The following is a 72089-nucleotide window of genomic DNA, read 5'->3' on the forward strand; positions in this document are numbered from 1 at the left end:
CCATTCTGAGATTCAGCTGTTTTTTCCCCATTTGGTCTGAAAAACAGCTGAACCTCTTCACTCTGCTTCAAAATATTGGGAGGGATTCTGCTGGTAGACAGGTCATTCCGCCTCTGAGGTACCAGAACAGAGAACAGCCGTTAACGTGCAGCTTGACCACCTGGTGCTCATAATGAGGAGACCACAAGGCGACCAGAGCTGGCAGACCGGAGTGGTCTTGCTGGGGTGTAGGGAGCAATTAAAGTCTGGATGTACAGACAGCCTGTACTTAGCAGCCTGGAATGCCAACACTAGCGCATTGAAGCGGATGCATGCAGTAATAGGCAGCCAGTGGAGGGCGATAAAAAGTGGGGTGATATGAGCTGACCTGGGTTGACTGGTTGTCAGGCAGGCTGCAGCATTCTGGACCAGCTGGAGGGGCTTGATGGCACAACCTGGGAGACCAGCCAGCAGGGAGTTGGAATAATCTAGGCGGGAGATGACGAGTGCCTGGACTAGGAGCTGGGTGGCTTTCTCCATCAGGAGATGACAGATACGGTCTATGTTATGGAGGAATAACCAGCTGGTTCTGGCAGTCAAGGATATATGTGGAGCAGGGGTGAGATTGTCATCAAGGGTCACCCCAAGATTCTTGGCTGTGCAGAAGCAGGATACTACAAAATCCTCGACAGTCAGTGAGAGGTCGATTGTCCTTGAGGATTTAGCAGGGATGTAGAGAAGCTTAGTTTTACCAAGGTTAAGCTTCAGGTGAGGGGAGGTTATACACACAGAGAGGCAGAAGAGACCCACGTGGTGACCTGAGTACTGGGAGGGAAGGAATGAATGAATTGGGTGTCATCAGAATAAGAGTGGTAAGAAAAGCCATGGTGAACAGAGAGAAGAGGAGGGGACCAAGAACTGAGCCTTGTCGGACACCAGCCCATAGGGGGTGTGGGTCAGAGACTGAAGCCCTTCAAGTCATCTGGTAGGAACGATCATAGAGGTAGAAAATCAAGTGACTGGTTGGGATGGTGAAGATTGTTCTAGAGGAGAAAGTTGACAGTTGAGCACGCTCCAGAGTTTTAGATAGGAGAAGAAGACAGGCCGGCTGGTAGTTGTTCGGAGCAGAGGGGTCTAGACTACGTTTTTTGAGATGGTTTTTTGAATTGACAGCTCTTTGGCTTTTCCCATGCTGATGGATGACAAAGGGATTTTCCATGCTCATTACCGCATATTTATACTCTAGTGAAACAGGAAATTATTGAATGACTCACTATAATTCAGTTTGACTGAGATCTACTGAATTAAGTAAAATGTTATTTCTAATTTCACTTTGTTCGATTTGATTAACAATAATAGTTAGGGGTGCCAATAAATGTATTGAAATAAAAGTATATAGATGTCCTATATGTTTGAACATATCACGTACATTATTATCTGTGTTGTTTACTAAATACTAAATCATTTTTTTCATAAAACTTCTGGAGCCTACTGCATATTCCATATCAATATCATTTTTGTTCTAATTTCTGAAGACTCTCTAGACTTTTTATACATCAAGTCCAAATGATTTTCTCCCTTTTTACAGATTGTGAATAGCTACCTGTTATTCAGCCAGACTTTTTGAACTGTATTCACTTGAGAGTGGTTTTGACTTTATTTTTCTTGTGTTTTTTCATTTGAACATGATGAATGTGGGGCAGGGGGGATTCACAAAGCAAAGATCCCACTGAAGTACCTGTATGCTCCTGTACCTCTTACATACTGGAGCCGCCTTTGCATACACCACTTTGATAAAACCTTTAAAGGCGATTCCCCTCTGATCACATATTTGTGATTCTACACATTAAAGGGTTAATGTCAATGCTATACATGTTATGGTAGTGGGTGTGTATCTTTGTTTAGGGAAATTAGTGACATGCCTTAGGTTGAGTGGTTGTCAATCACTGGGATTCTATGAGCACTTGGGACAGGGAAACACTGAATGCATAAATCGTTCCTTTCGTCAATTACCTTGAATGCTGGAACCAATGCCTGCCCTGTCACCTGCGTGAGGCCGTGTGGCAGGACCAATCGTAATCACCCTGGATGCCATGGCGACCAGTTCAGGACAACTAATCAATCTAAGCTGCCTGCCTCCGTGAGATAGGGCGAAACTCGAGAAGCCAGAGCAAAGCAAGACAAGTGTGTGAGCAGCAGTCACTCTTTCGACACGGACCAGGGATTCAGCCAGACCCAGGCCACTGCAGGTCCAGCCAGTACAGAGTACATAAACATTATGCATTTATTATATTTTATCTCACATTAGGTGGGATGTATTTAACCTGATGATATACTATGTACTATATATACATTTCACACATGTACAATATTTAATATATATTTTTATTATGAGCTAAATTGTCAGACTGGCTCTTAAAAAGATGCATGGGCGAACTGAAGATTTACATCTTTGTATTTAAATAAATACATTTTTATACTTGTGTGCAATTGATTATGTTTACCTATTCATCTTCCTCTAACTATGATCAGTCACATTATTTTGAGAAAAAAAGAAGAAGCATTATTAGCCCCTATTTTTATTAAATGAGAGAAGACCTGGAAGATACACTAATATTTATTTGGTCTCATGGATTTTAGGAATCATGAACACAACCGTGGAACGTAACACCTGCACTGAGAATTTAGAGTTACAGAGCTTATGACTTCAATGCTCCCCCCCCCCCCCATTCCCATTGTGAAACCCTCATAACCATTATTTCCTCTTGCTCTCATCCCTGCTCAACCTTACTGAGGTTGCCATACTGTATCAGAGCTTCCCTGATTACGTCTGCCTTGTCTTCTTCATCAGGAAATGATTTTGATGCACACAAACACCAACCTTCTCTGCCCCAGCGCCCCTGAAATTGAAAAGTAAGAAGAAGAAGAAGAAGAAGAAGAAGAAGATATATTTTTCTAGCTTTGGATTGGCAGAACAGTGGTCTAGAGGTTAGTGCTGTTACTTCGTAAGAAGGGTGTTCTAGGTTTAAATCCCAGCCTGCCAGATCCACCCTGAAGGATGAGCTTGCATCTTCCTGTGTTTGTGTGAGCTTCCGCCCACAGTCTGAACTCCAAAGGCATGCAGCCACAGGACTACTCATGAAAATTAACCTCCATGACTAAGCCATGACACATCTGCTCTTTTATTAATTTGCATTGTCCCTGTCTAATAAATTGAATTATAATAAAATAAAATAAAATTAATCAAATGAATGTGCAGGCATTGAGATTCAATGATAAACTTTCAGTGCTGTTGGCTGAAGTCCTGGTTCCTTTATCGTTGTATGATATGGTTTCCAGGGTGTGTTTTTCTTTCAGCTCCTCTCGCCAGGGGCAAGACCAATAATGCCAGATCACCTCCAACAAAAATATCAATAAGTATCACCCTGACAACAGGAAATATGGCTCTGGGAAGTAGCCTAAATGGCTTTGATTATGTAAGCAATGTCTGTCAGGTGGGATGGATTGATGATAAAGTTTCACAGCCTCTTTTGCAGGGGCTTTTAGCTTGTGGCCTTCAGCAGGATGAAGCATTTCATTATGTTTTAGGCCAAATTATCTAATGGAATCAAAAATCGATGAATGTACATTTTGTTTTGCTTTGTATAATGTGGGCGCTCTACGGTACAGCTTCGTCTGCTGTTTATCAGCTAGCACAAACGAATTACAGCTACAGTATATGTGCTAATTAAGGGTCATTGTGTTATTTCCTTTCCACTGGCAGGCTGCGTGCTGACAGAATGGTTCAGACCATCTGCATGAGGATCTGCTGTAAAAGTACAGCACAATACAGTGAGCAATACCAATTCATGTATATGATCAATACCTCTTTCAAAAATAAAGCAGACCAAAGCCAACAATAATTATTGTTAATATTATTGTACTGTAACTCAATACTATTTTAGTTTTTTTACCAAGAAATAAAACTACTCTTTCTCAGTGTTGGATAGGAATAATTAATAGACCAGGCACATATACTTCAGAATCACATAAGCAACTCAGTGATGGAATTGATTGGAATAGCTGCAGAATGAATGTTTAACCAATGTATTTCTGCATGTTGGGATTACAGTGCATGAGGGACTTGCAATTATTGTCATGTAATAAGTACAATGTGACCATATATTGCATTGTCATTATTCTGTGTGCTTTTAAGCAAAACACTTTTCATCTCATTTTCTAAGAACTGTCAGATTCTTGCTTCTGTTGAACTGTAGAAATTGGCAAGCATGATTGCAGCTTTTCTCTGATGTTCTGTAATCTGACCATTGAGCCAAGTTCTACTCCACATTATCATGCTCTGTTTACCAGAGATGGCAGAGAGCACACCCTCTTCTCTCCCTTCATCAAACAGGACCATATATTTGCTCAGCAGGGACCTTTATTTCAGGCAAGTCCCCGCCCCCCTCCTAATTTAACATTATCCACTTACCCAGAATGATCTTTTCCAAGAAAAAATCAGGGAAACAAACAGCAGAACAACAGCAGAACCCTATGGACAAGCCCATAACCAATTAGACACTTGCCTGGATTCTGTCAACATTTGTCCTTAACTTTGACTTACACGTTTTATCCCTTTTTTCCAAAGCATAATCTGACTCGCTACTGATGAACTTGTTAAGAAACGTGACTGTATGTCATTGATCAATGAGTGAATCCAGCCAATTGCACTGCAAGCTCAGCCCCAAGGTGCCAAGATTTACTAAGTTCAACGTCTCATTTGAACATGTCCTGCACATGACATAATTAGGTGGATGTTAATGACAAAAGTTGGCTTTCCTGTAGTTTACTGTACACAACATATGACCAAAATGACAGAAAGGAAATTGCTGGTAATCAGAGTCAATGTTTAATTGTACATGTGAGAGTAAAAATTTCCATTATTAATTGACATCAAATTATTTTTTTATCTTTCTTTTTTATTTAACACATAAAAGCATCACAACAACAATATACAAATTCTTGATAATCTTTAAAACCAAAACACATTTATACATGCAACATTAGGGTTAAGACAATGAGCAACTTATTGAATAATCGATTTGGAATGTGTACTTAACTTTTTTTCTTCAACACATTTCGTGAAGTCATGTACATCTGTGCAGTGGGAAGTTACAATCCATTATACTGCATTGAATGCTAAATTAGAATGAAAAAAGACGAAATACCTTTAGTGGTATTTCTACCTACATTTTCAACAGCTTTTTTGAAGCGACAACAAAAGAATTCTTAAAGGGCCCACAGGCTATTTTGTGTTTGTTATGTAGTCTTTACTAATTAATCCAGCATAAGCGTAATTACAGCTTCTTCCCTCTGATATCTCTCCTTCCATTAATGGCTGATGTATTTCAACAATTTTTAGTGTCTCAACGAGACGTAGACAATACAATAAAATATATCTCAACTGTTAGTCTTGTGCTAGCGAAAGTGGGTAATTATGTTTCCTCTGCAAAACTGCGACGTGCTACGCAAGACAATGTGCCCTGCTCTGCAGCGTGCTGAGAAACAACAAAAATAAACAAACTGAAACGCTGTCGTTGTCCCTTCACACTGTTTCAATTATCAACCAGCTCATTCATTAATGAGGGCTTGCTCTTGCAGTGTGTTGAAAACACAGGCCCCACAAAGATAGCACAAAGGGGAATAACCTGAAATATATAGTTCCAAATTTATACATAAATCAATAAACTGGAGAAAAAAAGAGTACAGTAGTCACTTCTAAGATTATTGCTCCTGATCTATAAAGTGTATTGTGTTGCAATTGGTTGTTATTCGCTGTGGCCACCTCTGTTTAAGTTTCTCTGTCTTGATTGTCTTTTGTGTCATTTACATTAGCATGACTGTTCTTCATACAGCCACAACACTAAAACACATTTATTGACATCAAAATATACATTATGATACTGTCAAAAGGTACATTATTACACAGAAAAGGAAATTACAGAGTTAAACCAACACCATCTTTTACATCATTTTTTCCTTCTCAGAAGCTGGATTTTGGGGCCTCAGACCTCCAATGCTTTCTGTGTAATACTGTGGAGGCAAAAGTTCTAGAAGAACCACCGGAATGCTTCACCCCCATTGGCTGGCGTCCTCTACAGAAGAAGAGCAGACACAACATGTTTGCAAATGGAAGATGATTCAGCACACAGACAATAAAACATAATGTTATTTTTTAAATTTTGGTAAATTTGTGAAAGACCATCTTTCCAACTCATCTTATGTCTTAACTATATTATTCATAAAATTTATGAAAATGCACATCAACGGAAAAGAGTGATTACAGATAATGACATTTTCGATACTTTGGCTCAATTTGCCAAACTAAATTAAGCATTTAATTGCAGCGGCTCATTTTGCTACTGTCGAAGGGAGCATTATCATCTTTATCCTAAGATGTGCCAGGTCTTGAGCCAGGTGTGTAAGCGCCGCTTTTTCAAGTTTGGCAGTCATAATAACATTGCATGTAATATATTTTTTTCTTATATTTTCACTGGAAAATGGATTCAGCTCAAAAGGACCATTTTTTATAAAAAAACAAAAACAAATCATGCGCTTTCGGACACTTAAAAGGCTCAACAATAATAATCCCCTTCAGTTTCTGAAGATATCTTTATTAATCAATGTACATGCAATCAGCCATGTCATAAGTATGCACAGTGTGACAGAGGAGCGTCCATCACCTAGTCCTGGGAACCGGAACCGGTTTAAACCGGCATAACTCCCGACCGCTAATGAATTCTGTATTGCTGGAGTAGTTATCGTCTGGCGGCTGACGTGTGGAAGGACAGGATGTCTGACTGGGCCTCCGTACACAATGTGAGAGAAGCGCTAGTGTGTGACTCACCACACCATTAACACTAGCACCGCTCCGCCTCGTGCAAGACAAAGCCACAACCTAGCAAGCGCTCCGGGCTTATTTTAAACCCGCCGACCTGCGGAGACGACTGTGGACGGCTCTGCATTTCCGCTGCTTTACTGCTTGGTTGAGTCTAGGAGCAGCACGCGCGCGTGTTCAATGCGAAATGAAACGTGTTTACACATTATAAGCTCTTCTGTACTGCTGGACCAGCATGCACTGAATGGAGTCCTTTCTCATCAGACACCGTCACATTCGATTCCACTTTAAAGGTCAGCTGAAGGACACAAAGGCCGAACGCAAACTTGACAATCTTTGTGTCAGCTGCAAGAATGGGATTATATAAGGAAATAAATGCAAAGGAAAGTTATGTCATTGCACATTTTTAAAACTTTGTAGTATAACATGAGACGGGCTGTTCTAAATCAACATGTGCGTGAAATAATGATGCAGCATGATCAAGCACCGCTAAAGATGGTTTTGCATGCATTTGAGTGAAAAAGACAAAAATAAACAATGTGAGTAGCATCATTAGACTAGGTGTTACAGTAATTACGCTAGCATTGTTGTGTTATTTCTTATTCAGTAGTGAAAGGGCAGATTCAACTGTTCATTGTTTTTTCCGCTACTTCCTCATTCATTCACCTTGCCATCTTTGTCGAGTGTGACTTGGACACCCGCCAGTCTGTATTATCCTCAATCAACAAGCACAGTAAAGAACTAGATCTGCAAGATGCCTATGTTGTTGGTGCACAAAGAGCACTGTATCTTCTGCATAAACCATAGCAAAAAGAAAAGATGAAATCACTTCAAAATGAGCCCAAACTTCAAGGTATGCCTGCGCTATGGGATTTCGTGCACACTGTTGTAGGATGACGGAAATAAGGCTGCACTGGAGTGAGGTGAAAACGCGACGTCTCAAGTTCATCAGCAGTACAAGCACATCTCCGTGTTCACTCGTAATTAAGAGCCGCCTGTGAGAGACAAGGGCCTGAGAGAACATTTTCCTCAAATTAAAGAAAATTGAGCCTAGCCTATTAAAATTAACAGCCGAACACGGTGTTCTGGTGAAGACAGCATCAAGAAACTACAGCAAGAGCCATTCTTAATCTCAAATAAAGACCCGGTCAGATGACTGAGCCTCATTTCCGATAGCGTGTTCCATCCTCACGTTGCTTAGCCGCATCGTAACGGTCAGGCAATGCGGACTGGAGCTGACATGGATACCAGAACTGAAATGAGCAGAAACGCTTGCATTATGTACTATACAGCCATATTTGCCAATGAACTTACGGCACGGTTAAGTAAATACCTGGAAAAAAGAAACCAAAGCAACTGCTGACATATTTTTGCTGTTTATACCAGTTTCAGTGAGCTCGTTGCAGATCAGACCTTCGTTCATAAAATGGGTATGAATTTCAGCAACGTGAAATTTCATAAAATGGCTAAAAATTGGATGAAAAGGCAGGGTTCAGGGAGAGGTACAAAGTGGTGAGTGTATTTCTGGGGGTCATTCAAATTGGATGTGTGGTTCTGCGGGATCGACCCTGGTTCCAGAGGCCTCATTTTTGTAGGGCACTGGGGCATTGATCCTGGGAGCTGCTGAAATTCACCCCTGCCCCAGCCCATCCAGAACACGAGGGCACGATAAACCCAGCCTGCTCCAGCCCACTCCACCAACTGCACACTCAGGACTGACGCAGGGCCCAGGTGTGAGCCACACTGCAAAGAAAGCCCGTCTGAAGTCTTATAGTCTTGTAATGAGACTTAATATCAATTTTCCCTCCCAAGTAGAAAATATTACCTTGTTTTAAGTGACTGAATTGAAAAGTCTTACCCTAGATTCTTATTTCTTATTTAGAAGTGGCCTGTAGCGTAGTGGTTAAGGTATATGACTGGGACACGCAAGGTCGGTGTAGCCACAATAAGATCCGCACAGCCGTTGGGCCCTTGAGCAAGGCCCTTAACCCTGCATTGCTCCAGGGGAGGATTGTCCCCTGCTTAGTCTAATCAACTGTACGTCGCTCTGGATAAGAGCGTCTGCCAAATGACTGTAATGTAAAAGTCTGGTGGAGATTGACTTGTTTTTTGGCTTTAGCAGTGCAGAAATTTCAGCCCAGTGCCACATACGGCACAGCTCCCAGCAGAACTGAACGCTTCATTCAGCTTGTGCCACAGGAGTTCCACACGCCGGGGCTACGCCTGCAACATGCCAAACAAGCAATCCGTAAACAGCCATCTATAATTCAGCAGGAGTTCCCGTTCACTGACTTACGCTGGCCCCTGATTATGGCGTTTGGGCTGTGAAATTCCGCGGGGACCTGGCTTGGCCGGGCAGTGCGTGACGGCCTGTGTGTCCCCGCTCAGGGCCCCTGGGCCCCGCGCGGACCGCGGAGGGGAAACAGAGCTTGCCGAGCCGCTGACTCATAATCGCTCGCTAATCCACCGGTTGTCAGGGACGTAGCTGGAGCCAGCCCCCTGAAGCCCCCCCTCGCTCCTCTCTCTCCCCTCTCCACCCTGCAGGCACACACCTCGCTCGCCCTGAGGGGGGGGAAGAGGGGGGGTGTGCGAGGGCGATAAACCGCACAATACAGGGAAGATGGTAATGAGCAGCGCCGCAGTGGCTAAAATTCAATCAGCGCGGACGTGCTGGTGTGACTGAGCGGGGGAGAAGAGGGGCGGACTGCGGCACGAGCCACGCCGTTAAAGACGCGCGGCGCTCAGCGAGACGGCGCCGCAAACAAACACGGAAAAAAAACCAAAATCCCTCCCCTCTGCGGCTCCCTGTCACAATCAAAGCCCTTCATCCGCCGCGAACGACCCTTTCAAACCAGGTGCCACCGAAACTGCGTCTGTCAACACACGTGAAATGCCTGGTCTTCAGGTTAGCATATAAAAAAAAAAAAAACCTTTATTTTGAAGGATTTTCGCCCTTCCTCGTCCATTTGCACTGCTCGAAAACCATGGCAGTGGGCATTTCTCCAAACCAATATCTCAGAAATTGATATTTAATGCAAAGAGCTGCGTTGGAAGATAATGGGCCTTAAAAATAGCACAATGCACCACGTGTATGATGGCGGTGGGAAGGGGGGGCGGATGGGGGGGTGCTCTCATTGTCACCGGGCAGACCTTCCGCTGCTCGCTGGGAGAGAATGAATGACAGCCGGGGGACCATGGTGATGTGCTCCAGAATGCTCATTATAACGCACGGCCCATACGTTGCCCTGACATACCCATTATTTATTAACGTATGGACTGGGAGCCTGGCCACCTTCCACAACTGCAATTCTTTGGAGGCAATGCTGACAGCTTTCAAAATAAATAAATAACTTCAGCCCTGACACCACAATCCCTCTATGTTCAGGGTTGCTTCAGTGCCGTAATTAAAACAACAGTTCTCACACCATCCCGGTCCCAACAAAGCAAGTGTGTTCAAGAACACAGTAAGGTCACCCAAAATTACATTTATTCTTTGTATTTTTGCAAACCTTTCAAAACATGTAATTATAATTTTTTTATATATGATCACAAGCCTACATATAGCTGAAGAGGTTATTATGTTATTATGTTGAAATAATAACCCATCCCCATCGCCAAATGAATAACAGACAAGAAATCAGTAACAACATATTTTTTTAAAAGCCAAGAACTACAGCTATTATGCAGCTATCCATTATAAATTGCAACATGACAGGTTAGAACTATTTTCAAACTGAGGGAAAGTTTTGCAGGTGCAGCCAACCGTCACTGATGTGTTGTGCGCTGCTTGTTACCAAAACGACGGGAATTCTGGGTCGGTATTGAGCACAAACCTGCGAAGAACAGCAACCAATCAGCCTGCACTCTGAGGGAGAAGCCGGTCTCTAACATTATAGCCACTGATGCTACTATCCACTACACGTATGACCACAGTCATCCTCATCTATTAATCTGCACTGGATCGCTTCAGTGTCTGAGGTGGTGTGGATAAAAACCGTAAATTAAGCAGGACGCGCACTGACAATCGTAAACATCGTAAACATAACTAGCTGAATCATTGACTTGTTTATATGCGATATGTCATTCAGGGATGGCGCGCAGACTGATTAAATACATTTACGCCGTATTCGGTATTCCGTATCGTATCATCTTCCTGTGGATTTCCTGTCTGTGTGTGGCTGTCTGTGGCTGCCTGGCTCTGCAGCAGCCAGACACATTTATATGGGAGATAAAATACTGTCAGCCAAACCTGCTGCAAATTTGAAGTCGCAGAGCGTAAAGATGCAGGGATGTTACTTGAATAACTTACTTGACTCTCACTAATGTTTTCCATTATCGTGCCAGCCTGGTGCTAGTAAGGAGCAGGGCCTGGCCTTCTAGAAGCCTGGCAAAGTTGGCATGTTTCCACTGTATTACACTTTATTGGATGACTTCTCAAAGACTTTTGTTTTGCGTCATAACCAGCACTGGTCAACAGCATTTCATGACATTAGTTTAGACATACAGACATCACATTATACAAAAGAGATCTCAATGTTACCTTCAAAACTGGACTGAACCAGATTACCCAAAGCCCCCACAACCACTATGGTCACAATTGTACACTGCCCGTTCTCAGAAAGATTTCACCAGCGCAATAAATGACTATGCTTGCCCAGTGATAGATTAAAACTTTTGGAGCATGTGTGTGTCTTACTGTTTCACAGAGATTCATTCTCACCTGCGTTAATAATTATGTATTAAATTACTGGCAGTAGTTATTTCATGTTTCATGTTTTCGTACATTGATTTTGCACTTCCATCAAATGTATGTATAGAATTAAATGCCTCGGCGATGCCCCATTTACATAACCCAGAGACCATCACTCATAATTTGTGCTTCTTTCAGCCATTACTGCCAGCTCTGTTCCACTGGGGTACAGCTGGCTGCCATAAGTACAGTATGATATCATTTTGTATCGGACATTTCTCTCAAAGTGCCGCCTGACATTAGGCCCTGTTCTCACAAGGGGGACGAGGTGGAAATGCAGTGGACTCATGTGAATATTGGTGCTTTGGGGAGATTTCTGCCTCAAGAATACCAAATTAGTCTAAAGCTACACTGTAGCTATTGCATGTAGGTCCATAGACCATCTGTTTGGGGTACTACTTGAACATCCCTAAATCCATACAGGTATTACAATAATATAGAGTATTTCATTTTAATCATATACTGTACAAGTTGCTCACCTACCGTCCATATGGTTGTTCTCTGGAGTGCAGACAACATGCACATGAAGAGTTGTGACTGGCATATACAGCCAGTGCTACATGGAGAGATTCACCCCATGGGCCGAAATCAAATCTTTCTGTGCCAGCATGGACTGTTACCCAGAATCCCAGGGAGGGGTGCCTATTTCGCCTCAGTGCCACACAAGACGGGAGGGTTTAATTTGGCAGGAATTCCCTCCAACTTCTCCTGCCCAACAGGCAGCTGTGATTTGCCTGCGACAGCTCTGCCAACTGTTCCGCCCTCCTATTAACCCTTTAAAGAGCAGCAATATTTCTAAATCAGTGTTCTAGAACTCCCTTAAATTACCTGTTGTGATTATTACATCAGCTTTAGAATGTTCAGCTAAGAACATTCTCATTACATATTTGTGAAGCTGTGCAGCACTGCTGGGGGTTTGGAGAGTGAAAAGATTTGAACCATTTCAGAGAATGTGTGTGCTAGTGTGAGCTATGCCACAAGATCCGACATTCTATAGTATATTAGCAGTCAATGAAACCTGTTGGAATACAAATTTGTTCAAAACTAAAGCTGTAATCAGGATCAGATCAGTTTTTTAGTGGTGCAGATGTATGACATAAGCTATCTAGCTAATAAACTAACTAACTGTAGCCTATAGTCGAATGAAAGAAAAGAGGACAGAATTATTGAAGCATTAAGTTACATACGTGCATAATAAGATAAATATTATTATTGTTATTTTTATTTATTTATTGTAGTTTTAACTACTAGGAGCTACATATATTGTATAGCTAATGCAATCTAATCTAACATTATAGCTATCAAAAATAATCTTTGATACGCAAAGCACAAAGACATGTCCTTTCACACTTTTACTCAGGTGTACATGATACTGCTTTATGGATGTAGATGATACAGCTTTATGGACAGTGCAGTGGATTTTGGAATTTAGGATACTTGGCAAATAAAATGCCCCACAAACAATAAATGATGTTACAATCAGACTGTTTAGATTACACCCCCATCCCTGCACACAATACAGCTGTTTGGCATTTATTCAGTTTCAGACGATGGACATAGTGCTCGAGGGACCTGACCTTGGAGTGTACCCTTCCTCATTAACCTACGTTACCTCTGTGTACCACCCACCTGCCACACCAGACTTCTGCCAGCCCTACTGACCTTCTGAGACCTGAGGGAGTTTGAGGTTTCATCTTGGAAACTACTGTTGCAAATGTAACAAAATTACTGAAAATTCCAAAATTGAAAAAAGTTGTCAACGTAAAGCTCTAACATAAGCTGAATGAGATCACTGCCAATTAAACTGCCAATGTTCTTGCTCCCTGATCTAAATGGTAGTGACTCATGAGTCATCATGATCCATAATAAACTCATGAGCCAGAGCTGCAAGATTACTCCAGCTATGATGCAATAACACGGTACTGCATCGCCTTGAATCCCAGCTTTTAGGGAAATGAACACACAGAACAAAAGCACAGATGTTTCTGATAGAATGAGTGATAGAAGCATTTATCAAATAGTATTTGTGAGCATTCGGACATGTATGGATTTTGCCGACTCGTTGAAAAAAGAGCGTATTATGTTGTGGAGGCACCGCCTTGCATACGAGGTGTGATTTAGGGGTGAAGGATTAGTCTAGGAAGCTGCAAAGGAAAAAGGAATCTATCCCTTCTCAAACATCTTAAAGCAGATTACTGTTACCGAGCAGAGCACGCATAGCTACGCGAAGTGCACATCCGCTCCTCACATGGTATTTGACCTTCAGCAAGGAAGTTGAAAAAAGAATCACCGGAAAGTAGCACAGCAGACATTGGGATCATAATCTTCCTGAAATGGTGTTCCTTTTGGTGGTCTACTATAGAATGCATTTTTTTTTATTACCACACTATTTCTACGACTTGCTGTCGTATCTCTGGTTAAAATAGAATAAAACTCTAGGAGACATTGCAATTAATTTTACTTTTCTTTACATCTGCTTTTTTCAGTAGTTAACATATTAAATTTCCAAATTCTCTGTGAAATATAAAGTGAATTTCCAATCACCTCCTTCTACATGTTAAAGGAAAGGCAAGTTGTTCCTGTAAAGAAATTGTTAAGTAACAAAGAAATATTATACTTATATGTTATACAAGTCTGCTAAATGACAAAAATGTAAATGTAAAAAATGTAAATATTACATTCATATTACCATTTATACCAAGTTCAAATGTATATATATTCAATATTAAAGATATTATTATGATCTCCATCCTCTTTCTTGAAAATAAGTCAGGGGAAATTATTCAGTTCTTGAACATTATCTCTGTAATTAAATAAGAGGAGATCAATGCTGAAGAATTGATGCAAGGAAAAGCTTCAATCGTCAGTTTCAGTTAGCTTCTACAGTATACAGAACTCCATTGACTTAGCAGCTAGAAATAATTGTGTTGAAGTCAGGTGTTAGGGAAAGCCAAATGGAACATGATCATGCCATGACTTGTCTTAACTGATGGAGATACACTCACTGAGCACTTTATCAGGTAGACCTGTATACCAGCTTGGTAATGCAAATATTTAATCAGCCAATCATGTGACAGCAACTAAATGTATAAAAGCATGCAGACATGGTCAAGAGGTTCAGTGGTTTTTCAGACCAAATATCAGAATGGAGAAGACTAAGCTAATGTGGACTAATGCACTAAACCCTTGACTCAACACAAACAAAATAACAATCGGGAAGGCTTATCACAAACAACACTAACCTAAATAGTCTAAGTATCAGCCACCAAAACCATGTTATATAACATGTCTGGCAACTTTCAAGGCCATTGCTAACAGTCAGAAATAGGCTGTCCTAGCTAGGCAAGCAAGCTAGCTAGCTACTACTAACCCCTGTCGTAAACGATTCCACCAATGAATTACACGTATGCTGTGATGTGACTGGTTCAGGACAAGAGTAGGCTATAGACAACTAACAGTCAAAGTGAAAACCCTGCTGAATTGTATAGCTGCTGCACCAGCCAATTTTATTTATGTGATAGTATTCAAATAGATACGTAAATAAATACATATCAGTGCAACTAAAGTGGCGAGTTTGCACATCATCTCTGTAGTTTGTGTCTCCACAGCAGAGAAGCCCCTTAGCCGCTGCTGTTAAACCCAGAGGTAGAAAAGGTTTTTGTTTCTCCCCCCCACATAATATGGAACGTGAAACCTGAGACACCGCTTGGGGTAAACGTAACTGTAAAATGCGATCTCTCCGCGCACAGCGAGGGGACTGCGGTTATCTGGGGCTGTGGCACAGAGACGTTCGGATCCTCAGCCAAAAGCGTTCTCTGAAGAGGATGCGTCACTGCCTGCCATTAGGTGCCCGTGGGAGGAGGGGGGCGAAGGCTAAATGAGGCAACATATTGCAAGTTCTCTGAAATGTTGAAACAAAATGCAAAGTAGCAGCAGGACTCTTGGTTCTGAGCATATTTCCTGGCATATGGGCAGGAGGCCTCCAACACTTGAGCCCTGCTCCCAGGCGCTAAATTAAGCATAAACTGCACTGATTTTCAATATAATTAAAATACGCCCTCCCAACCTGGTTGAGAGTTTAGTATTTTCTTGAAGCAGCATAACTCTTAAAATATTAATTGGGATACAACCATCAATAATAATAATAATAATAATAATAATAATAATAATAATAATCATCATCATCATCACCACAGTATGCCTTTCAGTCAGGCCAAGACAACTCTGTTTGTGCAAGGGCTTCATATATGAAGACATGTTCCCAATTTTTCTCCCAAAATGACAAAATTGCAATGGTGCATAAGCAAATGACAAATCACAAACAATCATTTTGTAAAGGTCCATAGGAATCTTTAATGAAATATACACGTGGAGTACCTGTACTTTTTGCAAGGACTCATTGGATCCAGCGGCAGTATGCTTCATGTTTAGAGTCGTAGTCTGGACTCCGTAGTCCATTAGGAAACAGGCTTCCAGTGACTGGAAGTATTTCGCTTGTGTCTCCATAGGCAAATGCTCCTGTAGCCCTCATTCATGATGAGTCACATTATTAATACACAGGTCAGTTCTAAGGACAGGGAAGCTAAATGTAATTGTTTCTTCAGATTTTCCCAAAACTCTCTGGGGTATAGATCCGCTGGTGCACAAAAGTTGAGAATGTTACCTGTGCCATATTAACAACTGATTCACTAGAGTATTGATGCAAGTCCATGCAACCATGTAAAAACAGTTTTTTTGATCACAGTCACAAGTACACTGTTTTTAGTTGCGAAACATGATGTTTCGGCCACCAGATCAGCCTTATAAGATTGTTTTTTTTAAAAGCAAAAAATTTTGTCAGCTTCATTACTTCACTTTTGAGGCTGCATCTGGTCTCATTTGTCTCAGCAATTTCTATTTACTTACTTTTTAACAAAAAATGGATATTAGTGTCATGTTATCTCTGAATTCATAAATAAAGTAAAAGGCTAGTATTTTTTAAATTGAGTTGAGTGATTCATAAACACTGATTGAAAACTTGCCTGCCAATTTACAAGGGCTTTATTGTAATTTACCAGAAAAATGAATAATGTCTAAAAAAATGAAACATTGTGCCACAAGATTGGTTGAATTACCAGCAAATTGACCTCTTCAATATGTCAGGGAACAACTTACCATCTCAGCTAACCATATTGAATCAATTATTTTTTATTGAAGTTGGAATATTTTTCTCCTTACAGAACAACAGAGTACTTACATTATAGCAGAAAACTACAGGGAGCGGGTCCATTGTCATCTTTGTTGTCAAGCAATTCTAGTATGTCTGGAAGATTCACTTTCTAACACATTTACGGTGTTATTGGCATCTTCCTCTTGCAACTTTGACAGATGCCACACTCATTCACAAATTTGCACATTGCAAGACTTTTACAGTAAATAGACTGCACCGTACAGCAAGGTTTCGGGTCACCTTAAAAATACAGTATAATCCATGCAAGTGGTAATCTGAGATCACAGGACATGTCCTGTGTTTCTCCTGTATAAAACTAGTCATTTGGCACTGACATGTATGTAGATAAGACAATTTGAATATGCATGACCCAGACAGTGCTGTTATTCTCCTGGTAGAGCAGCTGCCTGTGCTTCCCACCAACTGCCACTTTGTGAACTACGCCTAATTTCTTTCTGGTACCCTGCCAAAAATAACACCCCCATTTACTCAATAAAATGAAGGTAAGTTAGCAGATTAATCAATAATATTATGTATTATATCAATTTAAGCAATATTATTATGTTATGTTTATTCAATAATAATACTGTACTTGTAATCTGTTACGTTAATTGTATTGGGTAGATATGGTGTATCATTTTTTACAGTGTACTTGCAAGATTTAATGGGCTCAAAAGCATCGCCATAGCACACTTTCAATTTTGTGGATAATCTAATGTAATATAGCTTCCCTGTCTTGGTGCGTATAACTAGAAAGGATGGCAGGTAAAATGCCATGTTTATTCACAAGATAAGTTTTTATGCATTCATTAATAAAGTTACTAGATGTTATTTTTTTCTATCAACATTAACAAAAGGCCACTGAACATTCTGCATATTTAAAAGCAAAACAATACAAATAGCAATGTCAAAAGATAGTTCAGACATTAAGTTTTAAATGTAGATTTCCCTGGAAAATGTAAAATTACAAAATGTAAAATTGGCTGCTATCAAAAAGTATGGTCAGAACATTTGCTTATTCATATTCCAAATGGAAGTGCTAGCCTTGCTGGATCTGGCCTTTGGAAAGTGCAAAGCACTTCTGGGTTTATAGCAACACATCATTTTAGAGCCCTGGGTTGCACAAGTCTCTCTTCTGTAGAAACAGAAGAAGTGATTGGCTGTAATAAGCATTACCATAAGCTTTTATGTTTGGATTGAAGGTTAACAATTATAGAAATATAGTTCTCTCAGTTTGAGCCAATGAAAACCAAAAAAGTGAAGTGCTTCAATAACAATGTTGAGTCTCCTTTTGACTTTTCATTATGAAAGTCTTTAGAGGGAGAATTGTGATGTTATATCACTAGACTAACGCATGCACCCTGCCAGCTATAGGTTTGAGCTCAAATATTGATGAACAAAGACAGACAAGAGGGCCTAAAGTTTTTGAATAGGAAACTATAAGTACACTGATGGCATTTACCATTTGGGCACCTTCAAATACTATTCTGGTTGTGCTTAGTTCAGGATTAATGAGCTTTCAAATTATAACTCAGGAATTGAAAATTCTCGTATGTTTTTTATTTTACTTCACTCCTTTGAAATAAGTACCTTGAACATCTAAAGCTCAACTATATACATTCAGTGAGCACTTTATTATGTATTTATTAGACTTATTTTTTTAGATTTTTTGATCTTCTGCTGCTATAGCCTATCCACTTAAAGGTTTGACGTGTTGTGTGTTCAGAGATGCTCTTCTGCATATCACTGTTGTAATGTGTGGTTATTTACATTACTCTCACCTTCCTGTCAGCTTCGACCAGTCTGGCCCTTCTCCTCTGACCTCTATCATTAACAACGCATTTTTGCCAGCAGAATTACTGCTCCCCCCCTCCAGATAAAGACCACTGTCAATGCAGTCTCTCTCACTGCTAAACTGCAATATGGAAGATGAAACCACCACAAAGGAGGCAATAGCCCACACCAAAGAGCTAAGCCTGGGCCTGCTTGGTTATGCTTTTGTCTTAATTGGTGGCAGTGCCCCAAAAAAAAAAAAAACCTGGTAAATTCTTCATGCTGCACCTGCATCCTTTTGAATGAATGGCTAAGGCCAAGGGACCGGCAGGGTAAATATGAGCTGACAGGAAATCTGCGGTGCACGGCGAAACAGGACCTTCTGCTCCAGCCTAGCATACCCCTGGGTTCCTCACCGGGAGGTGTGTATAATTAAGCGGTCCGCGAGCAGCTCAAATGGCAATACCCCAATGTCTTGGCAGGAGCTTGAGGTTGCCCTAAAGGATGAGACAAATTGTGTGGGGAGGCCTTTTTTTTCTAGCCGCAGTCAAATTAATCAGCTGTTTTAAAAGCTTGTGTAAATCCAGCAACTTTGAAGTCAGCAGATCGAATGTAAAGGCTATCTGTCCCCCAGGCTCCCCCCCCCCCCTGCCCTGCAGAGATTGGCTGGGAGCATTTTCAGTTATCTTCAGGGACGGCGAGGGGGGGACGACCACCAAATCACTCTTATCTATTCCGAGCACGCTCCATCTCGGCGGTGACACACAATCTAGCTTGCGCGATTGGGCCCGCTATCCCTCATTATGGAAAGGCTCCTACCATTTCTTCAAGGTCCCGGCTTCTTTGGTTTTTGTACGATATAGTTTTTCCACTGACCTTCCATTCGTTCAATCATTTCATCCTTTCATTACCACACAAAAAAGGCATTTTGCAGAAGAACGCATTCTCAGTAAAATGCCATTTCCTGTCAGGAGGAAGTGAACAGAGGGGTTTTGATATACTGTACTGTACGTAGCTTTTTTCCATGGATGGCACAGTTCCGTGATCTGCTATACTAAACAGGATACACACACACATCAGAACTACATGCAGATAGTGTCATTAAGGTATATGGAGATCATGGCATGGATGTTGAGGGTAAGAATGCATTATCTATCTTGCTCTTACGAAGAAAACAAAAATAGGCCCTGATAGATTTTATTTCAGTGATGAAAATATATTTTTACACAAATATTATTTGTGTATTCCTTACCTAGTATTTATGTTATTATCCAAAACCTTACCTGTCAGAATGTCATACTGCACCCAAAGAGGCATTTACATTAACTACTGTAACTAGTATGATATCCACAGAGGAGGTAACAGGTACTCTAAGAACATTCTAGCTGTACAAGCTGGAATACTGGGTTATTGGTGAATTAATGATTGGTTGTTTTCTAAATGAACATACTGTAATAAATCCCTAATTTACTGTATTCATCTTCAATTGACCTAAATGTGTCGGATGTGTCCATTTTGTTAGAGCCCATCAATGCACTTTAGCAGTCAGCCACAGATAATTCATGACAAAACTGCAAAAGCTCTTATACAATTATATCAGTAAAGTAAATTGAGAAGATTTTGAGTGAAAAAAGAGAGTTGCATTAATTTATTAATACAATTATGATTATTCTTAAACAGTGGCCATTGAAAATAAAATAACTAACAAGCTACTCATATTATGATTGATTATGACTCACTAGCAATGCTGCCAAGTTGGGCTGGTAAAATCTTGAACACTCATCTACACTATGTTACAATCAATGCGCATTGTTAAACTTAATCACGGCTTTTAAAATGAGTCATGTTGGTTAATTAAGGACAAAAGTAGCTGAGCGAATGATTTCTCCGACAAGAATAACTCTCATACCAGAAATGCAGAAATCAACCTCAGAAGAGCTCTTATTTCTGAGGAAAATCATATTCCACTTAGCAGGAAGCACAAGCCTCAGCAAGTGGACATGGTGGTGGTCATGTGACGATGAAGCATCGAAGAGGCTCATTCGAGACATCGAGGGTGGCCAATCACTCACGCACACTGTATGCCAAGAAGGTTTCTGTGTAAAGTCACACCAGAACATAACTGGGCGTTAGTCTGGAATAGTCACAAAAAATGCAGGACCTTCATTTTTATATTCCACAGTCATGAAGACATGTGATACACACTAACCATGATCTCCATCTCTTGTATCACAGGCCATAGATTCACATACCAACTGGATGACTTGACCGACACCTGGACGGTACACTCTCCACCTGTCTCCATTTTGGCTCAGATGAAACTTTGACTCATCACTGGCTGTGCTGTCATCAGCACGCTACTTTCTGAAGGAACATTTGCATGAGCAGACCTGACGTTTTGCCCTGAGCCGTCTATCCATACTGAGCTGATGTGAGTGTGCATCCTGGAGCTTCTTTCTCACAGTATGGGGGCTAATCTGGTCGCAGATGTTCAGGTGTCTCTATGGCAGATTGGGATGCAGGGAACGACTGATTCCAAAGACGCCTTCATCTCAGTAACAAGACTGGCGATCTGTGGTTGCTTAATCTGTTGCTGGTAAGGACCTGAGCTTGCATGAATGCATAGTAATGGCTGAAATAACGTTGATAGGTGAAACCTAGTGTCTTGAAATTCTGTTGGCTGAGGTTTTTCCGCCTGCAGTATACAATTGAAAACGATGACCTTTATTCTGGCAATTCTTCCCGTATTTGAACTGCCCAATCGTAATGCAGGCCTCTCTTACCATCACACCAGTCTAAATTATTTTTGAAGGGTGCAGAGAAATATGCATGAAATTTAAGATGCACAGAAAAAGCCATTTTCACTCTAGAGACCAACCACACAGACATGGCTAGTGGAAACCACACAACTAGCGCAGGTAGACTGCAGAAACCTGTCCAATAGGAAGATTCACCACTAAGCAATAAAGCAAGGTGCTGACTTGAAAGAAGAAGCATTTTTATACATTTATTTCTCCTACATTTTATTTTAATGAAATATCCGAGGTGACATATCTTTATTGGAATAAAAAAAACTCACCAAAACGGTATTGAGCGCTAGGAATGTGGAAGATGCTATACCTCCGTATGCAAGCTCCATTTTGGGGTCTATAAGAGAGGGAAGCACACCACGCAGTGACACTGGACAACCCTCCAAGGTAACATATAACCCAGCTAAATTAAACTGGTATTAAGAGTAAATTGGCTCTACCATTTCAGGGGTGTGAGTAAAATTGCGATTTGCATTTTTCCACAGCTACTTAAGATATAATTAGTTCAGGGTTATTCCCATGTGGAAAGACTGACAGCGAAATATGACTAGCTGCCAGAGCCTTATCACATCTTCCAAGGCACGAGGTATGAGGCATGGGTTTACTGAGATAGTGAGCTTGCGCATTCTTGTGTGTGAGTGTGTGTGTGTATGTGTGTGTGCAAATCTCTATTGATCTGTAAGAGTGAGTACATACCTTCCCCACATACCATGCCACATTGAAAACAGGCATACATGTGCTTCTACCTGTATATTCTTGCTGTACCCTTGGTTTTCATAAATAAATGAATTAATTAAATAAACAAGATTGTATATATATTGGACCTTCTAAGCAATGACCTATGTGAATCTTTATTTCATCTGTCATTCCTCAGTCAATGTTTGAACCCCACAAGACATTGTCTTCTGGCCAATTTGGAGAGGATTCCTCTCAATGGAGAAAAACCACCATTATGTTTAAAATCACAGCAAAACGACTGACTGACTCGTGGATCTCAAACACATTTTGTCTGATCAACATACATTCAAAATGCATTACGTGATACATTTTATACATCTTAAATGATTCTGCATATTTCCTCCTGAACCAAAGTAGAAGCAAAGTACACAGGCCCAGCCATTCAACCAGTACTAACGTTAATGGCAAGAGATCAGATCACAAATGGCATCACGTGATTCTACAGTTTTCAAGGTTAGTGTTATCAATTCACTGGACAGATATGATCTACATTTTTAGCCTTGTCAGCCCCTGTACTGAATAAGATTTCCACTGCCCTTGATCTCCAAAATGCAAATACAAAGAAAGCATAAAATATGGTACTTACTCAATTTTATAAAGCACACTAAGCATATTAGAATTAGAGAGTTAGAAACACAGATGTAGTTCATTAAACACTTGCTTGAAAACCAAATAATCAGTAGTATTTACCCATTTGCTTCAAATAGTTAATATTTCCTGTATTCATGGAATGTTTAAATGAAGAATGCTATATGCAATTTTATAAAGCACACCATTGCTATATACTATCAAATACGCAAAATAAGAATAAATATCAATTGACACACAGTAAAATATATTCATGAGAGGTTTAGAAATAACGTGGCCAAACACAGCACAACTCAATTAAAAGCATATCAAAATAATCTGTGAGAGGGCAATTAAATAATTGGTTTTACAAATGTAATTAGTCCTCCAGTATTGGCATGAATTTTGTTTATTAGACAATTTTCATTGTATAATGTCATCTTTTCACTGTCACTATGCAATTCCTGTTAGAAAAGGGGACTTTTACATGGTCCAATTATTGCAATTAAATTTAAACTGTCAACAGTGAGTAAAAATGTATAAGCTATAGCATGTACTATCTTAGCGTGACGTGCATTATAGCATTCGCAGCAATGGCGGTAGAGCCTTAACCTCAGTCAATTCAATTTCAGCCATCACCAGAAAAAAAAAAAAAACGCTCACGTTTTTTCTTCATAACTTTGGGGCATTTTATTGAAAATACGTCTGGGATCGCTGCAACTTTCTCGGCCTTGTGGCAGGGACTTGTTGGGCGGGATATTGATTTGTCCGTCCGGAGAGAGTTTGCATAATTGGTTAAAATGATCAAGTGCGGAGAGGGAAGGTCTGCTGCTGAAAACCATTTCCCAACTCCGCTTGGAGCCCAGCCAAGCCCGGGGTTGTTCGGATGTGTTCCAGCCCCTGCCTGACTGGCAGTAATTAGGGGTGTCTGAGCCAAGCTCAGCTTGTGCTCCGCGCAAACACCCCTAATTACTGCCAATTAGGCTAGGCGGGTAGGCAGATTTGAGAAGGCCGGGATGTTCAGGCATGGGTGGGCATGGACTAAAAAAAAAAAAAAAAGCTGAAGTGCTTAAACGTGACTAAATGAAAAGGTTAATGCTTTGGAGTGTGGAAGGGAGAGAGAGGGGGACACAATGAGGGAGGGAGAGAGCGAGAGAGGGGGAGAGAGAGGGAGAGAGAGGGGGAGAGGGGGGAGAGAAAGAGAGAGAGAGAGAGAGAGAAAATGTCTCACCTCGAGTGACGTGCCTGGCTTTTTCTTCAACTCATCGCATTTCCTAAATTTGCAGATCTGGTGGCCGGTTTTGCGGTTCCGACAACTGCTGCACACCCCGCAGTTGATTAGCCTCCTGCAGGGAGCGCAGACCCCACACCTTTTCCTCTTCTTCTTCGCCGGGTTTCCGCTGGACGCCGAGGAGTTATTCTGCGGGCAGTCTGCCAGATTGGCAATTTGAAACGCACTGTCTGTAACGGCTGCCGAGGCAGCGGGGGAGTGAAGGGCTGTCATGACGATGACCCCGGGAGGTAATGAGATGCCCCCTAAAGCCGGAATAGCGGAAAAAGTTCCAACGCGTTCTGGGAGATTCATTATCTCTGCTTCACCAGCGCCGCATTTCAGCTTGTCCATGCATTCTCCTGCTAAAGGTCTGCAGTGTTCGGGGGATAAGGTAGTGAGGAAATTATTATTTGCCATTTGCAACGTCTCTGGCGGCACGCCAGGCTTTCCCGGCCTCTGGGAGTCATTTCTATGCATGCTGGTCCTATTAGGGTTTATTGCCGCCGATTTTCTTCCCCAGAGCATGGCGTTATCGCAGTTCCAAGGGGACACGCCGATTCTGGCGCTGGGAAAGATCGGCGTGGTTATGCGAGCAATCTTGGCAGTCTGTGGAAACGCCCCGTTGGTTTTGTAAAAGTTTGCGAAAGATCTGTACCTTTCCATTTCCGCATTATAATCCAAAACGGAGTTTAATCCACTCGTGTCCAGCTGAAGGTTATCCTTTTGCAAGAGAGAAATGTCAGGACCCTGTCCATTCTCGACACAAAGAGCATTGTTTATGTTTGACATGGCCAGAACTATGCAGAGGGTTCACAAACAGAGTCCAGGGTCGTATTCGCCTTCGTGGAACTGGGGTCAGTTACAAACTAGACCTTATCCTCCTGGTCATCCTCTCTTGTGCTAAAACAAGAAACAGCCAACATTTATATAACATAACATGCTGGTTCTGATGTGTTTTGCTTATCATGTCATGGAAAGGAAGATACAATTGGCCTATTTGAAGAATCGCCTGACATTTCTTAAATTATTTTCAGATGGGACTTTTAATATCACAACATTGCAATTCTGAGAGTTGTTCTTTCACTGATTACAATTACAGGGTAGGTGAGAAACACAAACATGTGTTTAAAATCCAAAACAAACAATGACACTCATAAAGCTACAATGAGATGGTAAGTACTTTAGAGAGAAATGTGATTATTTCAAAGACAGTTTGGCCTACTGTTGTCAATATACATTTTTATTCTGATTATTGGTTCATCCAGCATTCTCTTAAGATATGAAGAAAAAACAAATAAAACAGCCATTGCATTTCACCAGCAACATCAGGTTACACACTCACAATCCTCCATATAATATTATCGAGAGAGCACACATGTCCTCCAAAAGCTACAACAATACAGAAATACTGCTGTTCATTGCCCTGTTGTTAATCACTGATAGTTTCAATTAATGCGACCCGTATGCAATATTATGTCACCTAGTCTGAATACACCTCAGTCCAACTTGGAAAGACATCTGGAATTCATTCATTCCCAGGCCAATTACATTTACTGAACAAGAGCAAGATAGCCAATAGGAGCAACTTTAAACCCAACCAAGCCAAAGACACAGCCACTGTAGTGTCGGTTGCCTAAGGCGACTCCATTTCCTCTCTCAAGTTCGTCTGGATTTTGTTTCCGTTGATAAAAGCCCATTAGACACATGCATTACCTTCACTTAGGTTTTCTTTTAATTGCTGAAGCCAATACGCTTCAGGAACACTACAGCAGTCAAAAATACAGAGGTGAATTAAAGCAACAAGCTGGATACCATTATTGATGGTCTTATTGTAATTCAGAAATACCTCAACATTTTAATTCGAAACGTAACATTTGTTTGATTAGAGGAGCCATTTATAGTGAACTGTTATGACTGACTAAGCAGCAGTTTCACTACAGACAATATCTAATACAACATCATGAAAATGACTTTTCTCAAATGATTAAAGAATGTAATGCCAATAAACTAGCAGGTCCCTCTTTGTTTAAATTACTTGCAGTCGCTGTAAATATTAACTTGTAAAAACGTGAGGGCGATAGGACAAAGTATTGCGTCTCCTTTGTGCCATTTGAGATCAGAAAACTCAGCTCTCCAAAAACACTACAAATGTGTGCTATTCAACAAAGAAAAACAGAAAACTAAGATAGCTGGGTAAATTGAACATATTAAATGAATAAGCAGCAGGAGGTCAAATTGTTACTCAATCAATCCAACCCTTGGGCTCAAAATAAACAGATAGCAATACAACGGGCAAAGATAATTACATCTGAATTATTGATTATCAGACCACTAAACAAAGTTTAGTGAAACAAAAAAAATTCAATAGCTGGTAAGCGGGGAAAGTACTGTACATCCGTTGAGCAGCTTCACGCCGCTGCACCACGGTGCCATTAATTACTCCCCGTCTGGTCTGTCGGAGACATTCGGATCAAAGGTCATGCTTGGAGAATCCGAGGAGGGTACTGGACTGTGCAATTAAAACACATTAATCCTCCTGCGCCTCAATCACTTGGCACCAGCGCAACCCACGTAACACCGAGTTGTCAGAAAGCATGCAAATATAATTTGTGGGGGAGGAAAATGGAAGAGCATCACCTACCAGTTTCCTGACGAAAAGCGATTCCAGACGCTAGCAGTCTGCGAATATAGAGCATCACTGCACGACGAAGGGGGGAAAGAACGCAAAATCTGAGAAGGAACAACGTTGGCGCTCAAAACAAAAGGTTCATTTTATTGACGGCTGTATTCGAAAAAGTAAGAAATGAGTGCAAAAATAAAGGGGTGACGGCACCCCCGAGTGTACCTCCGGACCGAATGTGTGTTACGCAAGGTTAGGTGTTTCCTCTCGGTTCGGGGTGTATTGTGTAGCAGCCGAGTGTTAGCTCGGTCCGCGTCTCCTGTCGCTGTGTGTGGCTGATTGGTGCTGAGGTGAGGAAGCTGGGATGTGGACACCTACTGATCATTGGCTGGAAATTACTATAGAAACACGAGGAGCACTGGGAGGGGGGATGGCTTCGGGCTCCCTTTTGGGAAATAGCTGTGGGAAGCTGCGTCTTCGCGTCTTAACCTTTTTTTATCCCTCGCTGTCTCCCCCTTTCCATCCATTATATTCTGTCACGAAGCGGTATTTAGAGACGCTTATGATATTCGAGGATACGTTTCGTAATATGAATTTCTTGGTTCATTGAAAACTTGTCAAATTAATTACAATTCTGGCGCACTGTGATTAAGATAAAATGCTCCGACCACGGTGGTGTATTTTTTTTTCTCGAGAAAGGCAGCCATAATTAGGGAGACCTGCGAGCACGACCGCAGAGACACAGCACGAGATGAATTCTTCTAGATTGACGTGCATATATAGTGGGGTATATTTATGTATATACGTAGCAGAAATAGTTTTAATGGTCTGAAAAACATTTCAAATTTCATACATTTTTATCTTAGTCCTCAGAGGTTACGAGGAGTAGGGCTGTGTTACGGTTTTTAATCGTGTGAATAAAAAAATGTTTTCTGAACACCCTGAACATTTAGAGAACTGTCACATCTTATGCCACAAGGGCGCCATAGTGCCAGGATTCAGATTATGCTCTTGCAAAAATAATAATATGCTGATTTGGGCTGTTTTTATCATTATTATTATTATTATTATTATTATTATTATTATTATTATTATTATTTTCTTCTTCTTCTTCTTCTTCTTCTTCTTCTTCTTCTTCTTATTATTATTATTATTATTATTATTTTGTTTTTAGAAAGTATATTTCCTTTTTGACACTGGGGAACGTAATTGTAATGCTCATATAGAAGTCATTAGTACACTACCATTGCCAAAAATAACTGGTGGGAGAGTTTATACACAATTAAAAACATTGTATCCAGCCTTAGACATACTATACACTTACACTCACACTCCACACAGCAGACTGTACAGATGCTACATCCACTATACATTTGAGTTTAAAATTATGTAAACAAAAAAGTGATTTGTTTTTACCATGTTGTGCTTTACATGTATTCCTTTGAATCACATACTTAGTCATTTATGTCCCTTTCTGACAACTATCAGTAAAATCCAATTCAATTGTCTACAGTCAATAGGGAACTTTTAACAAAGGACTTATCACAAAGTGCTTTGCAGACGCTTTGTATTATGGTGAAACAATGCATGGTATGACAGTTACGATATAAAATTGATTGAAAAGGGATCAATCGTACTGTGAAAATTCAAAATAAGTAATTGAGAGTGACATTATTGAATAATGAGATGGCTTCAAGCAATAATACTCAGGCGATGCGTTCCCCTATGTAACAGTTTACAATTGTGCATCAGTGCAATACAAAAAAAAAAAACTGCGTACATTTAGTTTTAACAGAACCAGCAGAGATCAAAGTACTTTATTAGAGTAACATTCACTCCGTCAGTGTTGATTCAGTACTGAACATTTTACTGTACAATGTATCATATTTATAACACATAAAAACCTCACTTTGCATTAATAGATAATAACTAGGATTTCCAGCTACAAAAATGCATGGTACTTTTATTTTTTGGCATTTTCAGAGATGCGCGTATCCAGGATGATGTAATAAAATGGTATATACAGCATGACACTCACAAAGATTCAGATGAAGAGCAGAGACTTTACAATTTTCACTGATTTATTTTTAATGAACATGTTTTCAAGCAGTCACATATACATCCTGGTTTAACATATGAATTCCCATACACTGTCACATACGTTGACCTTGAGACAATTCTTATCAATTGATCCAAAATAGCTCAGATTTAACAAAATCTCAGGTACAAGTTAAACTGGACAGCCAACCACAGAATCTCTCTGCTGTATGTAACAGGAAATGCAATTATCGTTTATCATTCTACCAGCCCCTTAGTGGTCTCCTGAGTGAGCTGCCTGACCAGGCCCTTCATGGGATAGGCCCCTTAGTGGACTCCTGAGCGAGCTGCCTGGGCAGGCCCCTTCATGGGATAGGCCGCGTAGTGGTCTCCTGAATGAGCTGCCTGAGCAGGCCCCTTCATGGGACAGGCCCCTTAATGGTCTCCTGAGTGAGCTGCCTGAGCAGGCCCCTTCATGGAATAGGACCCTGTGTGAGGGTCTTTGTACCTGTCCACATGCCTTTGCTCCTCTTCCTCTCCCACCAACCCCCCTGGTGGACTCCAAGGAGTTATTAATAACCACGGTGCCAAATGTAAGTATGGTGAGTATGGTGGAAATGAGATCTTGGAGGAGTAGAGTTGCAGGACGCAAGCATGTGCCAGGCTGTGGCAAGGATACATTACTTACAGCCACCTGATCTGAGTTCCTCCGTATGTGTCTGCAGTCTCGTTCAGTTCCTGTGACAATCCCCAGTGCTCTCACTGACTTCTGCACCCTCATGTCAGTCAGTCCGCTCTGAATGACACATTCAAGGCAATCCACAAGATAAAATGTGTCACAATGTGACCAATGTACAGTAGGTGTCAAATCTTTGCAAAAAAGGTCATGAAAAATAAAAGGTAAATGATTCATTTGTATTTTTTGCTCAGAATAAAGCACATGGAGGTGCCATTAATGAAAGTAGGGCGTTGGCAGTTGTTAAACATACAGAATGTGAAATATGAGCAAAATGTGAGTTTCACCAGATACAATACCTGTTATTAACACGTCCATCTGGTTTTGTTCCAATGTGCCTGTTGCGCATTGTCAAATTATTCCACACTTTGCCCCCTACAAACAGGCTGTTAATAGAATGACAAAGAAAAGAGCTTGCAAATTGTAATAATTTATGTGTGTATGCTATCAACAGCTGTCTCGTGGATATTAGCCATGGACAGACAAATACTTGAATGACTGTGCTCATGTTCATCTACATAAATGAATGTTCGCTTATGATAAGCATTGTGTATTCATTGGTTCCTGTTGCCCTACCAATGTTACCATTAGGTTGCAGCAATGGTATCACACAAAATTAGCATTCTAGTAAATTTAGGATCTAATAATGTAGAGATCATGGGATACCACATCAGTACCACACAAGAATACACATAATCCCCACCAAGCATTCAGCCCTGCCATGAGTCTACCTCTGTTCTATAGACTTTACACACTCATATAAAAAGGTTCTTTGGCTTGTCTTCATAGGGAACCCGTTTTAGCTCTTTATGGAACCCTCCACGGTAGGTGTTAAAAATACAAAAGCTCACAGATTTACCCATTTTGCCCGACAAAGAACTGCATAGGGTTCCTCTGTGGATACACAGACGAGCCTTTTGGAACCATTTCCTCTGAAAGTGTACAAAAGGAACTGCCACTATGTCACACAAATATCAAAATACACCAATAGAATATTAGTAAGATGTCAAGGAGGTCTGTATCTTTGTAAGGTTATTCTGTACCTTCGGGAGGGTGGAGTGGGGAAGGAGACAAGAGCATTACATTTGTGCATGGCATATTTTTATCTACCCTATTGAATGGTGAAGTAGGAAGAAGGTCTGAGAATCCTCTGACAAAAAATAACAACTTGTCTGCATCTCACAAAGAACTACAGTACATGTTTATTTATTACCTAGTTCACTAAGCTGATTTTACATCTTTCCTGATTTACTGTAATACATTATTCATTGGGTGTTGATTTATTTTTGATGTTGTTTTTTGTAAACAGAGATATGATTCTTTTCATAGTTTTTTTTCTTTTTAAATATGCTCTATAAATTTCCCAAATCTATAAAACATCCTGACACTCCTGCCTATCAAAACTGTTCCTTACGTGGAAGGTGTTTTAATATCGGGTTTTTGTGAAAAACATTGGAAACAGAGCCCCCTGCTGGTGAGCTTTAACTCTGACTGACAATAACAGGTTGTGTTTTTTACATCAATGAGTGGATGGCTTAGGTTCCAGATTGAAATGTATGTACATTAATGAGACTATAGTGAATATAGATATGTCTTTTGCACACAATTTTATACTAATCAATTGCCTTTGATGTGTCCTATATTCATGTCAGAATAAATGGGAAACATCAGGCACAAATATATGAATTGTACAATAGAGTGGAGCATATACTGGTTTAAATTCACATCAAATGAGATGAACCGGCCACAGCAAAGATACATTTCTTATTTTAGTTTTAGAAATGGTGAGTCGTCTCCTGGTAGGCACCTAATGCTGTTGAGAGCAATTTATTCATATTAAATTGGGACTTCCACCTGAATCTGAAATGGAATCTTATCATTTAAAATTGTTTAATTGAAGATTTATTTTTTCCTCATATACTTTTTTCATTATTGTTCTACCTTACTCGCCTTCATACAGTATGTGAGCAGCAGAATGTCACTTACATGCTAGATGCCTCTTTGATAATATTTATGATACTTAGATAATAATTTGATGATATTGCATTGAATATTGCATTATTGTTGCAACAATAATAATAAAATAACAATAAAATGTAGATACATTTATTGTGCTTATACTGTAAACTGGAAGCAATGGCAGCTGTACACAGTAATCACTCACACTGTCCTTAGCTTTCTCAAAAAATAGGCAGAAAAGGAAAGCAGGAGCAAGTGTTCGGTGCTTTCCGACTATAAATAAGAAAACAACACCTGCCGTTGATTAAAATTGCTAATTTTACAGACGAAAACTAATTCACAGGGACGCATGCAATGAATACATCACCTGGCAGATTCATCTTGAAGTTTTTCTCCTTTATATTCTACTCAGTTTAATAATTACTTTGGCTAATTTGAGCTGGGCTGAAAGGTGGATAGAGAGTGTGTTTTTCTCCACAGATGGGACATGCTCACCCACCCACAGATAAGAGACGCTTCTGACAGCTGGGTATAAAGCGGCCCCCATGATGGTCGGATAAACAAGGACACAGCTGACTCCAGGGCTTAAAGGGATATGCCTGACAAATAACAATAGCAGGACATACCTGATATTTCAGCTTGAAGGCAACCACCTCACACCCGGAAATAAAGAAACATGTCTAATATGTCTGGGGATAGAGGGAGACAGCAGGGATATTATATATTATAATGGGACAATATGCTCAACAGGTGTATTTACAGGCACACTCCTGGCAGCCAGGTTACACAGGGACACACCTAAGAGCCAGGTTGTATGGGGACACTCCTGATAGGCAGTTAAAAGGGACATTGTTGACAACTGGGTGTACGGTTACTTACCCGACAGCTACATTTGCATAAAAAACACATTAGCATTTCTGAGCAAAAGCAATCATAGTTGTGCTGCCTTTGACCATTTTTAATATACATGTTGCATACATAATATCTTTGATTGAAAAAAAAAAAGGTTTTAAAAAAGTTATTTCAGGGTTATAGTGGCAAATGGGAAATAAGTCATTGCAACACTTTGCTAATATACACTCACTGAGCATGTTCTTAGGTAGACCTGAATAGCAGCTTGTTAATGCAAATATTTAATCAGCCAGTCATGTGGCAGCAATGAAATGCATAAAAGCATGGTCAAAGGGTTCAGCTGTTTTTCAGACCAAATGTCAGAATGGGGAAGAAATGTGATCAGACAGGGTGGTTTGAATGTCTGCTGATCTCCTGGGATTTTCTTGCACAAGAGTGAAAAACAAAAAGCATCCAGTGAGCAGTAGTAGAACCTCGTAACTGGATAGGCTACAGCAACAGAAGACCAATAAGTCTAAACAATAAGTCTAATAAAGTGCTCACTGAGTGCAGTCAAATGCTTTTACAGCACTGTTGAGCAGAAATGTTCTATTAAAACCATTATACAGTACAATACTATACAAACGCTATGAAAAGTCATCATACATGCAGGCAAAACATAAAACAGAAACCAACATTTCTGGTTCAGTTGGGCAATCCCTCATGAGCGCAATTAGCCAGAAAAAAAAAATCAAGACCTGTTTGTGCAGCTCTATAGTTCCTGACTGTAGTTTCAGAAACAAAACATCCATGCAGTGCTTTAGTCGGAGCCGTACACAGTGAGGGGGTGATCTGACATGGGCAGCATCTGCACAGGGACACCCAGCTGCTCTGGGAGTCTGTTCCTAAACAGTCGTGTGCAGTTGGTACAACTGCTGCTGCAGTGCATTGACAATCAAACACATCCAGCAACTGTCTCCTGATTTTCACACAAAACTGTGCTTGTCTTAAGACCACCGTTGCCAGGACACCTGTGGAAGTGACGTCAGTTCAATTTACAGTGGTAATGCAAGAAGCTTTCCCATGGTGGATATAGCAGAGTCCGGGGAATTTCCGATGAGTAAACTCAGGATATAATCTGAAGCCCTTCCACGTACTGTTGAACTGCTGCTGAAGACGGGAGCGGGAGATTACAGGTGAGTACTGATCATGAGCAGACCTGCGGTTCACGCTCAGAGAAGTACAGACTGTCAGTTTAATGCTTTTTCACATACAGTAGAGACACTGCATTGAAGCTTCAGAATTCTTACAGAGAATATGTATCATACCTATAATGTACAACATCCAGTAAAGAAACAGCTGGAAATCACAATGATTAAAAACGAAACCACACAGCTTCTGAGAAGTGTAAAACATCTGTGATTCTGTCTGCAACAGAGATTTCATAGTTTTTTCAAGGTTTTTTCAAGTTTTTCAAGGTTAATTGTGTCTATGAAAAAACCCCCAAAAAACATACATTATAGGACCTTTTTCTTTTCTTGGAAAAGCTTCAGAGACTTATATCCAGCAATGAGCTTAATTGATCTGTTATACAAAGCTTTCAGAGATTTGTAACCACCAGACATCTATCGAAAGTCGTGCCACATACAGTATATGCAAAGAGGGGCATAGTATTTCACACTACAGTACAGAAATAGTTCGCACACAGCAATGCAAAAAAATACTTGAATACTTATTTATTTAAATACATCATGTAACTCCCACTGCTACATAGTCTGCTCACAAACAGGAAATGTCATTGGGCTTAAAGAACTGACTGGTGAGTGGTATCTTAAATTCTTCCCCTGCTGACGGTATCTATAATACTTGATAGCCCAGGCCAGTTCAAGTATCTACTTCTATACACATTTTTGAGAGTTAAGATTGTACCATGGTAGAATTGTGACTTCTTCTGACCAGTTAGAGTGCAGTAGCACCCATTCCACATCAGCATGTTCTTCCTTGGGGGATCTGAGACTAGTGGAGACGCCCTATCTCCTGTCTTTATCTGAGAGATAACCAAAGGCCTTGGTGATGTATTGCTCAGGGAGGTTTTGTCATAATAACAGGATTCTAACTGAAGTTGTGGCCTAGGGGGAAAGTGATCCCTTTTAGGGTAATTAAACCATCCATTTTAGGTTCCTCTGCTGTTAGGAGCAACAGGTTAGTCAAAAGTTGCTGTGAGATCTGATGTGCTTGCTAGCAATTTTGAAGAAAAGAATAGTGTTTCAGTTAAAACTTAAAACTTACATTTAAGTTCAACTGTTTTTAACCAGAGCTTGAAAGCTTTACTGCATGGAATATATATTTTTTTACAAATGTATAACCACCAGTCTCTGATACACAGAACAACTGGAATACACCACCAACAGGCACAGTTCGTGGTCTCATTTCTTTAGTAAGATGGCTATAGTCATAATGACTATCATGAAGCTCCGCGTGACTACTATGGAATGTGTTGTAGGAGTGGATGCAAATTCCAGCGTAAAGTCCCTCCCTTCTGGTGTTGGGTCATCTTTCATGGCTTATATAACAATAATTTAGAAAGGAGTTCTTTATTATGTCCATTTAAGGACCTACAAGAAGAGGCTCATTGGTTCGGGTGGTAAAAGCAGCTGTCTGGTGGTCGGACGGTAGTCAGTTTGATCCCGCCCTGGGTGTGTCCACGTGTACCTGAGCAAGTCACCTAACCCCAAAATACTCCTGACGAGCTGGTTGGTACCTTGCATAGCAGCCAATCACCGTTGGTGTGTGAGCATGTGTATGAATGGGTGAATGAAAAGCATCAGTTGCACTTTGGATAACGGCACCATATAAATGCCAACCATTTACCAGTTACATGTGTGCTAAAAATTTAGCAGTAATTAATTTAGCAACATGTTTTATGTAACCACCAATCAGGTCTTTGCTGTGTATCATTCCACGGGCATCACTGTTGTTTCCTCAGTTCTAGTAGTGAAATATTAGCAGACAGTGCATTTAGCCCTAAATGGTAAATGGCTGGCATTTATATAGAGCCTTTATCCAAAGCGCTGTACAATTGATGCTTCTCCATTCACCCATTCATACACACACTCACACACCGACGGCGATTAGCTGCCATGCAAGGCGCCGACCAGCTCGTCAGGAGCATTTGGGGGTTAAGTGTCTTAGGGACTTAGTGTCTTAGTGTGGACTTAGTGTCTGATGTGCCATTGCTTGCTCTGCAGTGTTCTTTATATGTTGTTGCGGTTTCAGGATGTCAGTACAAGTGCTATGTATGACTGTGCTACGGGAGCTGCTACTTCAGTTCAGAGCAGATGCAAATGGCGATGAGCTCATAGCATATGAACCTGCACCTTATCTATGGAAAACCAGAACTTATTTCTGCATACCCACAACGTCCATGACATCATAGCAGACATGATGTGGATAAATGTTACTTGCCCAGGTGAGCTCAATATGGAATCCGAGTGGTGGCAATATGTGTATCAGTGTGCAGAACAGGAGAGAGACAGAGAAAGACAGAAGAAGAAGAAGAAGAAGAAGAAGAAGAAGAAGAGGGAGTGTATGTGCAATCTTGCAATTTTTATCGCATTCACAATTAAATAAATGTGTATTGGAAAAGGAAGGAAGTCATCACTGTGTTTAATAATATTGAATGATGGAACATAAAACATTTTGTGTCATTCCATAATTTGGATTTTATCTGGTCATGGAGCCAGAGAATTCAGTACTGGGCTACTGTTACAGAGAATGTATAGTTACATTGCTTAACACAGTCACTGAGCGCAGTCAGACTGCCCGAGGTTTAGAAACTGACTGTGAAATGAAGAAAGTGCTTCAGACATGGAAGGAATGTATGAAATGTGCTTTGATGGAACAACAATTCTACGCATGCTTTCCGCTGCATCATCGTGTTCATTAGCAGGTTCAAATACCTTTTTATATTTTGCATACTTTAGGCATGCTTGTCAGCCTTATGCCATTGACAGTATATGAGCTCTCTGTTTTGCCTCTCTACAATACCTGTAGCACCTGTCATCAATGAAATGGGTCAAATTCCAAACTACTGTTTACTTTCCACACAACAGAATACTATGTGTGCTTCACATCTGCCAAAAGAATGTCACCTCAGCTGATTGTATCCTAAACAAGAAGGCATTGAGGAAGTAGCATAAAACTCATTTGGGCAGGGGTCATTATAGAAATAATGGTTAAAAACGTACGGTGCAAAGACCGAAGATATGGTCAAGTAAGGGTCATTGCTTTGTATCAGGAACCACACTTATACACATCCAAAATACAGAAAAGATGTATTTTTATGCACCATAAGCATGTCTCCTGACCTATATGGGATCTCAGGAGAGTGCACTATAAATGTGGAAGTGGCATTGCAACCAGTCCTTCATAGTCTTCGACTGCAGCAGTGAGCCTCCATCATGGGTTATTTATTGATTGCTCTGACATCTAACAGAAAAATCACAGCAGATATTTGTGCCTGGTTGAGATAAATCAATGCATGGAATAGACTGGCGAGTTTGTAGGCCCAAAGGCAGGGATGGGAGAATTAGGTTTTCATGAAACCGAAATGGGAGGAGCAACATACGCATGCTAACAGTCACTCACCCATTTTCATTGTTTTTGTTGTGGAAAGCAATATTTTTCAACTGGTCCAAACAAGTTATCACTAATTAAAGCTCCTTGGAATCTCACTGTACAATCAATGCTGAATAGCCTGTTATGTCATCATCAGCAGTATTGTAATGTTCTTGCTGTGTCTTGTTGGTGTTGCATGTTGGGCAGTATTTGCTGGCTTGTGGTATTGCTCATTTTTCATCAGGCGTTGGTTGGTGGTGTTCAAAGCCGGGGTAGTCTTGTGATCAGAAAAATGCTGACTATGATGCAGGCCTCATGCATACTGCAGAGCATGCAATATGCTCAATAAAAGCTCAAAGGTTACCAAAGGGTACCGTTGATAAATTGATAAGTTTACAAAAACCTCTGTTTCATGAACACTCATAAAAGCGAAAACTGACACCAAAGCTCACTCACTACCTGTTTCAAACTGGACTCTAGTATATGGCAGGCATACCATTGTTCCATAGTATTTAAACTGAAAAAAAAAAAACCCTGCCCCTTCATGTATTGAGTGTTGCTGTTGGCACAGTGTGCCGTTATGAAAATGTGCACATGTGCTATTTCAAACATCGTAAATCAGGCGAAGTTGGCCTGTTGCCTGATGCTGGGTCTAAGTGCTACCACCTTATTCAAAGAAATAAGGCACCAGTGTGTACACAGTCTCCTGTTCAGCTGACTTCCTATTGATGGCTAGCACTGCAATGGTTACAAAGACCCAGCCTGGTTCCATGCAATGTAAAGGTTTCTGTAACATTTCTGTTTAGCGTTGATGTGAAAAGATATACCTATGTCAGAGTAAACCTCTAATCCTGAGCCTAATATGATACGGTCACTAAAATAAAACAAAATATTTGAGCTATTTATACTGTTTATAAATAACTTTAAAAGTAATAATAAACGGAACAATGTATGTGCTAAATACACACATATGACTGGAAAGTGTTTTTACAAAGTAACACTGGCAAAGCCAGGAAAGAAACATTAAAGAACAAATGTGGTATTTTGCATGCTCCCTCCAAGCTAGAATATGTTATGTTTGTGGTGAATGGTAAGATTGTTTGTGCTGAATGTGAATGGTAAGGTTTTTGACTTGCGACACAATGTAGACACAGATATCTGAGGGAAGTGATTATTCTGCCTTCTGCGCCCCTCCCCCGCCGTGTAAAAACAAATCTCATTTTGTGCCTCAAGCCTGATACTATTGAGTCAACAAATGTCAGCACTGTCGTCAGGGGCCGGTGAAAAGCCAGGGGGGTTGTGTGTCACTCCTTGAAAACTGGACTAGTGCCAAAAACAGATTATTTTCAGACAAGAACCACCTGTTACTTCAATATAGGAGTGGTGAGATTCAGACCACATAAAAAAATAATAATAATAATTGCGTGCTAAATGCATTAATCCTGGGCTGTAGGAATAATATCTGAAAAGCTGCATGATTAATGTACAGTATATCCATAGTTTGGTCTAGATATGTAAATAAATGCATTAGCAGTAACAGGTTCTTACTTTCCAAGTTATCATGAAGGAACCATTAATATCTTGCATATCATGATATCTATGCAGAACAATTAAGTTGGGTTGTCTTGAATCTCAATCGTGAATTTATGACTGTCTCATGATTCTATAAATTCACCAAATGAATTAATGTAAAGCATTTAAATTTCATATTCATGTACATTTTCTTTTCTAAATCATTTCATAAACTGCAGTCTGTGGAAAAGAAAGAATAGACACTATTGTAACATTTACAAACAAATGGAGGTTGTAGGAAAATGTAACATTATTTGAATTCATATTTAAATGGCCCCATGGGGAGATTTTTAACACTGCAAAAATAAAAAAGCAAACCGTAACCTAAAACTTGAAAAAAGATAATATTTTCTACTTGAGAAAAAGGTAATGTATTTGTTAAGGCAACTGCAATCCTTTCTGCAGTGAATGTACAAGTTACAGTCCTTTAAAACACCATTATGGTTTAAGTGTTGTGGTGTAGACTCCATATATCAGTGGACGAGTGCTGAGTTTGTCTTTAAACCCCTCCTCCCTAGCCCACGTGAGTCTCTGTAAACAGGAGGTAGACCTCGGGAGAGAGCAACTAGAGAAGCTGCCTGTCTGGGTCTGCAGTTTCAAATGTAAAGACCAGAGCTTCAGCTCAGAAATCGAGCCGTGGGGCCATGAATGCCCAGGCTGTAGGCAGCTGTGGGATGGTGGAAGAAAGGAAGACTTGTAAAGGAATCGGACTCAGGCAACCACACTGAGTCCTCCCTTACCAGGCACAGAAGACAGAACAAGGAAGAGGAACAAGGAAGTTGAGAAGAAAAACGAGGCAAAAAGCAGAGCACTGCACATTTCTATTCTCGGGTGTCTTCCTTTCTGGCGAGACAGCGTGGCTGTGCTGTGAGATAAGCTGGTTTGTGTGGGGTCTAACACCAGCAGCAACAGAGCCAAGCCCAGCACAATCCACTCCAGTGCTTATGGGCAGCCTCCATAGTGCTCACCATTGTGCGTGCAAAAAAAGAAAAGGGAAAAAAAAACCTGCCCTTTGTGCAGCAAGGGCTGAGTAGGAAAGTGATTTACGATCACTTGAACTCACCAAAAGAGCAGGCTGCCTCGACACAAATAGGCACAACTGACCACTGTGCGCCGCTGCCACTGTGAAGTGCATGTGTGCCGGCCTCAGAGAGACCAACAGCGACACCAGGCTTCTCCTTCTGGTGATGAGAGCAGACGTCAGACTGCCCCATGAATATTGATGTGGAGGATTGTCTGTGTCACAGAAGAACAGAAGGAAGCAAGATGGCTGCCCTTTAGGATTTGTTAAAGAGGAGACCCAGACGGTTTTTTTTCTGGAATTTTGCAAAGTGGAGGGACACAAAACAGAGGTGAGAGTTTCTCCTGCCTTTATTCTTTCTTTTTTCTACGCCTTTACCCGTTTTTCTCGGCTTTATTTTGATTGACTGTAGAGCTTAGGCTTGACATGCTAATGCACCCAGTAAATGCTACCATAATAAGGAGGGGATATTAAAGCTTATACAACATGGCTGACATTTTTTTCTTTTTTTTGTAGTTTAAAAAGCAAACAAACCCATTGCCCAAGCCGAGTCATTTAATGGGTGCAGCTGTTTAAGAAAAATGGCGACTTTAAATAGCTTTAAATCACTTAAAAGCTTTCTGAATCATTACCTAATGTTATGGATGAAGCTTTGTAGTTTCCAGCTGAAAAATTAATTTGTGGCTATATAAGTAGTGACGTGACTTGGTTGTTTCATGTAAATATTTGATGAGACATTATCTATTGAGTGGGGGAAGTGTTTTTATTTGTGATTAATTTCTTCTTCTATGACTTTTTCTTCATACCGGTAGATTTTTCTCCCTCTTTCTTCACATAGTTTTGTTCAGTGCATTTCTCCCTGAGACATTTTTTTTTCAGAGAGAGCGCTGCACTGGTGTTGTTGATTCGTGTTGTAATAAGAGTGCATTTAAAAAGGGTGGATCTGACGGATCGTAATCGAGCAGCAGAGCGTGTTGACAAGCTCGTGTGAAGGGTGTTGAGTCGGAGGTAGAACTGCGCCGGGGAATAGGGTCGCTCTTGGTTGCGTGCATCCAGGGAGTTAGCACTCCCGTCGCACTCGCCGGTGAATGACAAACAGACACAAAGACAAGCACAGTCACAGAAGGGGAAGAATACTACGATCGCTGAGGACTACAAGGTCACGGCTTTAAATTAAACCTAACTCAATCCCTGCATCATTAATCAAGGGGTTTAGGAAAAAATAAAAAAAACAGTATTTTCAGTTAAGTTAGTCCCGTATCTTGATTTGTAAACAAAAGATAATAATCCGAAAAATCAGATCTGAAATCACATATGCACTCGGAGTAACAATGCAGTTGTAAAGAAAATATGAAATGAATGTTTCGCATAGCTCTCCTTGAGGGAATGTTGTTAATACTTCCACGCTCATAGTCTTAAACTACTGAAAGTGGTCCAGAGTAATATGTAAAGGCGAGAGCCCTATGGCACATTGTTGACGAATGGCTTTCAGGGAAATATGAAACAGGGCTGTTCTGCTGTTGTTTGTGTACTAATCTCTTGCCCTATTTTCCTTCTGTTACTGAGGGGAGTGATCATGGGGGATGGTGTGATACTATTGTCATCATTTGCAGATACAAATGCATTTGAAATGTATCAGTTATAAAATAATAAGCAGTTAAATGTCTGATTATATCTGATTTATATCATTGTCTCAACAATATTTTTTAGATGGTAACAAATAATAAAAAATATATTATTATTATTATTATTATTATTATTATTATTATTATTTCATTGGGTTTCATTGTGATCAATATAATTGTAAGTCGTATTTTTGCACAACATGGTAATAGCTATATTAATCAAATTGGTATCAGTTGAAAATTACCTCCTTGACTTGAAAAGATGGGTATCATGTGTGTATTTGGCTAGCTTTTTTTCTGCAGCTGTGTTATATTAAATATTGGCCAGTTAACTTCCTGTAATGAACCTCCTCACACTGATGGATATTGCTTAACGATTCACTGACTCGGATATTGCTTAATGATTCACTGGCTTTACTGATAAATAACAAAAAATAACTTCTACAACTTTCAGTAGAGCCAGTTTTCTGTTTTACATAATATACCTAAATGATAGACGTATCTATGTTTGAATTTAAAACAATATATACAGGGACAGGCCAAACTGCTGGAAACACGTGTTCTTACAGCACATAAGGAAACATAAGGAGACACTTTTCTTAGCTCTGGTGTGGCTAAAGACAGTTGTTTGTGAGAGTGGATTGGTCTAACCTCTGACACATGCAACCAAGGCCGCTATGAAAATGACTTGATTGAATTTGGTTGTAAACTCACTTATGTGGCTAAGCAATGGCCACATCTTAATACAATTAAGACTGCTTTGGTAAATGGTCTGCATTTATATCGCGCCTTCAGCCAAAGCACTGTACAATTGATGCTTATAATACACCCATTCACACACACAGTTGCACACACCAACGGTGATTGGCTGCCATGCAAGGCACCAATTAGGTGTCTTGCTCAGGTATACTTTGACACACCCAGGAAGGGATTGAACCAGGCACCCTTTGACTGCCAGACAACCGCTCTTACCTCCTGAGCCAATGTCACCCCCTTAAGCTTTCATAGGACAAACCTGATTACCAGACAGCATTTCAAGTTGATCATATCTCTCAATGTTCATGGAATTAACATACAAATTGTGTGTGTGTGTGTGTGTGTGTGTGTGTGTGTGTGTGTATGGTAAATGGTAAATGTGCGTGTGTGTGTTTGTGAGAGAGAGAGGTCCTTTAAAATGAAAAAAAAAGAAGTATATTTGTGAACAAAATCTATCCACATGCAATGAGTAAACTAAGTGGCCACTGTGAATGCTAGTGCCTTAGTTATATGAATTGGACCACTGTATTTATGGACTGTGACATCACACCTACACCCCACTGATTACAGTGAGAGTATGCCAAGGAAAATGGAAGCCAGACATTGAAATGAAAATGGAGACCATTTTTGTGTTTATTTTTTCCCTCCATGTTTCCGGGCAGCGTTCTGATAGTAACGGAGGCGTGGCGGTTATACTACCGGCACGACCGGGCCGAATGGCGGCCGGATGTGCACACGTTATGTCAGAGTTTCAGAGGTGTGAGCCGGTAAGGCCGCGCTAAAACCCGGCCACGTGGGCACGCTCACATGGCCGCTCTGTTTACAAACAGCGTCCCGGCATTCCGGCGGGTGATTACGTAACGGCCGAAACGGAGCGCCATCCCTCCAGCCGCTCTCTCCTTCCTCATATTTGAATATCACCGCTATTACCGCGAGCGGAGAGAGAACAGAGAGCGAGAGAGAGAGATTGCCGTGACTTTGGACGAGGCGAAGCCGGCAAACCAGAACGAGAAGAGACCCGGTCGATTCTTTTTACAGAACCACCCTCTTCCTGTTAGCGGCTGGCTGAAAACCTCAAAGGCCTCTCAACGGTCTGGAAAAGCCTGCATAAGCAAACAATTTTGGAGTGTTTTGTCTAAGTTCCCGCATGAAAATAATCACACAAGTCAATCGGTAGTGAAGCACAACATTATGGATGTGGCCCATGTATATGAAGAGCTGTTGAGAAGAGTTGATGGTGGAGAACCATTGTAAAGCTATGGGGGACATGTACACAGAGACAAAAAATTACTTGTATCCATCATTTGAGGATACTACGAAAATGTAAAAAACTGAATTCCATCTTAATTATGCAAAGGCACATGCCATATTAAAGACAACATGCAATATGTAATGATAATACAAAGAGCTTGAGGTCTTAAAACAACTTAAATCAACCGTACCCTTGTATCTTCAAGGGCGGATACAGTAGACGTTTTGGTTGACCAAAAATGACAGACCAATTGCAACTATAAAACATTGCTCACAAACCCTATAGATTTCCCATACATGTTTTCCCCTGTAAATAAGAGTTTTATTTTCCTTCAGCCAATATCTGTCGGAGAGAGGATTCCTCTGACGTGATGATAATTCATGTAATATACAGTGTCTTTTCCAAAATACAGGGGATTAGCCAATTTAACAGCTGCACAAATGAAAAGTAGCTGTAACGAAAGCAGTGTTGGAACCATGGCCAGAATACTGACTGGATATTGGTAATGAAAGAAGCAGTTTTTTTCAGGACTGTGGCATAGACATGACTCACAGAACACATCATATCAGCAGGGGTGAATTGGTGAGGGGTCCATTTTATGGAGATACAACTGTAGACAAAATTACATTGATAAGATTACAGTTAAAATGTGGAATTGTGATAGTCTGCGATTGATTACGGTTCATATACAGTACACACAATATGTACGCACATTTATAAACATTTTATATAATTTATCACACTACTCAAACAGAATTAAATAATAACAATATCATATATTTATGATGGCGCTTTGATCCCATACCGGTGGTGTTAATACACAGGAGAGATGATTTAAGCAGCCACGCCTGCTTCTCCCCAGTTAATGTTTAGAGCAGATGGCTTTGTGCAGGAATCAGATGGTCACCATGGTTACCATCCCGGTTGAAAGAAATGAACCTTGCATGGTGTGCAGTGCATCAACCCGGTCAGATGTATTGACCTGAGGGGGACACAAAGAACAGTGAGAAGCAAAGCAAAGCTGGAAGATAGAGCAGGGCCACGGATCTGTGCTTGGAGGCTACTCCTTACTTATGACCTCTCTGTGTGTTTTTAGCCTCTTTACAAAGACATGCTAAACTCCACCTTTGTCTCGGAGCACCTAACCATTACGATTTAACGACTGGATTTTTGATTCACAGGAGTGCACTCCTGTTGTCCAGCAGTGCACAGGGTTCCTCTGGGTCAGATAGTCCAGGTTTACCATTTCTAGGTCAGCTCAATGAGGTCAACAGAGGTGGAGCTCAGGATAATCCATTTTATAGCATTGTCTGGGGATTGATTAGCTTCTGGCCTTCTCTGTTGACGCAAAGAGCAATGTGACCTGTCAATGAACATTCAAGCTCCTTTTCCAAGTAAATCAGTCACACAATTATAATGAAAAACCTGGTTAGAAATGGATGTTCGCAAATTATTTTCTAGATCTCTTCACCAGAAAGATTGGTAACTAATGCAAGTCCCTTTCCAGTGATTCTCGATAATTGAAATTAGCTTTTTAAATATGGTTGTTACACATTAAACATATGGCTCTGCAGCAACTTTTAAAGTAGATATATAAAAAATGCTGGCAGAATTCCTTTAAAAAATAATAACTCAAAATGTGTTTCATATATTTTATAGTTACGTTGCTCTTAGTCCATATTTTCTTCACGCTGGGGGTTTGCCTTTACTAAAGGAATGTGAGAGTGTGACACTGTGTTTTGAGCTGTGTGAGCCTGTTTAAAAATGTCTGGAGCTCTCTGAGGTGTGAGCACAGGGCAGGGTAGGTGTGTGCTGTTTTGCGTGCAGGAATGCTTGCTCGACTGGTTGTGTGAGTAAAGAGCACAGGGATGGATGGGGTGAATGTAAACAACTGAAAAAAGAAAAAAAAAACACCACAGCTGTCTGTCATCCCAGAGATATGCATATAATCTGCTAGTTGTGCATGATCCCATGTGACTTGGCAAACTGGAAATAGCGACCCAGAGATTCCTTAGACGGTTTATTCAGCCCGGGGCGACTTTGAGACACACTGTTTGGGATGTGTCAGTCCTAGCTGCTAAGTTGTGTCCCAAGCCTCGCAATGAGTGTGAATGTAAAATCGCATGCAAGCAGACGATTCTCAGTCATTGTTATTATTATGACTGTTTAAATAAGCAGTCACCAATTAATTCAATGGAATTAATTCAATTCCATAATAATTTCAATTAACACTGTGCTATCTGTCCACTGAAATGAACAAGTATTTATGTGGCTGAGAAAGCACCCAGCAATAATTTCTGAAGGAATTCTCAGCAGCTGTGTTTTGTGTCATGTGATGTGAGGGCTACATTACGTCAGGCCAAGAAAAAGTACAGCAATGTCCCGCAGAAACCTGATAGCCCACATGATACGTTTACCCTTTTTTAGACACAAGCTGCAAGACAAATATTCTGACACGAATCTGTGTGTGCGCATGCGCGAGTATGTGTGTGTGTGTGTGTGTGTGTGTGTGCAAACAGGGATATGGCTTGTATATTTTACACTTTTATATTTTCCTAGCTATTCAAAAGACTTGATGTGTGGAATAGAAATGCACTTAATATTCATGCAACCACTTCAAAGAGATGTGTTTTTCCAGTTGATCAGGCTATGCTGTACAAAACATGTCATTACATTACTGGTCTCAGTGCTTTCTTATTGTCCTTTTAGAGCTTCTTTACTTGTATACTCTGCATCTAAACATCATTACCCATATGCCACGTGTTACCCACATGATCAGTGTAGGGAATTGGTATTCAATAGTGATCAATTAATTTCTAATCACAGTAAATGTGCAATACCTTTAGGACTTATCCATACCATACATTTACATTTTAAAAATGATTCCAGAATTATAGCTTTATATACTGTATGTAATTGTAATAGTAAAGCATTAGTGTTGCAGAAAACAAATACAGAACGCAGGGACTGGGGGGTTCCAAGCAGTTGCTAAGGAAGTGATGTCATACTTTACAGGCCCACAGGTCCTGTAAACAGAAATCATATATTTGCCTTGCAAAGATGCCTTGCAAATGACTGCCTCCCATCCACTGCAGTCTCTCGTTAGCCCTGGTTCCCATTTGCTGCATGAAAATGGAAGCACAATCGATTGCTGTGCTTAAATGCGAACTACTGATTTACGGAGCTTCTGAGCGTGGGCATTGATCTATTCTGGGAAGACATTAACCGCTTTCATCATTCAGTTAGAATGGAGCCATCTCACATCAGTGTTTTGTGACTACTGGCTAATAACAGTAAAATATGAGAGTGAATGTATTATTGCACATACATTTTGCCAAAGCTTTTCTTCATGGCTTATCTAGTTTGTGATGCATTCTTATCTGTACCATGGAATGTCACACGGCACTATTTCATGTTCGTCTATTTGTGGAGACTGGTAAATATATAAAAAATTACTTAGAGTTCTAAATATAATACTTGCAGAACAATACATAAATCAATGCATATTATTTGAACTATGATAAGTTTACTATAAGATAATAGTACAGTTGACATGAAACCTGCATTTGAGAGAGATTTGTGAAATTAAATGCTTACAAAAACCTCATAGAATGTAAATGATTTCAAAACAGTCTAGCCTTATACAATTAAGTAAAAGGTACTGTAAAATTCCAGCCAAGCCAAAAAAGTGTCATGAATTAATCTGGCATTCCCAGTATATCCGTTTTATTTTGTGAATTTGGGGTAAATGGAATGGCAAGTTATGCTTTTATTGATATTATGTGCCATTTATGTATTGCAGGAAGCGTACACAAGGGAATATTTGTTAGAATTTCAAGCAGCAACACATTTTTGAGCTTTATAGTCAAGAAAAGACATTCTTATTATAATGCCCTATTTTAGCCAGTATGCTAGCTTGCCTGATTTATGGACCTTCCGTTTCTCTTCATGTGCACTGAATGTCGGCCTACTTCTAGACTGAATTCTACAGCATGATTTAATTCTCTCATAGAAACAACTTGTTATTATTTGCTCAACTGACACCCTTTTGAGTGACAGATACACTTAACAGACATAATTATCAATTCACACTGGATGGATATAATGTAGAATGATCGTTTCTGACCTGGAAAATGAAATTGCACAATTTAGGCTACAAAATGCAATTCCAAATACAATTCAGACACCTATGCCAACCTGACATCAACACTGAGGTAGTATGGGAACTGGCTGTTTAACAACAATAATTGAGTTACTGAATACTAACCTAAATCCAGTAATTACAATCTATCTAGACCCCTGTGGGAAATAGATAAGAGGAATACATAAAATTATTATTATTTTTTTTTTTTATCAATAGCTAATTTGTAGCAGAATGTACAACATTAAAATTACGGCTCCCACTAAAACAGTTTGAGTCGACATGATGACAGAATTCAAGGGTTAATTCTGTTTCATGTTCATCACCTCAATATCAGAAAAGCAAACTAAAAATGAGGTCAACTGTCCTTCAGTTAAGCTTACGCAGTAAAGCCAAAGTGTTCCAGCCCTGGCATAGTGAACGTGTGTGCAGGACTCAGATAGACAGAGTCCCTGGCTGTGTTATTGCTCTGAAAAGCCCAGAGTGGGCGGTCCTAGCTGCACAGTAGTACGCAGTGTTTAGTAAACTCCGGAATGTTCCACTTCAGGGAAGTGGAGCGGAGCTAATATCAGTGAGTCAGGAGAAGAAGGAAAAAAACTGACATTCCTTTTAAATGAAGGCACTGTGCCACAGACTGACTAGATTTTGTCAAATAGTCAAGTGGCTGAACTTTGTTAAATCCAGGCTGAGATAATAATGATGTTTTATCACTTGGGGGGTGGGATGGGAGTGAAATTATGAGAATGTAACTACATTTAATTTTAAATTAAGTCAACGGTTCTACAATTTGTAGACTGCTTATATCTTCTGGTTTCTGCATAACGGCTTGACCGACACAATTTGATGGTGGCCTCTTTCATCAGTGTATATTTCACACACATACTCAGAGTTACTTTTTTGGAAATGTTTGGTAAAACTGTGTTCTGAACCTCAAACAAACTAAATGTGTCATTGTTTATCTGCACCAAAAAACCCTGAAGCATTTGATCGATATGTCATGAAGATCAATAGAAAAGCATGTGTACATCCTGAGGCCATTACATATCAATGCATTCTGACTTTGTGAGCTCTACTGTGATGTGTGACCTCAAAACTGCTTTTGATAGGAAAAGACACCTCTGATACATGGAGCAGCTGTACACTGTAGTACTTCCCTCTGCGAGCTATTGTGACACAGGGGGACGGGACAATTGGGCAAGCGGCTAATGTTTTTATTTTTTTAGTAGGGGTGGGACTAGCAACCTAGAAACTTAGAATAGCTTGCGTACTACACCAGGATATCAATTCTTATGGCAAACTGTATGAAATAATATGAATAGAAGTCGGAAAGATACATGTGATCTTAGAATGCCGACATGTTTGTGGTTCAAACTTACCCAAGAACCCCTATGGCCTGAATTCATTAAGATTTGTCCTCACCTTGCTTTCAAATTAATTCAATACAATGTACTGCAAGATCATTTTCCAGTCCTATCCAAACCCCCCCCCCCCCCCCCCCAGCTATACACTGTAGTACTTCCCTCTGCCAGCTATTGTGACACAGGGGGACGGGACAATTGGGCAAGCGGCTAATGTTTTTATTTTTTTAGTAGGGGTGGGACTAGCAACCTAGAAACTTAGAATAGCTTGCGTACTACACCAGGATATCAATTCTTATGGCAAACTGTATGAAATAATATGAATAGAAGTCGGAAAGATACATGTGATCTTAGAATGCCGACATGTTTGTGGTTCAAACTTACCCAAGAACCCCTATGGCCTGAATTCATTAAGATTTGTCCTCACCTTGCTTTCAAATTAATTCAATACAATGTACTGCAAGATCATTTTCCAGTCCTATCCAAACCCCCCCCCCCCCCCCCCCGCCCCCCATCAAAATCATTTTGGCAATTAAGTTTGATGATGACCGGAATCTCTAATGTTTGTGAAGACAGAAAAAATCACATAAAATAACAGTCGCATGCAATAGCACTCAAGGACAGCTGTTGATTGAATCCAGGCCTATCTGTAAATCTGTCCCTGAAGATGTAGATTGGTTTGCAGCATGAACAAAGGCCAATCCTCAGAGCGCCCATGTCTGACTAAATCAGCAGGCAGTCTCATTCAGCCTCTTTTTTTAACTTAATGCAGCCATGCTCTTTTTTATATCCCCAGTCAAACATATGGGATATTATTCACATATGTTGGTGCAACTGTAATGTGTATTGGCCTTAACCACAACTCTACTGTGTGCTTTTCCACTAAAGTTCATTTAATGTAGATGGAAAAAACAGACTCACCAATCTCTCAGTGCTTTATTTGTTCTGTTCATTAAATCGGTTTCCCATTTTTCAATATTCCCAGGGGTGGAGCGGGAACAATCTAGGCTTCGTTTTTGAGATCTCTTCCCCTTTTCATCGGCTTGACATAAATTATCTTAGGATGAGAGAAAAAAATCCTTGTCAGAAAGTGACAGCAACTCCTGTGATCACAAGCAGGAGAATGACTTCCAGATGTGATTGTCAGGTCTGTTGACAGCTGAATTACTGTTTCTGATTAAAAGTACCACGCTCATTGTTTTGCTCAGACTTTTTAAGAGCTTTTAATGTACCTGTCAGGTATGAAAGGACACGCAAGAAATGTGCTTGGTTGCATGTTGACATTGGACAGAAATATCCATTTGCTGTCTTTGATATATTTTTGGTAGATTTATTTTAAAAATTCTTTTAGGAGAATTCAATTCCAAAAATACCTCCACAGGAGTGGAACTAGTGGTCAAATGTCCTTCTGATTTAATAGGTTTTGCATCACACCCAGTATTTGACACTCATATCTGAAGTCCATGACAGGGCCATGTATAGCAGATCATTTTAATGGGGTGGAAGGTCATGACCACTCTGGCATAACAGCCGACCCTGTATGCAAAGCTCTTTTGCTCATATCACATTGTGTGTGTGTGTGTGTGTGTGTGTGTGAATGAAGGGCTGAAATATAGTATATATTCATTATTAAAGGTACAATAGGAATAGGTAAGATCTTTGTGTTAAAACATTGTTACAAGACTATTGTAAATCCCTTCCAATCATTGAAAAAGGCTCACTGACATGTTTTACTTCCCCTCTGCCTGTGTTTATAGTCCTTAAATTTGGGTTTCAAAATATAAAGTTGGCAGCCTGACACTCTGTACCAAAATATTGTATAAATGTACAATAATTAAAGCTCATTGGTTGAAAATTGGTTCTAATAATCACAGCCAATGGCGTTTCAACATCAGCACGTTGCTGCTATTCCGCTCTTGACCGTTAGAAGTCCGAAATTACCTATTACCTTTAAACTTTACCGATTACCTTTAAACAATATCTGCCATCAGTGAAATGGCAGATATTGTTCCTGTTTACTCTAAAGAAACACTAGTCCATCATAAGATTTGCACCTTATATTACAGGAATGTAAATTAGATTTTTAGGAGGCTCCAGCTTTTGGGGAAGAGGCATTTGCAGCATGCACTTTGATTGAGAAACCTGGCTGTACTGTGGAATCATGAATCATTCTTCTTTTTATATTGTCTCAGGAATGTGGTAGTTTGAGTTCAATGGTATAACTGTGAATTTCTGAAATATTGTTTCAGTACAAATGGGAAAAGCATCTCCTTGGATTTTCAATGAGTCCTAAAGGTCCTCATAAATGCAATCATTGGTGATTGTGTACATTTGAATTATGAAATGAGTTGGATAATTTGTGTTCAGGAGATGTGGTATTGCATATTACCATTGCTAAAATAGTTTATGTTTAACACAAGATCTATAATTTATATTATATGTTTATTATTATATTAATTAATAATAAACATGCATACCAGAAGATATCAGCATCCAAATATGGACACATTTTTTTGTCAATCAAATGTATCACATCCAAATAGTGTAGGCCTGTATGTTCCAATGTGTATTGTTTTTTATTGAATATTACCTTTCCTTCTCTACCAAAACAGTGTACAAATGTAGAAGCCGCTCGTATGTATATGTATGTATGTATTTTTGATTTGTTTATAGACATTCACTAATGACTCTGGGATTTATTTTTCCAGGACTCTCGGAGGGCAGCCTTGTGGATGGACTCAGCGCTGGCCAGATGGAAACAGAAAAGGCTGGTCAGGAGACAGAAGAAGGATTGACACCAGCACCACCCAATGCTGTTCACCAGAGCGAAAACCTGATCGGCAAGTTGCAGAATGGAAGCCAATCGCCGGTCGCCTTCCCTCAGCAGACCAATGGGGATGTGGACTGCAACCCCTTCAAACCCAACGAGGGGGTCAACCCAGTGAAGAGTCATGGGGAAAAGTGTCCCAGCCCGGCCGGAATGCAGGACCTACACCCGAGAAATGGAGGGATGAAGCACGCACTGAGTGAACCATCACTACTGGGATTTTACCAGTCAAAGAAACTCAGACTGGACCCAGAGATCAATGGGCAGGATGATAGTGTAACTCCTTCAAGGGAAACTGCAAAATCCGACAGTACGGCGAGCAAACTGGACAGTTTTCCAGACCTTGCAAAGCCTTCAGCATTAGAGGGTGATGGCTTGCAGACGCAGAAACTGGATAATAACAAGTGCAACTTCTCCGATGAGGACCTTTATTCACTTCCAAGGAACAAGAAGCTAGCCTTCACTAATGGTGCTATAGTGAACTCTCCTTCCATGGAAGACATGCACAGCGACCTCTTAGAGAAAACACTGTCTCAGTATTACCCAGACCATATTTCTGTTGCTTCACAGAACACATGTAAAGATGATTCATCCAAGAACCCAGTTTCAAATGACATGCCTGAAGAGAACACGGATTCCCCAATACTGAGCTCAGGTTTGCCAGTTTCATCCCCAAACTCTTTATCCGGGCAGCAAGAAAAAACACGCTCAGAAGAGTACAGTGGCGATGGTCATGCCACATTGGGTACAGATGAGGAACAGCCACAAGGACAGAGGTTCCCTCTCAAAGATGCCCTGATGCCACAGGACCCCTGCTCACGTGTTGATGAGGGGTCACAACCTGTGAGCCCTGCAGACAGCGGAAATGGTCAAAACAGCCCTGGAGGGTCCTCAAAGGCCTTGATTATGAACCCTCACTCAGATGAGGCGGTAGCTGAAAAATCCCGCACCAGAAGTCCCCTTCAGACCCAGGAGAGTGAAAGAGTTAGTCACTTTACTAATGATAATACGGAGGCAGTTGTGGAAGATAAGGATCCAGACCTTAGTAACTCTTCCAAGGTGCTTAATCCAAATCTGAACTCCCAGTTGAGTCCAGAAAAGGTACAAGTTGATGTTGAGCAACAAACCCAAGTGGTGGACACACCAGAAAACTACAGTCAAGAGGGCACTCCTGGTCCAGGAAGTTCAAATCCTGTAGAGTTAAGTGAAGGTCCTCCAAATCAACAACCTGAGAATCATTTAACAGAATATCATGCAAAAGGCAAAAATGAAACAGATGATCAGGTTACTTTTGAAGGGGAGGCTGAGGAAATGTTACAACAAACAGATCCTTATCCTGAGGTGAACTGGACTGACCCAAATTCTTCCCAGCCTTCCAGAGAAATGGGCCTGACACAAGCAGAGCCTGAACAACAGGCAGATGTTCAGAGTCAGAGCCAGATGCAGAACCTGGGCCCCATGCAAGGATTTCAAAAGCAGGATTCAAATCAATCTAGCTTTCAGCAACAGGAAAAAGAGACGCCAAATCTGTACAAACCTGAGCTGGCACCAGGTCAAGTTGGCTGCAGCAGTATGCCAGAATCGCAGCAACTATATCCAGAACCCTCCCAAATTCCAACTCCACACAAAGAGCTTATACAGAGTAATAAATCACAACCTCTTTCCCAACAGTATGGTATTCCTCAACATCAAGTTGAAAATCAGTTCCACACTCAAATGCAGCACGAGCATTCATTGGAAGGCACCCAGGACATTGAGCAGATTCTGGAATCTGGGTACTCACACCAGCAGCCAATGCCCACTCCTCAGTCTGAAAGTCAAATTGTAAGCAATGCACTCCAGCATCCTCCATCCCAGAATTTGCAAAGTATGGGAGAGCCTAAAGATCAGTTGCAAGATTCCTCAGAGAGGCAGCTGAACTGTCAAGTTTTGAACAGATTCAAGCTGGAAGAGGACATGAGGCTCGAAAGAGAGCTGAAGTCATCCAACAGCAAACCTCAGAACCACCAAGTGCAACATCAAACTGGACTAAACGCAACTGCCAGAGCCTCTCCTGGGTTTTTAGACTCTTCGATGCCTGAAGTACAAACTCAACAAGATGCTATGTTTCCATATAGCCACTCAGAGGTCCATGAGGACTGTGGGATGAAAACAACAGCAAAGATTCCACAGCTCCAGTATTCTCAGAGCACAGTCACTCAAAAGCAATACTCACAACAGCATTTCATTCAACCAAAATTGAACCACATGGAGTTCCCACAGCCACCCCCACCACCGATGTATCAACCATCTCAGGTTTCACAAGGTGCTTGCAACCAACAGCCATCAGTGCAGATGTATCCAACATCAGAATCACAAAAAATGTTTGGGGCACAGTTACATCAAGGGCACCTTCAAAACCAAAATAACAGAGAGTTTCAGAGGTATGCTGCTCTGCGAATGCACCTGTTGCAGAAGCAGGAAAAGCAAGGGCACCAGCAAAATCTCGATGACTTTAAGCACATACTGCAGGCTATCGAGCGCGAGCGTGGCTCAAGAGCTGAACCTCAGCCAGGGAAAGAACCGTCAACCCCTGCCATGCAGACCGTGATAAAACAGGAGTATCCACAGATGACCTGCGAGCAGACTCAACACAAGAGCATCATTGCCACCATGGAGCAACAGCTGAAACAGTATGAGCTCTCTCCTGTGTTTGAGAGAAAATCACTGGTCATGAGGACACCTCCCAAAGTCAAGGTGGAGACCTCGGGTCCGGTAACCATCCTGTCAACCAATGCAAACCTTGATGGGGAAGATTTTGGTGCTGCAACACAGTCAGATTCTACCTCAGAACTCACCCCAACAAGGAAAATGGAACCAAACCTCCACAGCTTTCTGGAATCCCCCTTGAAACTGTTGGACACTCCAATCAAAAAACTGTTCGACACCCCTGTTAAAACACAATATGAGATTCCATCATGTCACTGCGTTGGTAAGTCTGAGGGACTAATTTAATCAGTTGGTAGTTCTGTCAGTTCCTTGACTAAAATATATATTTTGCGATCAGTCTTAAGTATCAGTTTGAGTTAAGATAATGTATAGTGCAAAGAAAGCTTCTTTTAGGCTGTCGGTTGTACATATTTATGTTTTTATTTTTCTTTCTTTCTTATTTTAACCAGAACAAATCAGTGAGAAAGATGAAGGTCCATATTATACACATCTAGGAGCTGCTCCAAATATTACAGGAATCAGGGAGCTCATGGAAAAGAGGTAAAATGATGTTTTACTCACACTGGCCTTATTTTGATGAAATCCATGTTCATGCAGTTTCAGATATGAAACAGGAATGCATTTCATAAAGTATTATTGTTATTATTTTGCAAGGTTTGGTCAATCTGGCAGCTGTATCAGGATTGAGAAGGTTGTATACACAGGGAAGGAGGGGAAGAGCTCTCTAGGGTGTCCCATTGCCAAATGGGTAAGACTGATATGCATGTATAAAATAACTATGTGCAGTTTTATGCATTTTATTCTTCTATGTAGCCTAAATGTACCACATAAATCAAGTGAAATTATTATAAAGAGATGCTTCACAAAGCTTAAGATAACCACAATTAAAAAGACAAAGTGATCGCCTTACAGAATGTTTATAGATATTCAGCATTTCCTCACTAATCATTCCAAACATCCTAAAAATCTTGTTATGATGGCTCCAGGAGTAGCACAAGAATGATGCATATTCTGAAAGCTGTACAGAAAGCTGCATGGCTTCATTGTTTGTACATAGTTAAAAATATTCACATATATGGATAAAAGTAAACATCTCTCATTCTATCTTTCTCTACCTCTCTCTCTCTCTCTCTCTGTTTTTCTTGGTCTGTCCTCTCCGTGCTCTGCCAGGTGATCCGTAGGCCCAGCGAGGAAGAGAAGGTTGTGGTGCTTGTGCGAGAGCGGGCTGGCCACACTTGTGAAACGGCTGCCATCGTGGTGGTCATCCTTCTCTGGGAGGGCATCCCCCCCAGCATGGCTGACCGACTCTACACAGACCTGTCTGACACCCTGCAGCGATACGGTGCCCTCACCAACCGCAGATGTGCTTTCAATGAAGAGTAAGGGTCCAGCAGTGCGCCAGCTAGTAACAATATCAATAATTAAGGAAAGGATGCCACCCCACAATGCTTTATTATTAAATCAATGAATAAATACAGGTTGTTCATCATACAGGACAATCTGAAAAACCCCACAGCAATGTGACTTACTTTCTCATATCTATACTGAAGTTCTGTTTCATTTGGGTAACTATTTGAGTTGAGTCAAAGTGAAATGTGAAATTTCCCTTTAAGCAGCACAGAATTTGTATGCTTACCTCACGTTATGAGTCCTGCTTTTTTTCAAAAGGGCCATGCAGGCAGTCTGAAAGGCTAATGTATGCTTAAATGATGTCATACGCAATGTCATCAACCATCTGCCAGAGCTGGGAGAAATTGTGGTTTGATACTTTGTTGAAAAGCAATTGTGCATATAACCAAGAAGACACAGGACACTTTGAGGTTGGAAGCCTAGTGCTCTCATCTGAATAAACACCATTCACACACCCTTCTTTGTCTTCTTAAAGTTCGAAACATAACACACAGGACTGGAAACACAGAAATGTGTGAAACAGGTGTGCTTAATATAAAGCCACTTTGTGAATATGGGATTTTTTACTCCATTTTTTTTCAGGAGAACATGTGCTTGTCAAGGACTGGATCCAGATACATGTGGAGCCTCCTTCTCCTTTGGTTGCTCGTGGAGTATGTACTATAATGGATGCAAGTTTGCCAGAAGTAAAATCCCCAGGAAATTTAGGATCCTTGGCGATGACCATAAAGAGGTACAATGTCCCGATTCTGTATATACCACAATAAGATCATTTTTTGTACTACCATCACATTACTGAAATAAACAAAAAAGGAGAAAGAACAGATAAAGTACAATTCAATTCAGATGTCAATTTAAGTAATTAATAAATATTGAACCAGAAGTATACAATTAAATTGAACAAATTATATGTTTAATGCAAATTTCACAGAACTGTTGCTGCCATACCCACATGCCACAGCCTTAATGCTTTTATATTTTTGTTTTTCAGGAAGAAAAAGTAGAGCAACATCTGCAGAATTTAGCCACTTTAGTGGCCCCAAAGTACAAGCAAATGGCACCTGATGCTTATGCAAACCAGGTACGTAATATGACTTGTACACAGACTCGTGCTGCTCTAACTTCTGCTTCAGCTTGTCTTTAAGTACAGAACAACAAATAGAGATGTGCTCTACCTGAGGGGATGTCTGACTCAGCAGCATTAAGCGGGTCAACTTCAGCTCCTGTTCCTGCCTTTCTGTGCAGGTGGAATATGAACACAGAGCGCCGGACTGTCGTCTAGGGCTGAAGGAGGGTCGCCCATTCTCAGGAGTCACAGCTTGTATGGACTTCTGTGCACATGCTCACAGAGACCTCCATAACATGCCAAGCGGTAGCACTGTGGTAAGTATAAGGCCTTGTACTCATACTCATTCATAAGCAAAGTTTACAAATGCTATATTTAAAAACAAACAAATTAATACATAAAGAGGTGAGGTCACTGTCACTGCGAACACACAAGCTTCTGGATATCAGGTTCCAAAATCGTAAGCTCATTCACAAGTTGCTATTAAAGTTCACCAAAACGGCATCGTTGATCAACTACTTAATAGATGGTTTGACCTTATTGGATTCGATCTTTATTTTGGCCTCAGTGATTTTTAATGGTTTATGAAACAGTTTAAATACAGGCCTTAACCTTTCATTCAAATGAGATGCTTCTATTTATAGAAAATCATTCAACGCTCTGAGATCAGGGCATGACATTCAAACCCATTTAAATTACAGCAAAACCTTTCAACCTTCACCTTGGTTTGAGTGGTTTTGAAGGCAGGATGAAAGACATAAATGTGCTGTTCATGGTTAAGCTTTGAAGGCCATTTGCATGCTTTCATTGTCCAGTTTTAAATGAAAATGAGTCTTTAAAAAAATAGATAAAATAGTGCTGGCTATTAACCATAACATGGAACATAGGGCACTCAATGTATTCAATGTACTCAATGCACAAATTAGCTACTTTGTGTGCGTTTCTGCACTTTTCTTTGTGTGCGTGCATTTTTATGTCCTTGCCTGTGTGTGGTTTTGCAAAAAATTCTCTTTTCTGTCCCCGTACAAGGTATGCACTCTAACAAGAGACGACAATCGAGGAATTGGGAAGATCCCAGAGGACGAGCAGCTCCATGTGCTGCCTTTGTACAAAGTCTCTTCCACGGATGAGTTTGGTAGTGTAGAGGGGCAGCAGGAGAAGATCAAATCTGGAGCCATCCAGGTGCTTAGCACTTTCCGCCGGAAGGTGCGTATGCTCGACGAGCCGGCAAAGTCCTGCCGTCAGAGGAAACTGGAGGGCAAAAGAGGGGGTGCAAACAAGGACACGCCAAACTCAAAGGCAGAAAAAACCCCTCCAGCAACTCAGAAACAAAGCACTTTGGAGAAACCAGGCCAAAACATAGATGTGTCAGGTACATCGAGTTTTCTATTCCAAATAAATGTCACATTACCTTCCTAGACTTGCCAACAATATTCCCCCATTTAAATGTTTGAGAAATTCTAACGCAAGATATAATTTCTTTTTCAGGTCCTTCAAGTGTATTATATTCTCTAATGCCAACCCCATGTGTTACTCTTTCCCAGGTTCTCAACCAGGCAAACTTCAGATGGAAGCAGCACAGCTGGGACACCCCCCACACCCTCTCAGTTCTCAATATCTGCAACAGCAGCAACTAAGGTCCCCAAATCCTAGCCCCGGTTCCCCACACCTATCCCAGCAAAGCTATCAGAGGTTCCCCAATGCAGCAAATCCATTTTCAAGCACTTCCCAGTCCAGCCTGTGCCCACAATCACCAGCACCCATGAGCCCTCACCCCTCCTCATTACAAGCAAATGCTTACTTAAATGGGGCAAGTACTGTAAACTCTTACCATGGCTCTCTAAACCCAAATTCTGCATACCCAGGTTACCAGTGCAATGGAAGCATCCCAAGGGACAGCTTCCACCCGTACTATGCTTCGAGTCAAAAACACATGGATGTGTACCCACATCAGAGACCACAGCTTTGCACAGAGCAGCAGTACCATCCCCAACAGCACTACAGATTTGACTATCCCCCTCGGTACCATGAGCCTGGTTTACACGTCAACGGCTACAGTAACTCTAACATGAGACCCAATGTTCACCCCATGGGTCCCTACTCAACCTACAGCCCTAACAATGGGCCAGACAGCCAGCTTCTGGAGACTGTCTCCCGATCACCCTCAGCTCATCCAACCATGGACTATGCAGCAGTGAGCAAAAGTGGTGAATACAATGGATATCCAAACCCATATGTTTCCCAGAACTCCCATATGTACCTTCAGGACAAAGACTGTTTTCGTACTCCAATCAAACGTGAGTTGAATTTTCATGATGTGAATGGCATGGGCCAGGTGCTTCCACCAATGGGCACCGAATGCCCGACCCCCATCCAACCCGGTCATGGGTTACCAAATGAGAGTATCCAGGGAATCACGATTAAACAAGAGAGCCATCCGGAAGCGCAGACTCCTACCAAAAAGGAGGAGGTGTGGTCGGACAACGAGCACAGCTTTCTGGATCCGGAGATTGGGGGGGTGGCGGTGGCTCCCAGTCACGGCTCAATCCTCATCGAGTGTGCTAAGCGGGAGCTCCACGCCACCACCCCGCTACAGAACCCCGACAGGAACCGCCCCACCCGCATCTCGCTGGTCTTCTACCAGCACAAGAACTTGATCGAGGCCAAGCATGGCCTGGCGTTGTGGGAGGCCAAGATGGCTGAAAAAAACAGGGAGAAAGAGCTGGACATAGAGAAGTACGGTGCTGAGGTCACACCTACCAAAAACAAGAAGGTAAAGCGGGAACTTCCAGAGGTCCTGGAGAGTTCAGAGCCCCCGTATAAGCGCTTTATTGAGACACTCTCAGCGAAGTCCTCATCTTGCACCACAAACACCTATGTCAGTACATCTCCCTATGCCTTCACCAAGGTAACAGGGCCTTACAACCATTATGTTTAGGTTTGGTGTTCAGGTTTATATTAACAAACACACAGGAGCCAATTTGCAACTACAGGCGCTATATTATGTGAAACCTTATCACAACCAGTGGACACAATCTTCAAGAAGCTCTTCCTCAAAGGGAGTGGTAGTCTAACAGCAAAATATGATTCTATGCAAAGAATTTTAAGAAAAAGCTAAGAAATACTGTGGTTGAGTTGTACTGTGGTCGGAAGCTGTACCATCAGTTACACATAGACAATTGAGCTTTACTAACTGGTGTGACAGGCAGTATTTATTTATTTTTTTATTTTTGTTACTGTTGTGAGATACACACTGTTCTAATCTTCTGGTGCTCCATGTCCTATACATCAGGATGTACATTACTGGAAACAAAGTTTCAGCTTGGTGGTTTAATTTTGTATTAAATAGATTTATCTAATATATAGGTATTTAGTAGGTGTAATATTCTGAATTCATGGGTTATTTAATTCATGGTGCTAAATTGAAGTGTCTTTAATATAAAATTTCATTTTAAATGCCTTCATATTCTATGACGTCTCTTTATATGTTACTTTTTAATGCAGAGGTAATTATTTAGAATGGCATTTTACACACTGCAAATGTAGAAATACTAAAGAAATTATATACATTAACAAACTGTGTTGGGTTTTGTATTGTGTAGTGCAAGTGCTTTTATGCACTTTGTGTGAACATTTTGATAAGTCAGATAAAACAGATGTTTTTTTACAACATTTCAGATCCCATAAAAAAAACAAGAAACATTCACATTCATTTACAGCATTTTTGAGGCATCAATGATGGGTTATGTTCTTAAAATTAAGTTGACTTTATAAAAAAAATACAATGCAGTGAGACTACTGGTTTCAAACAGAATTTTTCAATTGTGTGTTTTGGTGCTTCTAAAGAAAACCTAATATAGATATTTTTAATGTAATGAAATACAGCGCAAATTAACAATTGTAAAGGCAGTTATACTGCAGAGCTGTACTCTATTAAAAAAAAATCCTGGCATGTTTGTACAATAATTCTTTCTATTTGTCAGGGGCAGCATAATGTATGTGATGGACTAGTATAATTATAAAAGGTTTCACTGCAAGTCCATAAAAAAAGAAAATAAATAAAAAGAAAATAAAACAAAACAAAATAAAATACAAAAAAAATAGAACTTTTACATGACGTGATCACAAAGAGAATCTCCATTAGGGAGGGTGACACAAATGATATGTGCTTAGCTGTATGTTAATGTAATGGTTTCCAGGCAGCTGGCTTGTTGTGGCGTTTTTAAATAGTTGGTAAGAACAATTAACAAGTAATTGTACGAGTTAACAAAAGTGAGATCTGTACAGTAAATTAAATTGCAACCGTGACACCTAATTTTAGTACTGTAAAAAGCAGTTACTTTTCCTAGGGTTTGAGCTGATTTTATTTCAAATGGTGCTACTCTATTTGCAAACGTGTAAAATGTGAGAGTCTCTATGGACAGCGACAAGATGAATGGAAGATGTTCCAGCTTGTTGTTATACTGTATACCTCAGATCTAGTTTGGCAATAGTACTATTTTGTAAAGCATCACCATCATTATATAATCATTAAAAAAATCAACAATACATAACTTCAAATGAAATACATCACTTATTTTTCAAGCAATGAAGTATAACTTGAACGTCACACTTCAGATTTATAATAAAATCAGGGATATGTTAGCTTTTTACACATTTTAGAATATATTTCTATATTTTCTGTGTATGCCAACATCACCTCTGTTGATTTTTGCTGTTTTGTTCAGGGATTTAGGCTGCTTTGAATCCCCTTCATTTCCTGTATATACTGTGTTTCAAATCAAACAATTTTACAAAAGACATAAAATCATCTGGATTCTTTTTTTAAAATACATGTTAAGCCAATTGCATAGTTTTATGGCTTTGAATAAAACATTTGAACACATAGTATGCACTGAACTGGCTAAAGGGAAAAGTAAAGCACTGATATCATGGTGCGTGGTTCTTACAAAAAAAAAAAAATTAAAAACAGGACAGATATGATGCACACTGTGTATCTGTATATAGTAAAAGCAGAGCATATTTATAATAACCACTAAATGTTTATAATATGCTTTTTGTTGTTAAAATTAATGGGGTGATGGTTATGTGTAATATAATAGCATCCTGTTTACCATTTGTATGATGAATTTATTGCAGCACTTCGTTTTTTCACTTTTTTTTAAAGGCACCTGAAGAGAAATGTAGAATATGTGTGTTGACATTAATGATACCACACTGTGTTTGTATGTGTATATGCACATACAGAATGACCACACATTAATAACACAGAAATATAAATTATTATTATTACGGTTAGGTTTAAAATTCCTGCAATTGCCGTGTGTTTTCTAGTTTCAACAGTACCCACAACCCATGGTTTTAATCACAAATAAAAGCGAAAATAAAAGTTGTATTTTCCCCCCTGTATCCTACCTAATGATTTTCCCAGGCAGTAGGCCTAGACTATACTCAAGGAATGTCCATTGTTAAAGAAAATTTAACCACCATATGTACCGGTATATACAGTGTGTTGTATGTCACTCCTAATTCATGTAGAAATAATGTAAGTTTTTTTTTTTTTATCATTACCATTATTCTTTTATTTTATGTTTTACATTTTTTTGGTAAAATATTTGGGGGTTTTGTGCAGTAATGCAATGTGATTTTCATTGTACTGGGCCCAGCTTCAGTAGCAGGTTGTGACGGAAAAAGGAAGGATCTTTGGGACATAGTGGGTGTTCAAGCATAGCCATACTTGAAGATGCTTCAGAGTGGTTTGAGTGCAGTCAACATTACTTGAATGACTTTCTGAGCTTGACTTACGCATGGGATTGCATAGCTCTTATATTAAGCTAGCAGAAACGTGTTGGCATTTAGCAGTTAGACACTAAAGGCATAGCATTTGTTACTGCGTTTGTCTCTCATTTCTTTTTTACAGCCTTTGTTCCCATGATTTGTGGTGTGCTTCATAAATGGGGGAGAACTGCGGATGGTTATAAATTCTGTATGTATTGCGATGTACTGAATGCAGTTTATTTGAGAGCTGTTTATTATTTCATTCCTGATATTGCTGAGATGTGGGTGTTTTTAATAAACTTTATATTTATTTGACGCATTTGAATGCCATATCGTACATTGTTTTGCCTCTGTATTACTTTGCCTTTCCAATACCCATGCATTCACACACACGCACACACAGTCCAGGGAAATAAAACAAATCAGAATAAAACTGTTGAAAAAAAACAACAACGAAGTAAGTTTTTAGGTTGTGACAATAAGGATCTTTGCTTTCAATCGTAAAAAACGGCAGGGACCTAATCACTCAAAACTACTGCCATGGGCAGGGTACAGCCAAAGAGGACATAACCTCTTCTAAAAGTGACACCATTTAAGGAAACTATTGTAAATTAAAAAACTATCGTAACACAGCTATTACAATATGTACCCAATCACTTGCTCTAAATCACGGCAAGTGTTATCTTTAACACTGTGGGGAAACGTTTTCCAACAGAGAAATCCAAAACTGAACTTACTTTGAGAGAATACTGGAGTACTTATTTTTTTTATTGGCGGTGGTTACTTAGCTAATGAAGTCTCCCTGCATGTTTTTTTTTAAACCATGCCAGTGCTGTACAGTATAGAGTTACAATGAGTTAATTTGGCTTGCTATGGAAAATTTCATGTTTATTAAGAGTCTGATGTAATATCCCTTTCTCCAAGGAGCACATTTCACAACAATGCATTGTGTGCGTGTGAGTGTGTGTGTCTATGCGTGTGTGAATATGAGAGGTGGATCCAAAAAATGGGCCGTCTCGGAATACTATGATGTAATGATATGCTAAAGGGCTGTCAGTCCCCTTGTGCTTCTGTTCAAATCTACAGAGATTAATTCCACTGTGCTATTGTGACCTTGAGCCGTGGAGGTACCTCCCAATGTCCGGAATCCATCCATCCATCCATCCATGATCTGAACCCGCTTATCCTGAACAGGGTCGCAGGGGGGCTGGAGCCTATCCCAGCATACATTGGGCGAAAGGCAGGAATACACCCTGGACGGGTCGCCAGTCCATCGCAGGGCACACACACCATTCACTCACACACTCATACCTACGGGCAATTTAGACTCTCCAATCAGCCTAACATGCATGTCTTTGGACTGTGGGAGGAAACCCACGCAGACACAGGGAGAACATGCAAACTCCACACAGAGAGGCCCCGGCCGATGGTGATTCAAACCCAGGACCTCCTTGCTGTGAGGCGGCAGTGCTACCCACTGCACCATCCGTGTCGCCATGTCTGGAATCTAGGCATTGAATTTAGGTTTTCTGAGGCAAAGGCAAGAATTTGTTTGTATTTTACAAGAAATACAAAAACTGTACAGAAATACAATGAACACTAAACAGGAAAACCCATGTTCATTGACTCCCAATTGTTTATTTTTCCTAACAGAGCTATTAACCTGGTTCATAATCTAACCTGCATGGCTGTTGTAGTCCTTGCAGAAGTGCACTGTCCCCTTAGGATACAACATAGTGCTTTCATTCCCACAAAATGTCCCTGTAAAACAAGATAAGATGCTTAATTACTGACTTTTATCAACTGTGATCAAGGTTTTCAGTTCATATTACTACACATTTCAAAATTAAATAAAGCATTTCACTACATTCTGAAACTGTGCTATATCAGAACCTGTGATGACAACATATGCAGGGTTTATAAGGTATTCTGAATACTTCTGATTTACCACCTAAACTGCATTTACCCAGTATATGATGACAGAAAGCTACACATACAAAAATATAATTTGAAAGTAGAAATAATTCCTTCTTCCGATAGAATACGTTTCCATATTTAAGCAACAAATAACATTTTGTCTCATGGAGTCTACACGGTGTCGCACCTTACACACCAGTACAAACTTTTCTTAATAGAGCATTACTGCACCCTAGTGGTTGAGAAAGACACTGCATTTTGGTGGGATGCTTCATTACTTTTGAAGACCGATTTCTCCATGGACTTACTCGCCAAAACAGCTTACTTTCCTACTATTGAATATACAAGCTGCATACAACTTCTTATTAGTAGGTAAGAAAGCCATTTTGAACCAGCCATAGTTATTATTGGGGTGAATCTAAAGATGTATCCACAACCAACAACGAAAGATTTTGATACAGCTTGCTAGTTAGATATTTACTTTCCCATCCTCCTGCAACCCTCAGTTGTGGATACTTCTTCCAATTAATCCTCTGTTCGGTTGTCCGTGTTCCTCCGCTGTCTGTCTCTCTCGCTCACGCAATTCCTCCTCTGTTAATTCCGGTTCAAAACTGTAAGGTTGTATTTCTTCATCAAAATTGAAAAGCTTGTCCTCTAACTCGGCAAAGTCAGAGCTGTCGGTCATATCGCTCAGGCTAGCCAAGGTAGGTTCTGGGATATCTGTGTGATAACGTTACCAAATTTTCGTTGGAGTGTCATGTGAATGCCTGGATGTGTGGCCGTTACCTTCTGGGAAACACAGACTGGAGATTCAAGCCAAACACGTCCAGTGACGACTCTGGACGTGTTTGCCCCAAGAGGTTTTGCCCCATATCTAGGAAATGGCTACGTAGTCATTTAAAAAAAATGCCTACACGAATAACTTAAGCATTTAATCCAAATAAGCTCAACTGAAAAAAACGTTACAGCGGTCCTCTAAATAACATACTGTAATGCTTAGGAGCTGTGCTCAGTCTGCCTAACTGGTCATAAGGTAATGGAGAAAATACTGGAAAAATGTAGTATTAGAGAAAAGCATCATCCCTTGTTGAGAATGTGCAATCACCCTCTATAAATTACTCCAGCAGTTCTTAATATGTTCAGTAGATAAGAAGGGATACATTTATTCAAAGTCATTATCTGAAGATTCAATTATAATCTCAGTATCATACATCTAATTCCAAAGATATATGTAGGATAAATGTAATGTGATGTAAATGAGAGAAGAATGTAAACAGTTATGCATTTAATGCTTGGGTGATAAAACAAGATCCAATATTGACAGGTTAAGTTTGCAACCTATGTAAACATCATACATACAGTACATCATGAAAGGCAGAAACACAGAAATATACAGAAAATTTTACCCATGATTTATCAAAGTATTTCATTGACCTGAAAAAGTAATACACTGTATATTAGACTGGCAGTACTGTACAGCATGGATCAATGGCTGATTACCATCAGTGTGAACTGTTGATTAAAAAAAGCAATTTAATTACTTTCATTATTATTATATTTTAAAAACTGAATTCAGAGACTGTCAGCTTTAATGAGATGAAGCACAACACTAATCAAACTAGTTGAAATGATCTAACAGCAGATACTCAGAGGAATTCAGTAAGCAACTTGATATTTGTTTTTTGTTTTTTTTGTTGATTTTTTTACAGACATTTAAAAATACATATAAAAATAAATAATTAACACCCACACACCGAATCAGACGGAAATGGACACCCTTTAGCTGGATTAGCCCTGCGCTACTTCTTCAGCTTCTTCTGCGCGGCCTTCTTCTTCACCATCTGCAGGCGCTTCATGGCGCTGAGCTGGGACTCCTGGGACGTGTGGCCCTTGGCTCCGGTTGAGGCCTCGGCTCCAGCCTTGGCCCCGTTGTTACCGCTGCTGCTGCCGCCGCCTCCGTTCCCCCCCGACCCCCCGTTCCCGCCCCCGCTCGCTCCGGAGATGCCTGCCTTGTTCACGCTGTCGCTGCTGGAGGAGCGGTTGAGCCCCGGCTTCCCCAGGACCAGGGGCGGCGGGGGCCGCAAGGGGCCCGGGGCGGGGCCCTCGCTGGCGGGGCCTCCCGCCGAGGCTTTGCTGCCCAGGCCCGTCTTTGAGCTGGCCAGCCCGGAGAGACCCGCCGGTTTCTGGGCGGAGGAGGAGGCCGCTCCTGGTTTGCCCCCGCTGCTCTGGAGGGTAGAGCCCAGCTTGGCTCCGGAGGGGCCTGCGGCGGCCGTCTTGGCCCCGAACGCGGCCCACCCCGTGAGGCCGCTGGAGGTGGGGATGGAGGAGCTGCTGCTGGCGGGGCTAGCCGACACCGCTGCGGACCCCTGGGGGAACGGCGAGAGGCAGACTACATCAACACTCTGCTCTGCCTGCACACAACACTCACCAGGGAGCCATTCCAGCATAACCTCCACTTATTCGGAAAATTCGCTGGAAACATGAGTGCAGATATCGTATCATATAAGGCAGACACAGTAAAACAAAGCAATGCAGCCAAAGAGTGATGACTCAAATTGCTCAAACTAATCTCAAGTCATACAACTGCTGTTCCATAAAATATCAGGGGATTGGTGCTTCTTCAGAGCAACATGCAAAGCCAACATGTTAAAACGCAAAACATGTTTGTCAAAGGAGCAACAAGCTCAACTCGTTAATACTTCTCTGTATTAGCATAAACAGCGATGAATTACTGTTTTCGAACAAAACTAACCATTTCTAATGCAGATTGGGGCCTTTGAACATCCAATTAAGTGCTATTGCGCATTGATTTCCTTGACTACACTACAAAAAATGAGATTGCAGGCGAGAAAAGAAAATGGCAAACACCAGGCTTGAACCCCCAAATGGCAAGCACATGAGGGAAAAACTCCCCAATGGGGAGAAAAATCCTCAAACACCAGTGAGAAACCCCCCCCCAATGAGCTATAGAGGGGGAGGACCATCTTCTGTTGGCTGGCAAGGTGCAAAGTATAGAGACTGGACATACCAGCAATGTAATAAGAAAATGTCACAGCAATTCAAATTGACTGTAATAGTGAGAAATAAAAGGACTTGCCTTGACTTCTGTTCTCTTAAAAGCCTGAAAGGTGCTAGCCGTGTCCTGCTTTGGCCTGACCTCGGACTTCTTCACCAGAGTGTCCTTCACCACCGGGGCTGGGTTCACTGCCACTGGAGAGGATTTCTGTGGAGGTTTCTGCGTCTTCTGAGCCTGGCAGAATGTAAAACACCACAGTGAGATAACGGAAACTCACCATGCTCCGGACAGAACGCGGGGAAGCGGCCGTTTCCACCAAAATTAAAGTCCGTACAACGATAGTTGTTCTGACTAATGTGCCTTATGATCATGGTTGCTTATGTACTATCCTAGACACTAAAACACTTTGATCACCTCACGCCCACTTACATGCGCGTACACACATACCACTTTCATGAATATTTGGTTAATCTTGATGCTAACCTCACCTCTTGTTACAGCCAAGTCTTTAGTGTTGTAGTTGTCTTTGTACTGTCTTGAACGTATGTCTTGTTATGTTTTGTGTCTCTCCCCATCACTTGTGTCCCCCTCCCTTCCCCTCTCCTATGCCCCCCCCTCCGGCCCCCCTCAATCTGCGGCGTGGGGAGGAGAGCAGTAACAGCCTGCTCATGGAAGAAGACGAAGACGAAGACTCGCTACTCCACCCCCCCCCCCCCCCCATCTCATATCCCATCCCCATATGCCTAAATAAACAGGGACAGGGGGAACATCTGACACCTCTAGAAGAATACAAGGGTACCAATACTCCCCTGTTACAAACTGGCCCCAAAACACACGGCACCCAGATCAATCATACTGCTTGCCCAAGATACCGGGGACACAAAAAAAAACCAAAAAAAAAAACACTTTGATTGATGTGAATTGATGCAAATAACTTCCCTGTGTTCAGAAGACCGTGTTAGCTCACAATGGTCCATATAAGCCTGCCCAGTTCATAGTCTCTCGTTACCAACAGCTTCCTGACCACAATGTCACAATGGAGCACTATTACCATGTCACTTTATGCTGAAATGGATCGCGTATGTGACTTGTACCAAGTTTTTATGAAGACAGAAGGAATTATACTTGACACACAAAAACAAAGCTGATCTGGAAGTACTTTTTTAGTTATTTGTCATAAAACCTGCACTGTTCGGAACATGGTGAGCTCAGTTGGTATTTGGAACAAGGTGAGTTTATCATCACTACAGAACAAAATGGCAGCAAGTCCGGTTTTATGGGCGGAAAAGGTGACGTACGCAGAGATGGCCTACCATGCGTTTCATTTGCCGTGTGCAGCGTGCACAGTACCACACCAGCCGCGGGTCGTTCACATCCGTGTCTGTCACCTGCGGTTTGTGACATTCTTGGTGGTACAGATTGTGGCATTCCTGACACTCCACAAGCTGGTTGCCTGAGGTGACTGTCATCTGTCTGAGGTAATGCAAGTGGAGACCATAACATCATAATTTGGGCAGACAGGCATCAAACTGTTCACTTTTGTTCACTTGATATTCAAAAACCTCAAGTGAAAACCTATAGGAAGGAATTTGGTTGAGAACCACTGATTTATACTAAACCATTGCTTATCACAATCCTGTGAACAGTGGCACCTTTCTTCTGGTTGAACATTTCTCATTTTCAGTTGAGTTGTAGCATCTTAGTCGCATCAGTGATAATGACAAATCCCAGCAGTACTACTGCTATTAAAGCTATGCCAACTCTGACTGATATTGTAATCACGCACCGGCAAACCACACATGCCAGGCCCATCTCCATGGCGAAGTCATCCGCACTGGTTTCATCGAAGCTGGATAAATCGGGCAGGCTCAGGTCCTTACTGATCTGCACAGTAATGGGAGAGGAACGGTTCTCTGGTTTCTCCAGACGAGGTTTCTTTGGTGGCTCTGGTCCATCACCAAGATCAACCTTGACCTAATGAATAAATAAATCAATTAATAAATCGATCCCGCCCTGGGTGTGTTGAGCAAGACTAAATGCCCCTGACGAGCTGGTTGGTGCCTTGCCTTGCATAAATTCAAACCATTTAACATTTACCATTTAAATCACAATGGGCAGCACGGTGGTGCAGCGAGTAGTGCTGTCACCTGACAGCAACAAGCTACCAATTTTGAATCCCAGCCAAGGGCCTTTCTGTGTGGGTATTCCCAAGGATATTCTCTGTATTCTGCCCACAGTCCAAAGACAGGCGGTCTAGGTTAAATGGAGAGTCTAAATTGTCCTTTGGGTATGCCTGTGTGGTGAATGGTGCGTGGCTATGGGCCCGGCAATGGATTGGTGTATTCCTATTTTATATGGTGAGATAGGTACCCAGTATGATTGAAGCAATTATGCAGTAATTGCACTGAAATACAGATAAAGTATACAAGCCAAAAAAAGTTTTTGCATTCATATTGTATGACATTGTATTATGGCAAAAAGAGAAACTGTTGCAACAATATTATAATAATGTTAATGTTGCCTCAATTCAGTGTTCCCATAATTAGTGCAAGTACAATTGTGTACAATTAGTGCCAGTGCAAGTATTGATACCTTACTGACAGACACCCCTTCCGGGTTAAAATAAATGCTTAAATTGCCATTCAAGGTTTGAATGACCCAAGCACATGTCAGAAATATGAACCCACATTACAGAACCCTTCACCTCCTACCTTTTCAGAAGGCCGTTTTTCACCCTCTTTCTTGTTCTTCTCTAAGTTGCTAGATTTCCCATTATTGATACTTGATGATGAAGAACTAGACGAGGATTTACAATCTGGTTTGCTCAAGCTCACTTTTGTGGCAGATCCGCGACTGACGTCCACTTCCTGTCAATAGGTAAATAAATAAAATACGTGTCAGCTACATTAACAACATGAATTAATACTGCATCACGATGGGTAAAGTAGAATAAGTAGAATAAGTGAAAATTAAGTGGAAAGAAAAATGCTCATAATCAGAATACCTTCTGAGACGTCCTGTAAGGCGAATCGCTTCCTCTAGCTAAAGATTCGTCTAGCAGAGCTTTAAGTTTTTCAGCGGAATCTTTACTCTTTGAATGAAGATACCCCAGACCTTTCAAAAAGATGGGGTCCAGCTCAAGATTTACTGTTGCAGACATTGTCAAACTCAGAAGTCCAGGACCTTGTAAAAGCGTAGAGGCAGCTAACTCCAACTAGATAGCCTATACAAGCGAGCTAGCTAGCTGGCTTCAGACACAAATCAAAAAGTTTTTTAGCTAACGTTATCTTATTTCACAGTTCATACCATTGCCAAGTGGTTGTTGGAATAGCTAGATAGTGGACATGTAAATAGCTAGGCTACATATCTTGCAAATGACCAAAAACTTATCTAGCTAGCCTAGCTAACGTTAGTGAACAGTAACTCAACTTCAAGTAATAGTAGCTAGTATGCTAACGTTAGCTAACTTACTGTAGCTAGCAGTTCTCGTCATACAAATATTGCAGCATATGTTCTGATCTAGCCAGACTAGCTAACTAATCGTTGCTTTAATAGATTCATTTTCTCAACCTTTAACGAGTATATAAATCAATTACAAAATGTGCAAAGCATGTCACACATCTAACATTCATTAACTAACGAGATACACATTGAAAGCTTGTATAAACGTTGCACTGTAACTGAATAAACAAAAAAATAATTTAGCTAGCTAGTACTAGAATATCAGGTTGTGCCATTCTCAAATTGTTCGCAGGAAACATCAGTTTTAGGACACGTAGCTACCCTGAGCTATGCATATAATACCGGGACAGCAGCTACCTCAGCTCAAAAAAGTTAAATTGTTATGCACCGGTTGTATATATATATATCTTAATATAATCTTATTAACACATAACTATTATGTTTACCAAATAGTAACATAGCATATAGTATTATTAATACAGCGCATACACTGTAACAAAACGGTGGGACATTATTTAGTGTAACACACAAGCTTGACAATTTCATGCCGTGTTCTGTTGACTACTCCTGAATATGAGATGTACTAACAAGATAACTTACTGTCCCGATCAGTCAGAGAAAGGAAGTATTATTTGGTGCAGCTTTAAAACATATTTTAGCTGCAGAACCTGCGCTAAAATATGTTTTTCAAATCTAGAGTTTTGAGGGGAAAAAAAGTTCAGTCACAGATCAAATGGCAATGAGCCAAACTTGCTTCGTGATGGAAAAAGTACAATATTATTGGAGAACAAACACGTGTTTTCTTAAACATTATTTGATCAAGATGTTGGGGCTGGCTCCTGCACTAAATTTGAATAACCGTAGATATTGACTACGACCACCAGGGGACTCTCTGCGATCAGGGAATTGAATAGCGGAACAGGTTTTCTATGCGGATTGCAGTCACTTGGACCAGTGGCATGTTTTAAGGACACCCATTATTTGTTCCATCGGAACACAGATAAGTACTGAATATGTTAACTGCATACACGGAAGTTCAGTAGCCTATATAACATTACACCTGCAAATAATATGTCTTATCAATAATATATTTTTATTGAAATTTATCTGGAAATAATTAATCTTTAAAATAGCTGAAATAGTCATTTGAAGTGGGGATTACACTATTAACAAATGATAGTTAATACAGTATAATAGAAAAAGCTTTTTTTCTATGCAGTTTTCTCGTTTATACCCATGAATCGTGTCACAGTCTGTTAGCCAAACATTTGCATTCAGTGAAAGCAGGTGTCAGACACCTGCATCAGGGAACATCAGTCTCTGTTGCGTTCCAGACTAAACAGTCACAGGACCGGAGGGAGATTTCAATGGCTTATTTACCTATTTTGGATTCCACTGGCTGG

The 72089-nt window shown here is 40.7% G+C and overlaps 3 protein-coding genes across 4 annotated transcripts; 1 reads left to right on the forward strand and 2 right to left on the reverse strand.

Annotated features, from left to right (window-relative positions):
- Nucleotides 1–4851: 4851 nt before the first annotated feature.
- LOC133135911 (CXXC-type zinc finger protein 4-like) lies at nucleotides 4852–26895 on the reverse strand. Its single transcript, XM_061253256.1, has 3 exons — nucleotides 26618–26895; nucleotides 23935–24876; nucleotides 4852–6113 (listed from the first exon to the last, which is right to left on the reverse strand). The coding sequence occupies exons 2-3, from the start codon at nucleotides 24763–24765 to the stop codon at nucleotides 6069–6071; spliced, it is 876 nt and encodes a 291-aa protein (XP_061109240.1). The 5' UTR covers nucleotides 24766–24876; nucleotides 26618–26895; the 3' UTR covers nucleotides 4852–6068.
- Nucleotides 26896–39328: 12433 nt separating this feature from the next.
- Nucleotides 39329–62606, forward strand: LOC133135902 (methylcytosine dioxygenase TET2-like). Its single transcript, XM_061253245.1, has 10 exons — nucleotides 39329–39700; nucleotides 51210–54299; nucleotides 54487–54577; nucleotides 54692–54785; nucleotides 55208–55416; nucleotides 56030–56180; nucleotides 56439–56528; nucleotides 56693–56830; nucleotides 57543–57885; nucleotides 58058–62606. Exons 2-10 carry the CDS (start codon nucleotides 51254–51256, stop codon nucleotides 59449–59451), a joined length of 5556 nt encoding a protein of 1851 aa, XP_061109229.1. The 5' UTR covers nucleotides 39329–39700; nucleotides 51210–51253; the 3' UTR covers nucleotides 59452–62606.
- A 2872-nt stretch (nucleotides 62607–65478) lies between these two features.
- LOC133135520 (integrator complex subunit 12-like) lies at nucleotides 65479–71105 on the reverse strand. Of its 2 annotated transcripts, XM_061252579.1 has the most exons (7): nucleotides 70696–71105; nucleotides 70229–70338; nucleotides 69936–70091; nucleotides 69011–69198; nucleotides 68538–68697; nucleotides 67306–67458; nucleotides 65479–66574 (listed from the first exon to the last, which is right to left on the reverse strand). In XM_061252579.1, the coding sequence occupies exons 1-7, from the start codon at nucleotides 70715–70717 to the stop codon at nucleotides 66008–66010; spliced, it is 1356 nt and encodes a 451-aa protein (XP_061108563.1). In that variant the 5' UTR covers nucleotides 70718–71105; the 3' UTR covers nucleotides 65479–66007. The 2 variants fall into 2 exon arrangements, with proteins under 2 accessions (XP_061108563.1, XP_061108562.1); XM_061252578.1 differs by having other exon boundaries at nucleotides 70229–71104.
- Between the last annotated feature and the right edge of the window lie 984 nt (nucleotides 71106–72089).

The sequence above is a fragment of the Conger conger genome, chromosome 8, assembly GCF_963514075.1.
Source record: "Conger conger chromosome 8, fConCon1.1, whole genome shotgun sequence".
NCBI lineage: Eukaryota > Metazoa > Chordata > Actinopteri > Anguilliformes > Congridae > Conger > Conger conger.

Coding starts and splice junctions, on each gene's coding strand:
- LOC133135911 (XM_061253256.1), bottom strand. CDS start 24,765: ATGTCAAACATAAACAATGCTCTTTGTGTCGAGAATGGACAGGGTCCT. Junction 6,114..23,934: donor AGCCAGGCACGTCACTCGAG/GTGAGACATTTT, acceptor CTTCTTCTGTAG/AGGACGCCAGCCAATGGGGG.
- LOC133135902 (XM_061253245.1), top strand. CDS start 51,254: ATGGAAACAGAAAAGGCTGGTCAGGAGACAGAAGAAGGATTGACACCA. Junction 54,786..55,207: donor GGTGTCCCATTGCCAAATGG/GTAAGACTGATA, acceptor GTGCTCTGCCAG/GTGATCCGTAGGCCCAGCGA. Junction 56,831..57,542: donor TGCCAAGCGGTAGCACTGTG/GTAAGTATAAGG, acceptor TCCCCGTACAAG/GTATGCACTCTAACAAGAGA.
- LOC133135520 (XM_061252578.1), bottom strand. CDS start 70,384: ATGTCTGCAACAGTAAATCTTGAGCTGGACCCCATCTTTTTGAAAGGT. Junction 68,698..69,010: donor CTGGCATGTGTGGTTTGCCG/GTGCGTGATTAC, acceptor GCATTACCTCAG/ACAGATGACAGTCACCTCAG. Junction 67,459..68,537: donor CACGGCAAATGAAACGCATG/GTAGGCCATCTC, acceptor ACATTCTGCCAG/GCTCAGAAGACGCAGAAACC.